This window comes from Ochlerotatus camptorhynchus, unplaced genomic scaffold (genome assembly GCF_037179485.1).
Source record: "Ochlerotatus camptorhynchus isolate MF236.1 unplaced genomic scaffold, CSIRO-AGI_Acam_v1.1 ptg000489l, whole genome shotgun sequence".
NCBI lineage: Eukaryota > Metazoa > Arthropoda > Insecta > Diptera > Culicidae > Ochlerotatus > Ochlerotatus camptorhynchus.
Genome location: NW_027040974.1, coordinates 172,199 through 244,287, shown reverse-complemented (window position 1 = coordinate 244,287; position 72,089 = coordinate 172,199). Strand labels below are relative to the sequence as shown.

General features: G+C 38.7%; 1 protein-coding gene across 1 annotated transcript; it reads left to right on the top strand.

Moving 5' to 3' along the window:
• Positions 1–40,466: 40,466 nt before the first annotated feature.
• Positions 40,467–43,897, top strand: eve (even skipped). Its single transcript, XM_065235457.1, has 3 exons — positions 40,467–40,793; positions 42,086–42,279; positions 43,277–43,897. The coding sequence occupies exons 1-3, from the start codon at positions 40,664–40,666 to the stop codon at positions 43,874–43,876; spliced, it is 924 nt and encodes a 307-aa protein (XP_065091529.1). The 5' UTR covers positions 40,467–40,663; the 3' UTR covers positions 43,877–43,897.
• The last annotated feature ends 28,192 nt before the right edge of the window (positions 43,898–72,089 follow it).

The window sequence follows — 72,089 nt, the reverse complement described above, 5'->3', positions numbered from 1 at the left end:
TCAAAACATTTTTATTTTTTCAAAAGTTCCTCAGAGTAGAGAATTGCTTTAAAATTTGTCTCGTCAGATAACTTTTATGGCAGGATCGCGTGTTCTTCGATAATGCCTCCTACGGACATTTTTCAGATGCATCGTTGTCTATTATAATTAAATCGAATTTAACCTCGCATTTTGGTACTGAGGTATATTTGGATCGAAGTTATAATCCATTCAATATTGCTCCCAATCAGCTCTATAGTAATTGAAAGTAGATTTGTTGGGATTATATATCAAAAGTTACTGGAAGGTGATCAGAACCGAAGTCATGGGTAACCAATTGGCTACAAAGTTGCCAGGAATCAGTTACGACCAAATCAATAGTTGAGGGATTTCTCGCTGAAGAATAGCATGTTGGGATGTTTGGATATTGAATAGTGTAATAACCTGCAGAACAATCATCAAACAGAACATTACCATTGGAATTGCTTTGACCATTATTCCATGAGCGGTGTTTTGCATTAAAATCACCAGTTATAAAGAATTTAGACCTATGACGGGTAAGTTTCTAAAGATCGCCTTTTATAATTTTTTATTGTTAATTACTTTATTTGCACAGGCTCAATCGAATTAACTTTTCAGAGCCAAGTTATTTTTTGCGTTATACATTATTATTGTCTTAAATCTAAAATCGCTCCATCGCCGGTATGATCCCAATTGGCATAACCTTGGCGGAGGACTACGAGTGCTATATGACGAGAGAAACCAGAGGAGTGCGAAAAATGATGAGAACGGTGTCGATGGCTAAGTAGCAGCAAGAGTGGGATGCATCAGTGAACGGTAGATGGATCCATAGGCTAATACCGATTCTTTCGACCTGGGTGAATAGGAAGGATGGAGAAGTCAACTTCCACTTGACGCAGTTAATGTCTGGTCATGGCTGCTTCAGGAAGTACCTGCATCGGTTCGGACACACAAAGTTACCCTTCTGTCCGGAGTGTGGGAATGTGGAAGAATCACCAGAGCACGTGGTCTTCGAATGTCCTAGATTTGATGCTGTGCGAGAGGATATGCTGGCCCTTAGCGCGGAGAATGCCGTCGAAGAAATGTGTCGATAGGAGGGCACCTTTAACGCCGTCAGCAGAGCAGTAACGCAGATCATGTCAGCGCTGCAGCGAAAATGACGAGAAGATCAGCTAGAAAGTAGTAATGTGCTCACACAAGTGCGAGCTTTCACTTCGAAGCCGGGAGAACTCTCCGTCAGAGTAGGCTGAATCCACCACCGGGGGTTAACCGAGTAGAACGTGACGCTGGGAGCTAAGTGGCTCACAAATTGGAGAGACGATCAGCGAAGTGAAAGCGCCAGTTAGCTGAGGTAAAGTGAGGTGCGTAATGCACAGCCCCCTCCAAAGTAATACGACACGTGGTTCCGGGGGAAAAAGAACAAGGTGTCCAAGGAGATTTAGTGCGGTAAGAATCCCACACACCGTGTCACCGCGACCGTGCGCCCGGTCGTCAAGCGGTGGCATGATGGCCTTTTGAAGGTTTCCTCCTTGCCAAAAAAAAAAACACACACACATACACACACAGATCCACACACATACACACAATACAAACTAAACACTTCGAACTTACAATCTATAGTTACCATTCTTAAAGAAAACATACATGAGTTGCATAAACTCCAGATCGCGGCTAGCCAAAATATCCCGAACTGGAACACTAGGTTGTCTACCTCGAGCTCGAAGGGAATCGTACAAATCGGATCTTACTCCACGGTGCTCAGCACATGACCAAATAATGTGATCTGCTTCCTGGTAACCTTGTCCACATTCACAGAGATTGCTAAAAAATACCAAATCAAGCGTACGCCTCTATTAGTGATCCATCTGTGAACAACGATCTAGTGGAATCAACTTGGTCAAACTTTGCAGCGAAAATTGACAGAGCAATCATGGAACGATGATGCTCTGGGATTCCGCAAATCTCTTGCCTCATAGATAAATCAAGATTAACTGAATTGCTGAAGTCGTAGAAGCATACACGAAGAGGATTATGCTGTGAAGGGCTAACATCCTGTGTTATGTACACGTAGTACAATGACATAAAACGAGTTTGGCAAGAAGCTTATCAAAGTTTGCAATCACCAGTGGGTTCATAATTTCACAACGGGTGAGGAGCCTGAGGGACAATTCCGAAAACCGATCAGAGGGTGGCAATATGCCTGCTAACACTTCGAGACTCATCGTATGAGTCGAGTGCATGCATCCTAACGCGATACGAAGACAGCGATACAGGATACGTTCCAGTTTGATGATGTGAGTTTTAGTCGCCGACTGGAAACAAAAACAACTGTACTCTAAAACAAATAAAATCTTTGTTGGGTACAACGTTAGAAGATCTGGCGAATGAGCTCAATGTGGGATCTCCAGGTGCATTTGGCATCGAAACAGACTTCAAGATATTCGAAGGACATATAAAGAGTGATCGCTTTACCCAAACGTTGAAGCTTCGGTTGAACTGGGCTATGCTTGCTAGAAAAAAAAAACGAGCAATTCAGTTTTCTCCGTGGAGAATTCGATACCTAGCTGAAAAGCCCAAGTAGACAAATTGTCTAAGGTATCTTGTAAGGGTCCTTGCAGGCGACGCCTTTGGCCCTGTGACAGACACTCTCGCCGTCGTCTGCAAGTTGTCTCAACGTGCAGTTGTCACTAAGACAATTGTCAATTTATCTAACGTTGAAATTATACAAAAAGGGGCTTAAACATGAGCCCTGGGGAAGACCCATGTAGCTAAATCGTGAAGTTGTAGAGTTTTCATGAGAAAAAGATAATATCATCTGACAGTGAATGGTACAAAAAGTTATTAATTAATGGAAAAAGGCCACAAGCATGGAGTTGGTCTGAAAGGACTTCAACCGATACTGAATCAAAAGTCCCCTTGATATCCAAGAACACAGAAGCCCTTTACTCTTTTTTTTTAGCAAAAGCCAACTGAATTTCTGTGGAAAGCAACACGAGACAGCCGTTCGTTCATTTACCCCTACGGAAACCAACTTGCGTATCTGAGAATAGGTGGTTCAGCTCAATCCATTTGTCTAAGCAAAAAAAGATAATTTTCTCCAACAATTTTCGTATGCATGACAACATCGCGCTGGATTGGCATGAGTTGCAATCCAACGTAGGTTTGCTAGGTTTCTTAATGGATATAACTCTCTCTCGCTCCTAATCATCCGGAACAATATTGATCTCCAGGAATTGACCAAACAAGTTCAACATGAGCCTCTTAGCGACGTCTGGGAGGTTCTTCAACAAGTTGAACTTGATTCTATCAGCCCCTGGAGCCGAATTGCCACACGAAAGGACCACGAGTGAGAGCTCCATCATTCAAAAAGGCTGGCTGATCTCGTATACCGAATTAATCATTTCGCGAGGAATCATCTGTGCCGGCACAGAATCATAACATACTTTTCACGTAATCTTGAGAATCAAACTGTCCGAGTACTCCTCGCTCTCGTTGTTTGAAGACCGGTTACGCATCCTTCCACAGCCGCGTCACGTTCCACAGCGTATTCATCGACGTTTCACGCGATAATCCATCCACGAATTGTCGCCAGTATCCGCGTTTCCTGGTTTTGATGAGGCTCTTGAGCCCGTGTTCAAGAGCCAAGTACGCTTCGAAATGTACGGGTGTTCCACGTTTCCGGAAAAGCTTAAACGCGTCGGACTTTTTACGATAAACCCCAGTACATTGCTGGTCCCACTAAGGGGAAGGAGGATTCCTACGGAAAGACGTTCCTGGAACCGGCCGAGCTTGAGCTTGAAGCGCGCTGTCCAAGATCAGATTGGAGAGGAAGTTATATTCCTTCAACGGTGGTAGCCCTTCTACCGACGTTAGGGCATATTCTATCTCATTCTTGAACTTTGTCCAATCGATATTACGGGTAAGATCGTACGCGACGTTAACGGGTTCCGACGGATTGAACCCACTGGCAACTGAAACTTTGATCGGCAAATGATCACTAACGTGGGGACCTTGGATCACATTCCACGTGCAATCCAACGATAATAAGTTAGAGCAAAGTGTGAGGTCTAATCTACTTCCATTCGAGGATGGGCCAGCCAAACTTGTTACTTCTCCATTGTTAAGAATTGTCATATTAAAGCTTTCGCAGAGGTCATATATCACAGGAGAACGGTTGTCATCATACAGTTCCCCCCAGCCTGTACCGTGGGAATTGAAATCTCCCATAATCAACCGTGGAGCAGGAAGTACCGAACAGATATCTGAAAGTTGTTTGTGATTAACAACGGCTCTAGGAGGAATATAAACAGAAGCAATACAAAGGCTCTTACATTTAATAATAGCCTGACATGCGACAACTTCAATACCTGGAAATTGTGGAAGATTCACTCTATAGAAGAAATGGCACTTTTTGATCCCCAAAAGTAACCCCCTTTCAAGCGAATCCTCACTGAAGAGAGCCAAGCTTTACAAAGAGCAAATGCATCACAATTATTATTGTGAACTAAAAACTTCAAAAATCTAAAATAGGAATAAGATTTCGACAGTTCCACTGTAGAACAGTGATCAAATCCCCGACCTCGTTTGGAAAATTATCCATCGAAGGGAATGATTGCTGCAAGGAGGGGCCACTTCAATGTTAATTGCTTCAAGAGGGTCTAGAACAATGCTTTTCAGAGCATCAGAAATATCGAGGTACTTAAGGATACCGTCCACCAGGTTATCAAATTAGAACAACCCAGATGAAGAAGTGGCTTCTGTTCTTAAAAATGGGACATCAGGGTTTTTGATGTCCCCGGGAGAGATGGAAAATTCTGGTAATAGTTAGTTCTGCGGAAACCAGGAGGAGTTGAAACTTCCTTTTTTCTACCCCTCCTTGATTTGGGCAAACTGATTTGGGGTCCCTTATCTGCAACGTTCCGCGAAAGGATGCGTCTTCGTTTTCGTAAAGAATTGAAAGGAGTTCCCTCCTCAGCCAACCCTATCATCTGAAAAGAGAGCAAAGGGATTTTTGTCGTCGGTCGATGGTGTGACTGTCTCATTGATGCAGCGTTCTAGTTTCTCCCCGCGTTGTTTATACGCTGGGCACGACGAGAGACCATGAGGAGTTCCCTTACAGTACACGTATTTTGGTGCAGTGACTGTGCAAGCGCCATCCTCGTGCCTCTCCCCGCATTTGGAACAGCGTGCCTTGCTGCCACAGTGAGAGGCCGTATGTCCCGACTGTTTGCAGTTTTGGCAGATCATGACCCGAGGAACAAACAAGCACATAGGTAGCCGAAGTTTTCCCAACTCGATGTAGTGAGGAAGGGCTGAGCCAGAAAAGGTCACCCAAAACGAGTCTGTGGCGGTAAAGCTCTTTTTACTCTCGCTGAAAGATACTGAACCCAGCTTCTGGACTTCCAGTATCTCAACCGTGGGAAGCAAAGGGTTCTTGAAACGGCCAATCGCTTGCTTCGCCAAGATCTTGAGGGTTTGGCTCGCTTCGGTGACCACACCTTCAATCTCCACATTACGAGCTGGGATGTACACTCGAGCGTAAAAAGCTAGGAGGCAACAATCTCGTTAGTTTATTTCAGGTTAAAGGCGACAACACGAAGTTTATTGTACCTAACCTTCGAGATTTCGGTCACGGCCAAGAACCGCTTCGTCAGATCATTAGTAATTTGCATTACATTCAAAGGTTTCTTTTTGTGCTGAAAGTATACAACCCATGGGCCAGTTGAGTCCTCTGGGGCCCTAATACACTTCCCTGGGGCACTCCAAGGTTGTTCCCCACGGGACTGGAAAAGAATCATTAAAAACAGTCCGTTGAGTTCTGTCAGACAAATAGCTTTCAAACCATTTATATGCAGAACTCGTAATTCCAAAGCGCTTGATTGATCTTAGCAATAAGGGCCTAGAAATTGTTTCAAAAGCGCGTTTAAGATCCAAAAAACAGCAAAAATCTATCTTTACACTCCAACTTATTTTACCACTTCGCTAACACCAAATTCAACGTGGTTTCACAAGAATGACCTTCCCGATATCCCGGTTGTTCTGGTATTAACCAAGATTTGCTATTCAAATACTCCAACAGCTGGCCTCTGGGAATTTTCTCTAATGTGTGCAACATGCTGATGGGACGAAACTCTTCGGCTTTAATCGTTCCAGCAACTTTTTGAATAGGAACCACTAAGGATTCCTTCCAAATTTGTGGCACATGTCCAGTTTGTAATGATTTATTAATAAGGTCCAGCAAGATGTGGCCAATGACATGAAAGCAACCTTGAATAACTTCAGCCGATTTTTCTAATGAAAAACAAATAACTCTTAGTTCATCTAATGTAATTGGGTGAAAAACTTCAAATCTATTAACTGGCTGTTCTATTTCGTCAAGTTCATCGACCAATTCAATAGATTGATTAATCAATGAAACACTGTCTCCAAAATAATCATTAAACTTAGCTGAAAGTACTTGTTCTGGCTGTTCTTATGTGCCATTAAAAGTTATGGACCGCGGTTTGCAATTACTAGGTTTTAATAATGATTTCAAAATTTTCCATAACTTTTTGCTGTTGTTTTGATGCTGATCAATCTTCCTTTGAACATATTCACAACGAGTTTTCTTTATCGATTGTGAATACTTATTACGCGTGATTGTGTACCTATTCCAATGATTGTCATTATTTGATCTACAAAACTTTTTGTACCATTTGTCCCTTTTCTGTTCAAGACGCAAAAGATCCAAATTGTACCAGCTGTTCGAGTTCTTCAAAGAAACAAACTTTTGCTCAACTAGTTGATTGGTACACGTTTTCAAAGCGTTATTAAGAACAGCTGTAGATTCATCTAACTAACCGGCCGCGAATGGAAAATCCACGCTCCTCTCAACAAGATTCGAAACAGCCTGTTTCGAATATTTCCTCCAGCACTTCAATTTTACAAAATTATCGTTATCTTTAACATGGTCTAAGACAGTAATAACTAAAGTCTCATGATCGGTTATTTTCAAATCAGTATCAGTAACTGAACAAATGGAATCAGCATTGGAATAAACGTGGTCAATTAAAGTTCTACTGTGCCTGGAAATACGCGTATGTTCATTAACGGAGAACGGTAGATGGACACATAGACTAATACCGATTATTTCGACCTGGGTGAACAGAAAACACGGAGAAGTCAATTTCCATCTAACGCAGTTCCTGTCTGGCCACGGCTGCTTCAGGAAATACCTGCATCGGTTCGGACACGCAGCGTCACCCCTCTGTTTGGAGTGTGGCAACGTCGATGAAACGCTGGAGCATGTGGTCTTCGACTGTCCAAGGTTCGAGGAAGTGCGAACGGAGATGCCCGTCCTTAACGTGGAGAATGTCGTCGTTGAAATGTGTCGAGAGGAGGGCACTTGGAATGCCGTCAGCAGGGCAGTCACGCAGATTATGTCGGAGCTGCAGCGTAAATGGAGAGAAGAGCAGCGATCTAGCAAAACCAGCTAGCGCTGAGAGTATCAAAAGTGCATGAGCACATCCACCTCCCGAAGTAGTCGCTTTGCAGAGGTCCCGGGGGGGATCCAGACAGAGGAGAAAGTAAGGAATGGGTTTTAGTGGAGCTGCACTCGGCAACTAGTGGATACCACACCGTGCCAACTTCACTACAGACCAGGCTTCTTGAACCTTTCCTAAACCTTGCTATAAAAGAAGACACAAACACACACACACAGACACACACACACACACACATGAACACACACACATACACACTCACACACACACACACACACACACGCACACACACACACACACACACACACACACACACACACACACATACACACACACACACACACACACACACACACAAAGACACAGACACACACACAGACACACACACACAGACACACACACACAGACACACACACACACACACACACACACACACACACACACACACACACACACACACACACACACACACACACACACACACACACACGGGGCTACAAATGGTGAATTGACAACCTGGGAAGAGCGTTTTTCCTATCTCTGGTCCTCACAAGTTCCTACCTCACACCTCCCCGTGGTGTAGCCTGGGCAATGTTGTCCTTCTGACAATAGCAAAGTGAGGGGGTGCGACGCGAACACTGGCGCGGTAACCATAACACGGCGATCGAGGAAATGCTTCGTCAACCCGCAGGAGTGCCAACCGGCACATTAGGATCGACGCCAGTAAGATCCTTATTATGGCATACTGGATACGGCATGGAACTATGGACACGACACGGTACAATGGATTGGATACCACGCTACAGGGCTGACAGTCGTGCTATTCTGCTCCCTAAGTAAAGAAGGGTGACACCTTCTTGAAATGGCGAGTGGGCTAATAGTGCGGCTGCCCCCGTCCCGGTAAAACCTTGGCAGACCTCCGGATACGTTCAAAACTCGTCACCAATTGGTGATTGGTGAGTAGTAGGCTCAGATGTAACATTCCTGACTTACGCCGATCTGGCTCTGAACACGGCCCCCATGAAGGACCGTGTCAACCCTAGCATGGCCTCCCTGCTTGCATAGATAACCATGGGATCACGATAGGCGACTACATACAACGAGTGGAGATAGCGGCCCGGAGGGGGGACCCAACAGAATGGAGAAAAACGGAGAAAAAAACAAAAAAGAAGAAAATGAGAAAACCCAAAAAAATATGAAGGACGACGGCAAGACGCCAGAAATTGAAAACGGAGGAGCGAACGTGTTCGCAAGGAGCGGGATATTGCAGAGATCACCAGTGTTGAACCTGGAGGCAACAGCGAGTTCCAACAGCAGCAGTAAGCCCCAAGGTGAGCAGCAAGGACACCAAGGAGAGCTAGGTCTTATGCTAAGCCAGGTGTTCACACCAAAATCCAGCAGTAGCACACCCCAAGAAGGATTGCAGCTTGGGAAGACCAAATTGATGGAGGTCAGGAGGAGGATCAATGAACTCCATGACTTCATCAAGGATAAGAGCAACGTCCACAAGGCAATAAAGGAAATGGTGACGGGCATCAAATCCGCCATTATTGCTGCCGAACGTGAACAGGATGCGCTGAGGACGAGGTCCGTAACTGCCGAAAGGGCACTGATCGAGGCCAAGGAGAAAGCAGCAGCTGAAATACAGGAGACGCCAAAGGGACCTCGAAATCCACGCTCGGAGAAGAGGAAAAGGGAAACTCCAGGAGAGGAAGAGGAGTTGAAAAAAGTCAAGAACGACAAAGAAGACAACAAGGAGGAAGGCTGGCGTACCGTCGAGAAGCCAAAGGAGAAGTGGAAAAAACGGAAGGAAAAAGACATGAAGAAGAAAGCTGAACAGAAGAAGGTGATACCCAGGACTCGTCGGGAGCGAAGTAAGGGCGATGCTCTGATCGTCGAAGCTAAGGACAAAACGTCGTATGCAGCACTCCTCCGGAAGGTACGAGAGGATCCGGAGTTGAAGCAACTAGGAGAGAACGTGGTGAAAACCAGGCGAACCCAGAAAGGCGAGATCCTCTTTGAGCTGAAGAAGGATCCTGCTATCAAGAGCTCAGCCTTCAAGGAGCTCGTCGAAAAGTCTCTTGGCGAAGGGGCGAGCGTAAGAGCTCTATCCCAGGAGACAGTGGTCGAGTGCAGGGACCTGGACGAGATCACCACAGAAGAGGAGCTAAGAAGTGCGTTGAGAGTGCACTGCGATCTGGGAGATGTCCCGATGTCAATCCGCATGAGGAAGGCGTACGGCGGCATGCAAACGGCGGTTATACGGCTTTCGACAGCTGCAGCGAATAAGCTGTTGGAGACGGGCAAGGTCAAGGTTGGCTGGTCATTGTGCTCGCTGAAAGCCACTCCTCGGGTTACCAAGCAATTGGAGCGATGCTTCAAGTGCATGGGATTCGGTCACCAGGCGAGGAACTGCAATGGCCCTGACAGATCTGATCTGTGCAGGAAATGCGGAGAGAAAGGCCATATTGCAAGAGGCTGCACGAAGCATCCGAGGTGTATGCTCTGCAAAAAAGAGGACGGTAACGATCATACGACGGGAGGCTTCAAATGCCTAGCATACAAAAAGGCGATGGCAGGCCAACAGTAATGGAGGTAACCCAAATAAACCTCAATCATTGCGACATTGCTCAGCAACTGTTGTGGCAGTCGACAACAGAAACAAAGTGCGACGTTGCAATCATTGCGGAACCGTATCGAGTCCCTCCCGATAACGGTAACTGGGTTGCGGATAGAGCTGGGATGGCAGCTATACAAGTTATGGGCAGATACCCCATTCAAGAAGTGGTTGCGAGCTCATACGAAGGCTTCGTCATCGCCAAAATCAACGGAATCTTCATGTGTAGTTGTTACGCACCCCCAAGATGGACGATTGAGAAGTTCTACAAGATGCTTGATGGACTTACCGAAGAGCTGGTCGGACGACGACCGGTAGTCATCGGAGGAGACTTCAATGCTTGGGCAGTGGAGTGGGGAAGCAGGTGTTTCAATGCAAGAGGGCACAGTCTGCTGGAAGCTCTGGCAAAACTGGAAGTTATGCTGGCCAATAAAGGCACCAGCAGCACTTTTCGCAGAGATGGCCGAGAATCCATTATCGACGTTACTTTCTGCAGTCCGTCGCTGATGGCAAACATGGATTGGAGAGTGTGCGAAGGATATACCCATAGCGACCATCAGGCGATACGATATGGCATCGGTCAACGGAATACTGTGGCAGTACGGAGGACGAGAACTTGTGACCGAAAGTGGAAGACGAAAGCTTTCGACAAGGATTTGTTCGTTGAGGCACTTCGTGTGGACGGGAGTCCCGTAGATCTAAATGCGGACGAGCTGACAGAAACGTTAGTGAGAGCATGTGACACGACCATGCCGAGGAAACTGGAGCCAAATAACAGACGGCGTCCAGTCTACTGGTGGAACGAGGCACTTAGTACTCTCCGCGCTAGTTGTCTCAGAGCCAGAAGACGTGTTCAGAGAGCAAGAACGGAAGCAGACAGAGAGGAACGAAGAGAAGTGTTTCGAGCGGCCAGGGCCGCTTTTAAACGAGTGATTAAGCAGAGCAAGTCGAACTGTTTTAAGGAGCTGTGTCAAGACGCTGATGCCAACCCCTGGGGCGACGCATACCGAGTCGTGATGGCGAAGATCAGAGGTCCAACGATGCCCGCTGAAATGTGCCCAGAGAAGCTGAAAGTCATCGTGGAAGGACTTTTCCCGAAGCACGACCCAACAACCTGGCCACCTACACCGTACGGAGAAAGAGAGGGAGATAACGTCGAAATCACCAACGAGGAGCTCGTAGTAGTGGCGAAAGGATTGAAGGTGAAGAAAGCTCCCGGTCCGGATGGAATCCCCAACGTAGCGTTGAAAGCGGCGATCCAGTCATCCCCGGACATGTTCAGGATGGTGCTGCAGAAATGCCTGAACGAGGGTCACTTCCCTGACAGGTGGAAGATACAGAAGCTAGTGTTGCTGCCGAAACCAGGAAAACCGCCGGGGGATCCAGCATCATACAGGCCTATATGCCTGCTGGATACACTCGGAAAACTCTTGGAGAGGATCATCCTAAACAGGCTGACGAAATACACGGAGAGTGAGCACGGATTGTCAGAGAGGCAGTTCGGATTCCGGAAAGGGAGATCGACGGTGGATGCAATTCGGACAGTGGTCGAGAGAGCTGAAAAGGCGTCCAAACAGAAGCGGAGAGGAGATCGATATTGCGCCGTCATAACGATCGACGTCAAGAATGCGTTCAACAGCGCCAGCTGGGAGGCCATCGCCGAAGCACTGCATAGAATGAGGGTCCCTGACTACCTGTGCAGGATCCTGAGGAGTTATTTCCAGAACCGGGTTCTGGTCTACGAGACAGACATGGGACAGAGATCGATTAGGATCACAGCGGGAGTTCCACAAGGCTCCATCCTTGGTCCAACGCTCTGGAACGGGATGTACAACGGCGTGCTAACGCTGAAACTGCCCAAAGGAGTTGAGATCGTTGGCTTTGCGGACGACGTCGTCTTGACGGTAACAGGCGAGACGCTGGAAGAGGTGGCAGTGTTGTCAACCGAGGCAATCGACATGATTGGTAACTGGATGAAAGGAGCGAAGCTGCAAATAGCCCACCACAAAACGGAAGTGTTATTGGTCAGTAACTGTAAAGCGGTACAGCGGGCGGAAATCACCGTCGGGGAGCACACCATAGCCTCGAAGCGTGTGTTAAAATACCTGGGAGTGATGATCGATGACCGGCTAAACTTCAACAGCCACGTCGAATATGCCTGTGAGAAGGCTTCGAAGGCCATCAACGCGATAGCTAGAATCATGCCGAACAACGCTGGTCCCAGCAGTAGCAAGAGGCGTCTTCTGGCCAGCGTGTCATCATCGATACTGAGATATGGAGGTCCAGCCTGGGTTCCAGCGCTGGAAACGAAGCAGAACCAAAGGAAACTGAGCAGTACGTTCCGGCTTATGGCCATGCGAGTCGTGAGTGCGTACAGAACCATCTCGTCGGAAGCAGTATGCGTTATCGCCGGTATGATCCCTATCGGCATCACCCTGGCGGAGGACAGTGAGTGCTACAGGCAGAGAGAAGCCGGAAGAGTACGGAAAGTTGTGAGAGTGGAGTCATTGGCTAAGTGGCAACAGGAGTGGAACACGACGGAGAACGGTAGATGGACACATAGACTAATACCGATTATTTCGACCTGGGTGAACAGAAAACACGGAGAAGTCAATTTCCACCTAACGCAGTTCCTGTCTGGCCACGGCTGCTTCAGGAAATACCTGCATCGGTTCGGACACGCAGCGTCACCCCTCTGTCCGGAGTGTGGCAACGTCGATGAAACGCCGGAGCATGTGGTCTTTGACTGTCCAAGGTTCGAGGCAGTGCGAACGGAGATGCCCGTCCTTAACGTGGAGAATGTCGTCGATGAAATGTGTCGAGAGGAGGACTCTTGGAATGCCGTCAGCAGGGCAGTCACACAGATTATGTCAGAGCTGCAGCGTAAATGGAGAGAAGAGCAGCGATCTAGCAACGCCAGCTAGCGCTGAGAGTACGACAAGTGCATGAGCACAGCCACCCCCCGAAGTAGTCGCTTCACAGTGGTCCCGGGGGGATCCAGGCAGAGGAGAGAGTAAGGAATGGGTTTTAGTGGAGCTGCACTAGGCAACTAGTGGATACCACACCGTGCCACCTTCACTACAGGCCAGGCTTCTTGAAGCTTTCCTAAACCTTACTATAAAAAAAAAAAAAAAAAAAAAAAAAAAAAAAAAAAACACACACACACTCACACACACACACACACACACACACACACACACACACACACACACACACACACACACACACACATACACACACACACACACACACACACACACACACACACACACACACACACACACACAGGAGTGTGGCAACGTCGATGAAACGCCGGAGCATGTGGTCTTTGACTGTCCAAGGTTCGAGGCAGTGCGAACGGAGATGCCCGTCCTTAACGTGGAGAATGTCGTTGATGAAATGTGTCGAGAGGAGGACTCTTGGAATGCCGTCAGCAGGGCAGTCACACAGATTATGTCAGAGCTGCAGCGTAAATGGAGAGAAGAGCAGCGATCTAGCAACGAGCTAGCGCTGAGAAAACGACAAGTGCATGAGCACAGCCACCCCCCGAAGTAGTCGCTTCACAGTGGTCCCGGGGGGATCCAGGCAGAGGAGAGAGTAAGGAATGGGTTTTAGTGGAGCTGCACTAGGCAACTAGTGGATACCACACCGTGCCACCTTCACTACAGGCCAGGCTTCTTGAAGCTTTCCTAAACCTTACAATAAAAAAAAAAAAAAAAAAAAAAAAACACACACACACACACACACACACACACACACTCACACACACACACACACAGACGCGCACACACACACACACACACACACACACACACACACACACACACACACACACACACACACGCGCTGATGCCAACCCCTGGGGTGACGCATACCGAGTTGCGATGGCAAAGATTAGAGGTCCAACGACGCCCGTTGAAATGTGCCCAGACAAGCTAAAAGTCATCGAGGAGGGACTTTTCCCGAAGCACGACCAAATGACCTGGCCACCTACACCGTACGGCTAGGCAGAGGCAGACAACACCGAAGGTAGACAACTCTCCAACGAGGAACTCGTAGCAGTGGCAGATGGACACACAGGCTAATACCGATTCTTTCGACCTGGGTGAACAGGAAGTATGAAGAAGTCAACTTCCACTTGACGCAGTTCCTGTCTGGTCATGGCTGCTTCATGTGCCAATCACCGACGGACATCGATTGCCATCCATTGACGGCAATCGAATGTGCAAGGAAGGCAGCTTCCACACCTGCGTAGGATATCGCACTCATCGCACCGTGATATGGCGAACAAAGTAGTGTTTTTGTTGAGTTGTGCTGTGGAAATAAATACATAATTTCGTGTGAAATAGTGCCGTGTGCCGCGAAAGGATCATCCCAACGCTTGCCCGTTGTGTTGTTTTTAACAGGATAAGTAGAGAACGGTTGCCTAGCAACTCGTTTTGGATTTAATTTTGATTTTCCCCCCAGCGCGCTATTGATTTTGTATAGTGAGCTGCGGCGGTAAAATTTTATTTTGTGTTCTCTTCCCCTGTATATGTCTACTGCTAACAATGTGCGCGTTTAATTTGGCGTGGTAATATGGATGTGTGTAATGTCTGCAAGGAGTCTATTACTATTAGTGGGCTCCCAGTCACATGTGTAGGTCCGTGCAATGGAATGTTCCACTTCAATTGTGCGGCACTCACTAAGACTGCGGCGCGCCTAATAGCAGATAATGCAAATGTTGTTTTCAAATGTGGTAACTGTCTATCAGGTCAGTGTTGTGGCGAGCAGAATGATCTGATCTCGCGCGTCAATAGGATAGAAGAAGAGATGAAGAAAGTTTTTCAACTCTCGGACTCTATCACTGGCATACGAGATCACATTGCTGCTCAGATAGACATCGCGGTTAAAAGCGGGATGGCAGATATAAGCCGAAATGTAAATGGTTTTGAAAATTTAATTTGTGAGAAATTGGATAATATGAAAAGTTCATTTTTTTTAAATTGATGCGGAAAACAAATTAGCGGTAATGAATGATCAGTGCAGTGCATCTAGGACGATTCAGTCGGAATCGGACCAAAATACCAGACGCAAAAAACGTAAATTAGTAATCAGTAATAGTGATAATGATGATGTTTTTCAAGAAAATGCGAGTTTTGCGGATGTTGTAAAAAGAGAGTCGTGCTAGTAAAAGTAAACATGTTAGTAACAGTAACAGTAAAAATAACAGTAACAGTAACAAACAAGATAATCGTAAGACTCGTCCGGTCATTGTGATTAAACCGAAAGAGTCCAAACAAGCTTGCGAAGACACTCGTAAGTTTTTGAAAACTCAGTTGGATCCAAAAACACACAAAATCAGTAATTTTAGAAATGGTAAAGATGGCTCCATTATTGTTGAGTGTGCAACAGGAGCAAATGTAAGTGATGTCAAAAATGGTATTGAAAGCAATCTGGGTGAAAACTATAGTGCTGTTGTTCCCACTTCGGTGCCGAGATTGAAAATAGTGGGCATGAGCGATCAGTATTCCTCCGATGTCTTCATTGACTATTTAAAAAGTCAAAATGAAGACATCGCTATAAATGATGTAAAAGTAGTTAACATGTTTGAAAATCCACGCTTCACGTACAACAAGTTCAGTGTTGTGATTGAAGTCGATTTCGATACGTATAAATGTTTGTTATGCGCGAAAAAAGTAAATGTAGGGTTTGATCGGTGCTCTATAGTTCCCGCGATTAATGTATTGAGGTGTTTCAAATGTGGAGAATTTGGGCACAAGAGCATGGATTGCAAAAATTGTGAGAGATGCTCTAGGTGCAGCCAACAACACAAAACATCGGAGTGTACGTCAACTGTATTGAAATGTGTTAATTGTTTGAAAATGAATAAAGAACGTAAAATGAACTTGGACGTCAACCATGCCGCATTTAGTCCTGAATGTTTGCTCTATAAAAGACTTTTTGAACAGAAGAAAAGCAGCTTGCGTTTCAATAAATAGCAGCCATGTTCCAGGAATGTGAATCAATTCGATTTTTTATATTTGAATATTGCGGGGTTGTCAACAAACTACGTAGCATTACGTCAGATTGTTGAGGAAAAACGTCCTCTTTTAGTTTTATTATCTGAAACTCATATTGTAGAAACTGAAGCTTTTGATCAGTATAGTATTCCGGGATATATTGTTGCTGCTTGTTTATCACATTCTAGACACACTGGCGGTGTTGCTATTTATGTCAAAGAATCAATTCAATTCGACCTTCGAATCAACGAAGTTATCGATGGTAACTGGTTCTTGGGCATTACAGTTGTGCGTGGCATGAAGATGGGTAATTATGGTGTTTTGTATCATTCTCCCAGTTCTAGTGACCAGCGTTTTGTTGATGTTTTAGAGAACTGGCTAGAGACATTCCTTGATTCAAGTAAATTAAATATATTAGCTGGTGATTTTAATATTAATTGGCGTGACAACCATAATTCGAATCATTTGAAGCGTTTAGCTGATTTTTTCAATTTAAAACAAACGGTAGATGAGTATACGCGTATTTCCAGGCACAGTAGAACTTTAATTGACCACGTTTATTCCAATTTTGATTCCATTTGTTCAGTTCCGGATGCTGATTTGAAAATAACCGATCATGAGACCTTAGTGATTAATGTATTAGATAATATCAATAATAACGATGACTTAGTCAAATTGAAGTGCTGGAGAAAATATTCGAAACAGGCTGTTTCAAATCTTGTTGAGAGAAGCGTGGATTTTCCATTCGCGGCCGGTAATTTAGATGAATCTGCAGCTGTTCTAACTAACACTTTGAAAACGTGTACCAATCAATTAGTTGAGCAAAAGTTTGTTTCTTTGAAAAACTCGAACAGCTGGTACAATTTGGAACTTTTGCGTCTTAAACGTAAGAGGGACAAATGGTACAAAAAGTTTTGCAGATCAAATAGTGATAATCATTGGAATAGGTACACAATCGCGCGTAATAAATATTCACAATCGATAAAACAAACTCGTTGTGAATATGTCCAGAGGAAGATTGATCAGCATCAAAACAACAGCAAAGAGTTATGGAAAATTTTGAAATCTTTATTAAAACCTAGTAATTGCAAACCGCGGTCCATAACTTTTAATGGCACATTAGAACAGTCAGAACCAGTAATTGCATCTATGTTTAATGATTATTTTGTCGAAAGTGTTTCATTGATTAATCAATCCATTGAATTGGTCGATGAACCTGACGAAATAAAACAGCCAGTTAATAGTAGTTGTAGATTTGAAGGTTTTCACCAAATTACTTTAGATGAACTTAGAGTTATTTGCTTTTCATTAGGAAAATCGGCTGGAGTAGATAATGTTAATTCTAGAGTTATTCAAGATTGCTTTCATGTCATTGGCCACATCTTGCTGGACCTTATTAATGAATCTTTGCAGACTGGACATGTGCCACAAATTTGGAAGGAATCCTTAGTGGTTCCTATTCAAAAAGTTGCTGGAACGATTAAAGCCGAAGAGTTTCGTCCCATCAACATGTTGCACACATTAGAGAAAATTTTAGAACTTGTTGTTAAAGGCCAGCTGTTGGAGTATTTGAATAGCAACTCTTTGTTGATACCAGAACAATCAGGATATCGGGAAGGTCATTCCTGTGAAACTGCGTTGAATTTGGTGTTAGCAAAGGGGAAAGACAACTTGGAGCGTAAAGATACGACTGTTGCTGTTTTTTTTGGATCTGAAACGCGCTTTTGAAACAATTTCTAGGCCCTTACTGTTAAGTACAATCAAGCGCTTTGGAATTACGAGTACTGCTTATAAATGGTTTGAAAGCTATTTATCTGACAGAACTCAACGGACTGTTTTTAATGATTCTGTTTCCAGTCCCGTGGGGAATAACCTTGGAGTGCCCCAGGGAAGTGTATTAGGGCCTCTTTTATTTATTATGTATATTAATGATTTGCGACGCGTTTTACGATTTTGCGACATTAATCTTTTTGCAGATGATACTGTGTTATTCATTGCAGCTAAGGATTTAGAAGTTGCCGTCTCACATTTGAATGAAGATTTGCGTTCTCTAAGTAGATGGTTGAAGTGTAAGCAGTTGAAATTAAATACAAGTAAAACTAAATTCATGGTAATTTCGCGGAACCGAGTAAATGATAATGTCTCCGTGGTAATTGATGATGAGGCTATTGATCGCGTCGGGAGATTAAATATCTTGGCGTGATTATTGATGACAAACTTAAGTTCAACTCTCACATTGACAATGTCATCAAGAAAATAGCCAAGAAGTATGGAATTCTATGTCGACTGAAAAACGATTTAACTATTGCCAGTAAAATACAGCTATACAAATCAATCATCTCTCCTCATCTAGACTTTTGCCCATCCATTTTATTTCTAGCCAATGAAACACAAATATCGAGATTACAGCGTTTGCAGAATAAAATAATGCGTTTGATTTTGCGATGTAATAGATTCACTTCCTCAACTTTGATGCTGGACGCTTTAAAATGGCTGTCAGTGAAGCAAAGAATAGTTTATTTGACTATGGTGTTCATTTTTAAAGTAGTAAATGGTTTGCTGCCTCGATATTTGTGTGATCGAATTGAAAGAGGAAGTGATTTTCATAGATATAATACTAGAAACGCGGATGAAATAAGAACACCACATTTCTTGACTTGCGCTTCACAGAATTCATTGTATTTTAAAGGAGTAAATGTTTTCAATTCGATGCCTAGACATATTAAACGTGCAACAACATTAGCAGAATTCAAGAGACATTGTATTTCACACGTTAAAACTGTCTTTTGAACAGTTATCCAGTGATTTTTATTTTTTTTTTTTATGAATGGACGAAGTATGTATCTTGACGAAGTTATTTATAACGGATTATTTTGTATGGATAGCTGTCATAACGACTTTTTAATAATTATTGTAGCACTGCAAAAACTATTTTGTTCGCCACGATGGTGATGATGGATTTTTTTTTATATTTGAATTAAAGTAGTAGTTAAAAAAAAAAAAAGTAGTAGTCTACAAAGGTTTGAGCCTCGCGCGCGTATTACGGATATAGAGGACTGAATTTAACATTTGATAAAAAAAAATGCAACTTTGAAGCTTATTTGGAAGATACTTTGAGTTAGTATTAAGTTTTCTGGCTGAATGTCGGGGGTTCGTGAGCATTCCTGACATTGCTGAAAATTATGATAGCATCAGATTGCGGGGTTGCTAGTGTATAGGATGCTTTGTTGATTGTTCATTAACTCTTGATTGCTTGTAATACTTATGAATATTCTAGGTGGACAAAAAGGCGAATTAAGAGGTGGACGCCTAAGCTTTTTCACATTTATGTATATTGCTGTGAAGCAACTGTAAAGTCTAGAGGGAATTTATATCTGTAACTGTAACCAGCTCGTTTTTGTTTGCTAACCTGGTTAAAATGTTTATATTTAATTATCTTAAAGATAAATCGTCCAGCTCAAACCTTTGTAGGGGTAAGAGGTGGGACCATCATCATCATCATTCACAACACACATGGGCCGGGACCAACGGCTTTACTTCCCTTCCGAAGGAAGACGTGACCAGAGATTTTTATGCCTCAGAAAAATCCCACCGACCTCGACTGGGATTGAACCCAGAACCATTGGGGTATTGAAAGCAGTCACGCTTACCACCACACCACTGGCGCCGGCTAAAAATATTGCAATTGATCCATAAGACATTCAGCAGTGAACCTTAAACTAAGGAAAGTGATCGATAGAAAATCAAGTTTGCGGCGCTGTAGTGAGAGCCTGGTTGGAAAATGAACATTGTGAGTTGTATCTCCCAAATACTGGTACTGAGTTTTCATTGATGCGAAAATTTGCAACATTGGTTTGCGCACTTAAAAATATAGGTATGATCCATAAATTAGACGTAAAATATTCATGATTAGGACACTATTTTTTTTAAATTTTGATCCATGAAAACCGGGAAAAATTGCTCCACTGCATATCTACTTTGATTTATTATCTAATACAAACTAATATAAAATCTAAACCAATCTTAATGCTTATAATAAAACCAATTTCAGCTTCAAGGTGTCCAAAACGAGAGTGGTCTGAGGAAGTTGCTTTTATTAATCCAAACATTCTTGAAGAACAACATCGGATATAACCTCAAAATGCCAGAGGGATCAACACCACCGTTGAGTGAAGACCAGAACAGCGATCGAAACTTTACGCTTTGTGAAGGCCATGACCACGTAGATGATATGGTCCAGTGTGATGTCTGCGATTTCTGGACCCATTATAGTTATGCTGGTAAGACAACAGCTGTAAAGGAGGTTCCGTATACGTGCTCGAAGTGCAAAAATATGCTGAAGGTGCCAAAAGGAACCAAGAAGTCTGTCCCAAAGAAACCATCTAGCAGAAAGAATAGTGCGAGGAGTGATGACGGCTTCGAATCTGGAAAAGGAAGTACAAATGAGGTCAGCCTGGAGGAATCCCTAGACCAGTTGCAGCAGGAGAAAAGCGCTGAGCGGGAGTTTTTTTCAAACCGAGAGTTATATTCCGTCACTCTTTCAACAAAGATTTAGGATTTAGGGATTCAATTATTATTTTAGTTAGGCACGCAAACGATGTACTACTTACTAGTTGCTTAGGCTAAATCAAGTATATAGCGTTTAGGAACAAATGGTAGGTTACCAGATTTTAGGATCAAATTGTAGTATCTAGATTAAGCAAATATAGGGATATTAAATTCAATATTTTCACGAATTCCACCTCCAACTAACCTACTTCAGTAGCTAGTTCACTAAAAATCACTACAATTTCATTAAACGATAGGTAAAGTACATATTTTATGGATCGTTTTATCAATTCTAAAGGTGCATTGATAGGGCTGCCTTAAAATGAATATACCATTAGTAAAAAGATTTTTCTGCTGGACGGCCCGAAAGTGTTTTCTTCGATGTCTGGATTCTCCGAAAAATGTTCATATTAGGAATGTGGTTTCCAACATCCAGATATCCGGCGACGTGGTTGCAGATTCAATAAAGTTTTGACATATTTCCTCTTTGCTCATGACTATATGGAATTTAGCAGAATTAGCGTTCTCCTGGCTTATTATCAGCAATTGAACATTTTTCCGGTGATTCCGGATATCAACGATACCGTTTACTGGCATTCGGTAGCCGAATCGATATGGTCTATTTATTTATTTATTTATTGATTTATTTATTTATTTATTTATTTATTTATTTTTTTATTTATTTATTTATTTATTTATTTATTTATTTATTTATTTATTTATTTATTTATTTATTCATTTATTTATTTAATAATTTATTTATTTTATTAGTACAGTCAACAGGTTTAAAACAAACCCCAATAACTCACTTAAATTAAGTAACTTGTGAAAATACCATCAAACAGATAGGACCATCACAAAATTATGTTTTATCATGCGTCAAAGTTCCTTTTATGCTAATGATCGTATGAATTTAGATGCCCAGTAACACCTGGTAGATTATCTTTTCGTGATGCGTTGCTGGCATTAAGATCTACCGTCGAAGCCTTGTCCGAACTACTGCAAACTAGGGGAACAAGATAGTTTTTGAAATCAAAGTAACACATCTTAGTCCCTTTCTTCTTTTATACCTTGTTGATAGTGACAATACTCGGCTTTGTCTACTGAGGTGATCTTGAATGTTATTTGGTAGTTATTTTTCATCTACGTGATTCCTAATCTTTTATTCGCTGTTCTCTAGTTTGAAGTGGTTAAGACTAGGATCCTGGTGCATGGTCATTATCTGTTTTATTGCTTGAATTTACTGCGTTTTTGACTGATAAAGAGCAGGACCTTACAATTAGTGTCGGATTCTTGCGATAAAGCCAAAAATGACAACTGTATCAAAACCGAATACTTCATCATTTCTCAATTGTGATGGAGTAATACGACATACACTAAAATAAGGACAAGGAGTATACCACAAATAACTGGTCGCAGTGCATTTATGTCCAGAACAGAGGAAAAAAAAATGCAATTTAGATTAAAAAATCATTGATTTCTAGGTCTACTTTCAGGAATCGACAATTTTCCCGGTGATTCCGTATATCCAGAGGACCGTTTTCTGGCCACTCGGGAGCAGAATCGATATGGTGATGGCATATTTCTTCTATGCTCGTGGTTTTATGTAATTTAGAATCGCGTCTATTTTCAGGAAATTACAATTTTCCAGTTTAATCCTAGAGTCACCTTTTAGTCGTTTTCCCATTCCGACTAGTTATCCTCAAGTCCAATCGTTTTCCTGTCTGTTTCGTTGGAAAGTAGATAGTTATACCTTTTAAATAGTGACATAATCATAAAAAATATCATATTATTATTTATCAACATGAATTGACACGCATTTTTCTGTTCCGGTTGGCCATAAAAAATAGCGAATGGTGGCTGAATCATAACGATTGATAATCGAACTGCTAAGAACCAGCCATGTTAACACGAATCGACACGCTGTTTTCAGCCTTGGAGTTTTGTAAGTTAAAATGCATGCACATGTTTGTTTTGTTAGTTTGCTATATAATAATGCAAAAATAACAATAAGAACAAAGAAATATATCAAAATAAATTGCAATGAATTTTTGAATCGGAAATCTTATAGGTAATTATTGCATTGTTTGAATTACGCACGGCAAATCTCAATTAAACTCATGCATGACGATTGTGGTTTTAGTTTTTCTCAACACTGAAATGTGAAGTATCCAAGCAAAATTAATCCCAGCCATTTGACACAGTTTTTGAAAGATTAAAAGCAATTTAAATTATCTAAGAAAACAAAAATGGGATAATCCACACAAACAGTACTTGACTTCTGCTGCAGCGTACGAAACAAACAAGATGAGTTTTTTTTTTCAAATCTTTAGACCGTGAATGGATTATTTTAAGATCGTTCTGTTTTCACAGGTATAATTATTGAAATATAAGCATGCATAAGCCAAGCTGGAATTATTAAAAATCTATTTGAAGAATTAACGCTTCTGAGCCTTTCTTCTCGTGTTGCACATTTTTGCATAGGATAGAAATGTGATTTCTTAATTACCGATGACGACCTTGTTAAAGATTCAATATTTTTATGTTTATACAACTTAATTACTGACAAACCCTATGCTAACAGCTTGGTTTCGGGGGGAAAGAGAACCGTCAAAAGGACTCGGTATGCAGATAACATGGCCAAGATCACCAAACAGTGAGACTAATCCTGTGGATGAGATGGTAGTGGAAAATGCAATTTCGTTCTGCTCTGCTGGTGTGGCTTCACTGGTGCTGAGCAAAATAAACTTATATTGCTACCGATAGGTTGAGCAACACAAAAACCTTTCTCGAACTATGGTCAGCTTTGTCTCAAGGGTAGGTGAAGAAATGCATCTCAAAAGATTTACCAACTAACCCCTAGTTGAGGGCAATATTTTGAAGAATCACAGCACGATACAAGAAGATGAAGCGTCATAAAACTAGCCTTTAAGAAGAATACCGTACAAATTAAAATTATTGCTACATAGTACAGTAAACGGTTGATTTTGCTCATCAATTGATCAATTATATTTTGTGGTATATACATTGATTTTTTCATATGCAAAACGGTAAAAGTGCTTAATAAAACTTTGACCTTTTCATAATGAAGTTCAGTTTCTCCACAGTCCAATATGAGGTAAATTCTATGCTAAAATTTGGTTTCTTCCTGTACTCATCAGCCGTCATGTTTTATTATCAGAGCATAAAGAGACCGTCATAATGTCCTGGTTTTGCTACAACCACTATGACCTCGCCGGAGATGTTCATTTCTAGCTACCTTCTAATTTTTGCTACTCAATATCTGCAATTTCATTTGCTTCTGGGCTGTTGTAATACAACTTTCTTAGAATCTCAAACTCAATTGCAGTAAACTTATATACAGGCAAAACGTATACCTAAAGTAAAACCATAGCTTTTGGTTTCATAAAGATGTCGTAAAGTTATCCCATATAAGGAAGTTGATGGTTGGTTTAAAGAAAACCACATAGTTGAATACCAAGCAAAGTTTTTTAACGAAATTAAATAAGCTTTGCTTTTAATCTATTGAGAATATTTTAGTGACAATTATATTCCCAAAATAAAATACAAATATTCATCGAATGAATGCTTTCTTTGCTAGGTATTTATTGCTCAGATACTGTGAACAATATTTATTTGGTTATTTTTATGGAAACCTTTTCCGAGACTATGGTCTATGGCCTATGGCTAAAAATGGCCTAGAGCCTATGGCTAAAATCATCTTTAATAAAGATTAGAAAAATCTATGTTGATATTTTTCAGAATGAGGTTACTAAAGACCAGAAGTTGCCGAAGAAATGTGCTCAACTTTTTGGCTCAACTCTGGTACTATCTTCGGTCCCAAGCTAATCGATGCACCCCTCGAGACCTAAGAAAATCCACGAACCCCTCGTTTTATCTGTCAAACATAGTGTAGTACTAGAATTTCAACTAGAATGGGATACGTAAATCGATTTGCTTGGGACCAATAGGCCAGTAGTGAGCCAATTTAAAATCATTAGTTTCCACCGGTTGTTAATATTGTCGCTTGACATTTATCGATTTTTTTTTCCTGCTTTTTTTCTGTTTCCTGTGACACTGAGTCGAAAACATAAATTCTTAAACTTTCTAATCAAACACACTACCCGTCATAAGTATGGACTCGTATATAAAAGTATTAGAAGATCCATTTGAATATTGCATCACCTTGAAAAGTTTAGCATCACTCTAATAAAATGTGTCAAGTGTTTGGAATTACTTCAGAAAGTAATTACTCACTTCAAACGTGTTTTGAATCACTTCCAAAAGTATTTGTTCACTTTTAGAGTCATATCAAAAGAGTTAGAAATCTCTTTGGAAAGTACTAAATGACTTCATTATAGTTTGGAATCACAATTTTTTGAACATAGTTCAAACTTTTTAGAGCTGATTCAATTGTTACCGAAATAAGTAACTATTTCCCAAGTAGCACAAGTTGTCACATAAAAGTTCATAAAAAACCATGTGTCATAAAATCATTAACAACCATGAAGGCAACAGAAATGCAATCAAAAAAGCGCTAGATTCGAGATGATATGGTGTGAAATGCGCAAAATATGTGGGTATTATCCGAAAGGGGACAACGTGTAGTAGTCGAATATCAATGTCTGCCGCCATTTTGGAATGCAAGGTGGAGGCCATCGGTTTAAGAAAAAAATAGCAAATACCCTGCAATATGAGTACACAGCAAAAAAATAATTTTGATATCACGTCAAAGTGGATGCACTACAATCATGTCGAAAATATGGTGTAATATTACTTGCTAAAAAGGACAAAATTTTCATTTATACAATGCATGAACTGACATTACGCTTCTTTTACTGCATTTGTTTATTTATGTGGTCATAAAAATTACATGAAATTTTCGACATGATTGTAGTGCATCCACTTTGATGTGATATCAAAATTATTTTTTTGCTGTGTATTTTCAGAACGGGGACTTTATTATTTACCGTGCGGGACCGAAATCCGTACAGCACCGAAATCCGTACACCCTGTTGAATTTGTTTATTTATATGCATCATAACAATGTAAATATTATACATGAATACATATTCATGTTCATTCATGCATCAGCTTGATGTTTACTTCAACAATTAAGCAATATAACATGCAATTAAAATAAGAAAAATAAAAACCTAATCACGTGTCGGGCATTTCTGTCAATCGGTTGCGTTCTTAACGATTTTCTAAGAAAATGTCTCGGATTTACTTCCAGTTGTTAAGCGTATTTAAGTGATTTTTGCAAGTAGTTTCCTGAAGGTCGATCGGAAAGGTAAGTGTTTATCGTTTTATATCTCAATTCTAAGCAATGGATCGTTCATATGGTATTTATTTATGAAAATTAGTACTGTACGGATTTCGATCCATATATAACAGCTGATTCTAAATCCGTACACTTGTGCATCACTAATGACGATTCTACTTTATCCAATGTTTTTCAGCAGATCATGGAAACTAAATACACGCCGGAGGATTTGGAGAAGACTGTGGCAATGATGCGTGCGGAGAAATCTTACCGAGAAGCATCCAGGGATTTTGCCGTTCAATTCACCACCATAAGAGATGCCGTATTGAATCGCTACTCTCTTATTTTATTCGTATTGTAAACGTTATATTATTAATATCTTTTAATGAAGAGCGTCAAGAACCAGCCGAAAAGTACTACAACGCAGCTCCCCTACAGGATATCACCAACACGCATATACAAGTTTACAGAGAGCAGACAGAAATGGGCCAGAGAGCATTCCCAGCTACCAGCGAGGAATGACCGGAAATACACATGAAAGTAGGGCGGGCGAAAATTGATAAAGAGAACGCAAAGAAACAAAGGATTGAGGAACGACAAAAGAAAAAGGTTGAGCGAGAGAGGAAGAGCAGGAAGAAAAGGAAGAAGAGCAAAGAAAGTTCCCTAATAAACGAATACCATGAACGAACTTTATCCCGGATGGGTAAACTTTCCCACAAATGGTTTGGATGATACCCCGAACACGTCGTTAAGCTCTCTATTATGGTTATTTTTATTAGGGTTGGAAGCAAGAAAGCATTATAACTTGAAAAGGCAATGGTAACAATGGAGAAGAAACAGAAGAAAGCTGTGGAAAAGAAGCAATGAAAGATCTGTATTTTTATGATTATTACTCTCTTGACGTATTAAATTAAATTAAGTTATAGTCGTTATTTTACCAATTTTAATTTTCATGCACAAAACGAAAAACTAATCCTTGATGTCAGTTCATTGTCTTTTTTTATTGGTTTCTAAGATGGTTGTATTTTTCTTTTACTTATCCGCCATTATAGGGCTACCATCTTAGGAACCGGTTAATTTATCGCTTGATGCCAGTGGGTTGGTGGAGTTCCAAAGTATGGCGCATCTTGCACGTTATCACATGTCAAATTTCAAAAACCTCGAAGTTGTGATCGGAGGAAAACTCCAGTAAGAATATTTAACCCAAAGCACTGGTATAGAATAAAATTTGGAAGAAATTAATCCTTAAACATGATATTAGTTAGCATAAAAATCCAGAACAGTTACATTCTTAAATAAAAAGAATTCAGTTACCTCTCCTTTGAATCGATTGGAGCATCAATTAATCTAACGCTGATATCATTAGTTAAAAAAGTAAAAGTAAAAAAAATGAACTTGAACCTTTGAAGAATGATTCTTATGTAAAATCGTGCACTGAATTCAACAATGTAGTTAAAAAAAATGTCAGTAGGATAGTGTTTGAGATACAGCTAAAAATGAAAATTCACTTTAAACAAATTTGATTACTATAATACAAATATCTCTGGTTGTAATGAGATTATATCAATTATTTTAACGCTAAATTAGAGGTAAGAAATTTTTTCGTTCGATCAATTGAACATCAATTGTCAGTGAGATTGATGGTATTGTTGTTAGTTAATAGTTTTTTTTAAGTCTTTCTAAGAAAAATTGAATTTCTGCTAAGTTTTTAAGCAATGTTAATTAAAATGTTTATGGTGGTTCTACCATTACTCTCACGGAAAAATAGTGTTATAACGATCGAAATAAAATGTTATCACGTTTAATTTGGCGTTAAAATAATTAATATCACTTCATTGCAGCCAGATATATTTGTGCTTTAGTTTTTTTTAACGTGAGATTTCATTTTTTAGCTAGGGGAAGGAGGGGCATAGTGAACAGGCGGGGCATAATGAGCATCCCGTACTTTGGCTCTGGATCTCCAACTGCATGAAACAAATCAACTGGTAGTAGGATCAATATCATTAAGATATTGATCCTACAGCCAACAAATTTGTTCTGAACGGCCGGAAGTCCAAGCTGGAGCACGCGCGATGCTCACTATGCCCCACCTGTTCACTATGCCTCTCTTACCCCTATATCTCCAAAACTATCCTACCGAGATTTTTTTTTGACTATATTTTTGGATTCAGCGCACGATTTTACATGGGAAATGACCATCATCGTACAAAGTTCAAATATGCTGTAAACTAGTGTATTTATACGAATATAGCTGTTTTGGACTCTTAGCCAAGCAACTACAAAAAAAAATACTTTATTCAAGATAGCAACACGTTTTTTTTTCATTGATTTGGATCGATTTACATTCATGTACGGATTTTGATTCATGACTGTACGGATTTTGATTCATCCTCAACACAGTGTACGGATTTCGATTCAAAACTGTACGGATTTTGATTCAATCGTAAAACGCTGTACGGATTTTGATTCAAGATATGTGCAATTTAAATCCTTTTTTCTAATAATTGAAGGTAATTTTAAGACCTGGTGTTTGCAAATATTGGAAAAATGAAGATAAATGTAAAGGAAAAAGATGTGATACAGAGCATAATGTGATAGCATTATTTAGTATTGACCGTTAATGATTCTCTCGTGCTTAGGTGTACGGATTTCGGTCCCGCACGGTAGTAAGAAATTTTTTTATGCCACAATGACAGCGAAAACACCCATATTGTAGGGTATATGACGGGTTTTTTTTTCTTAAACCGATGGCTGATATCTTTGAATCCAAATTGATATCCGCAACCTGAACATACCCAATAATCGATCATCGCAGTTAGGCCCTCATGATTCTGAACGATGTATTAGAATTATTCATAATTTAATGAAGTCGTGGTACCAAAAACAGAAAAACAAAAAAAAATCTTTTCATTTACATTCAAATTTAAAATGTGTTACTTTTACGGCTTCCATACGGATACACCGATGCACGCCAACGCCAATGAACGGCGTAACGCACGACGTTGCCGCCGCCAAGACAAAAATGGCGGCCACCGATGAATTGATAGTTTAGTTTGCTTGTTGAGATTCTGCGAATCATGACAAACAAAGCTAATGAAGATTCCGGATTAAAGATCCATTGCTCTAAATTTTGGCGATGTTCACTGTTATTAGTCTTGTTTTTGCATTATTTGATAAACTAACAAAACATGCACGAGCTGAACATGCTATCAATTGAAATTTGGGCAGATTTTTTAGTTTTTTGACATTTGGGCTGCAATATTTTTTGATGTTGTAAGTGTAAGTGAGTTAAAATGCATAAACATCTTTATCATGAGGTTTGCTCTGCATGTTTCGCACACGAGATTGTTCTCGGGAAGACTATCACTCTACCCTACAATAAATACAAATTTAAGAAGAGCATAAAAGAACATAAGGTATGTTCCCGTACTTGCTTTTCTGTAAGAATATTTACAGCAATTGTAAATGCACCATATTATTTTCTTACAGAAACTTACAGAAAGCTGTAGCAACTTACAGAAAAGCAAAAAAGCAAGTGCTGGTGCAGAACTTTGATATACGGTCGTAACATAAGTACACGGGTTTTTTCACTTATATTTTGGAGCAACCTTAAAGTTCTGGACTAATACTTGGGCATTCAGAAAATAATGTACGTATTTTGAGCACGATAAGGATATTGATATATTCTTCGAACCTAAGAGCTCAAAATGTGAAAATGTTTAAGTTTAAAGTTTATTACGTTGATTAAATGAACTCTCACTTGCAAAACACAGGAGCTTATCAGTTATCATTTATATTCTAAATTTGTTAAGCTATAGCAAACCACAAATCCATAAATATTGTTACGCTTGTTTGAACAAATATGCTCATTCTACCTCTAAAGGATTCTTTTCTGATAGTATGGACAAAAATTTACTGTAGGTACGGTAAGTATTGTTAAAATATGACCCTATAGCTTGATGAATGATCAAAATTTACCTACTCGAAAGAAGCATAGATTTCATGCAAAACCATTTTCAGGCCATACTTTCTCAACCAACATTATCGATTTTTATCTCCAGGTTGCACTTGAAGGATCCTCATTTTTGATCTGTCAATTATCTTCATACCTCCATGCCTTCATCCTAAACAATAAATTCTTCGCATTAATGAGACAATTTTTCGCAGCAGACTCATTTGCCCGCCCAAGACCATAAAACGGCAACTAATTAGTGAAAAACAAATATTCTTAATAGATTACTACCCGTTGTGGAGCAGGATCGGGAAAAACAAACTACGGGCGTTTTCGCAGGATTAGAATATTTGTTTATCATTTGTCTTCCAACTGAACTGGGGCAATGAATCACGGATAGGCCCAAAGTAAACGGTTGGAATGAAAAGAATCATGCACGATCAGTGGTTGTTGATTTTTCTAAAGGTCATTAAAGTTTTGTACCGAAAAAGCTGGGCGGTATTACCGTTTACAATATTAGGTACCTGAAATCAGCTTTACGGAAGGTTACCAAAAACACAAACGGACTATTGATTTTGTTTTATTGTCATCCACTTTAGCTCCTTTTTGCACTTTACGTATCTTCTCCAACGGCTGGACCAATATTCATTTTCTAACATCATAATTGTCGATTATAAAGCGCATAAACGCCATGATCAAATATGTTCTGAAACTTACCAAAAATCATAAATTTAATCCACACTCTTTGCCGAGCGCTGCCCTACCAGCGGTTCTCAATCTAATGGTCGTAGCTTACCGGATGGTTATTCTATCTTTTCTGTCTTAGTTGAATGATTTATTTTTTTTGTTTTCTTTTACCGAGATTCAGAGCGAGATAATCACTTAATTCTTATAGATAAAATCTCATGTGTTTTAATAACATTAATACTCGAGTAAGTGGTCAAAGCGTCGTTGCTGTTTAAGTAAACAATGACTGCAAACGTCAATTTCTCGAAACTGCTAGATAACCACCATCAAATAGGCAAAATTAGTGTGGGTGAGCAAGTAATTTCCACAAATTGATTAAACAAAAGCAGTTACGAAGTGTTGATGTTAATGGGGTCGACACACAGATGACGAGGGGGTGAAAATGATAATGATGTTTCACTATCTGTCATACTGTATTGCATATGTATAAATACGTAGCATCCAGGTGTCACGGTTGAGGTAGCGTAACCAGTTTTAATTTTGCTTTGTATTGGCAGTAAGAAGCAAACAGAAAATAAAATACAATGTCGCGAGACTGATTCGTTCTCCTCGTTATATCGTTAACAACAAAATCAACAGATTTTGACCGATCACACTAGTTACATCCTAGAAAATATTTCAAAGAGGGCGAGTTCATTAGACTAGTTTTTGTGACCATTTCACATTTTTTATGTTTTAAATATTATCGTGTAAAATAATCTTTAAATATGTATATATATTTATTAGTTGGTCGTTAACAATGAATGTTTAAGAACCGCTGTTTTACACAGTTCTGTTTTCTCTGCTTCAAATTACTTTGCCTGCTTATAGCATTCAACGGTTATATATATATATATGTTTGTTTGTATATAAAGTTCATCCACGCTTTTAGTCCATGCTCGAATACAACCACGATGCCATAAACGCCAGGATGGAATTCATAAATCCTTGTCGGTTTTTTCTTGGTTCTTTTTTCTCCGACCTAGAAGGCAACATAAAAGACGGTTGGGGAGCAAGCAAAGTTTGCTTGCTACGATGAGGTCGCTGTTTTAATTTCTTCATTAAATTACGGACCATTATCTGCTGCTGAACTCGCAAATATAGTCTCTTGTTCACCAACAGCGCAGAGAGCCGACATGTCGAGAAGTAGAATATAATATTTTATGGGTTCACATCACACCGGGGCTACATGAGCATTTTGTATCGTTATGTACAAAGCAATTCTTATGTATTTTAAACGATATCATTAAACCTCGCAGTGCTGTCTATGTGGGTGGTGAAGCAAACATACATAATTATGTGCTGCAAAATAAAATCACTATTTTTTAAAGAGGTAAACCCCTATTATTAAAAATATTTTCATTGGCGTTCCTCCGGGACTAAGCACCGAATCATACCATGCAGTAGCGAAACACAGTGAGCAAGTGGGGGTCGGAAGGAAAGCAACCTTTATCACAATGAATACTAAACATGCTTATGAATCTTTTATGTGGCGAGAGATAAACTTCTATAAGTTCAGTCAAATGTCGCGTAGCATTTGAAAACGGCATAAAAGCATTTGTAAATAAAAGTTGTAATGATAGTGGTATTGGTTTCGTGGGCGTACTTTGGTTCACGTGGAAAGGGCCTTACAACATTTGTTTACAAAAGCTATTGTGCTGTTTTCAAATGTTACGCCTGAAATATGCATCCTGTAGCCAATGTAATCATGTACGTTTGTATACCAGCTGTCCCTATCTAGATGTTGGATCTACTGGCGAATAGCGATTGGAGAAAACCGTTGAGCTCTTTTAGCACACAAAACGGCGACAAAAGTTGAACCAAACCATTCTTCGGACATCAATTTTTCTTATACTAGGTAAGATGGAGTATCTTTTTTTTCCTTGATTTTTTTTCCGTCGATCTTGTTTTCCGTGCTGAGCACCAATGCTACCGACGCCAGGGAAGCAGATCCCACACCTGGACCGTACATATCGACCCATCAACTCATGAACAACGGCTTTACTTCCCGAAGGAAGACGTGATCAGATATGTTATGTCTCAGAACGCTTACCACTACACCACCGGCGCCGCTAGATGGAGTAACTGTCACAAAAATTGTCAAACGATGGATCGCTCGCATGAATTTTTGATAACAGTATATTTTAGATATATTACATATTTAACCTTCAACTTAGCATACTTAAGTTAAATATTTCTCCCATTACCTTCATTACCACCCACGTTTGTCATGGCAATGCATCACAGCTGGCACGCAGGTTTCAGTTCCAGCGCTTCTGGAGATACGTTTAAGCGCTTATATTGAACGAATTTTCCAAGCATGTCTCCTTTGTTATCACACATACGAATTTATAATATCCTTCATTTTCACGTTCAAATCTATAATCCTACTATCAATACAATCTGACAATAAGCGTTCGTGATAACATATTTTTCCTACCGTGTGGTCGAGTTAACAGTAACAGTAGTAATCACAACAAAAATAAGATCCTAATGGTATATGAAGGACTTTCAAAAGATAACAAATAATGTTTTCTTGATAACAAATCCATGTATGCGTTTTGATATTAGTAATTTCGTAAATAATAAACAAAATGAGTAATCAATATGTCATTAAAACTATGGTAGGAAAACAAAAAAAAATAAAAAAAAGTAAATTAGTTATTGTTTTGATATCATGATATCAAATTTAGTAATCTAAATGTTTTGAAATCTATTAGTTGATATCAAGATTTAGAATCAAAAAATGTTATCAATAAAGTGTAAATGGTGCCATATTAAAGTACAGAACTGGAAATAATCATCCAGTGGTATTTTACAAGAAAGAATATAATGCATCGCTTTTGTCATTATAGACAAATAACAAAAGTTAAAATATGACGAACTATTGATGTTTATTAGATCCAATAGCATAGAAATAGACTATGTGAAGTTTTTATAATAGATAATAGACGATGTGAAGTTTAGAGTTTCTTTTTCATGACACATTCTAGTGGAATTATATTCAATATAGGAATAGGACACACGAATCATGTAAAAAATTAGTCTACTATAACTCATATATTGTTATGAATGATCAATTCCTTCGCATCGAACATATTTTAGCATTTTTTTTATATTTATTTAGTTGCGAGAGAACTGATAGTTCATGAGATGTATGACAACATGTTTAAATATGAGCTAAGAAACCGTCTAAGCCTCCGAAAGTTATTTTACTTACATGATATATTCGACAATGTATTAGTATAAGTATTACAGGCAAACAGGACGAGATAAATTTTATATCGATTTGTAAATTCAATTCGCAGGTAGATTACTATCAATAAATGTTGTAAAACAACACTGTAAAAATCGTAATTGGCTCTGTGATGTTTATAAAGAAAACAACAAGCATCATAATTCACTCGTAAGAAGTATAAATAGAATCAAATGTAGATTTCAGTGATAAATGTGGATGCTTTTTTTATAAAATTTAATTTTATTTTAATTATATTTTTTAGAAAAATCAAAATAATATCAGAATATCAATTCAACCAAAATTTAAAAAAAGCATATTAAAATATGTTATCAACCTAATTTCAAAAACAAAATTATTTGATATCCGACTTTGCTCGGGAAAGTTATGAGAAAACATTCGGACGGATATAACTGCTAAGTAAGTTATTCAATATTCTATGTTTTTTTCCCATAGCCAACTTTGGATAACTATATTTTATAAATCTTAATGTGTTTTTTCTGATTTCAACATACCAAATGAAAGCTTGAAGTTTTATCTATCAATAGCTTGAAGTTTTATCTATCAATATCTATTATCTTTTTTGAGATGAACTCGATTAATCAATATTGTCATACATAAGAATTTAAAAGTATGTTGATACAACCAAAAAAAAAAAACTGGCCAAATTACAAACAATTTAGTGTTTTTAAGTTGAAAATTTTCATTACTCTTAATTTATTTGTTCTACAAAACATTCTACATCCAGTTATCCAGATTTGTGATGTTGGAAGTACTGAGGCAGCCAAACCGTTCATATCACAACACTTCACTTATGATGGAGTTAATGTTATAATCGTTTAAAACCCGACGGTCGTGCCCCTTACACCAGAACAAACTGCAACAACCGACGATCTTTCAAACTCGGACACATGAAGCTACGAAAAAGCACTTATGCCTTCACTAACTTATTCTTTTAAACGATGAGAGTGTTCGAAAAGTCATTCTCAAGACAAATTCATTGAGCCTCCTTGCGAGAATAAACTCGCGTGCGAATGCAGCAAACAAAATTCACAGGCATATTTACGCACTTACAACGCCGAAAAATCATTCCAGCTTTAAACTCATAAAAACCACTCAAACTTCAATTGGTAGCATGCCTATGCATGTTGCGTTAGTTTTCCAATCCGTGATGCACAATCAATAGTAATAACAATGAATAGCGCCGACATATAAAGAAATTAATGTTTGAACCTGAAAACTCATCGGTGATTTTTGTGACGTTGAATTTTGGATGGCAAAACTCATAGGCGCATAAACTCATGCATGAGATCGGAGTTTTTGAGTTTTTTTTTCCGAAAACTATGCAGCAATGCGAGCAATGTTAATTATTTCGATTAGCCATACCTTTCAAAAAGTGGCTCGATCTTAAAACTTTGTAATCAAATTTCCAAAAACTAGCCTCAGTACTTTGAATAAGTTTTGATGGCTTGGGGTTCTGTGAGTTACTTGATGCTAACTAGGCAGGTGCCACTAATGTAGATGGAATCCTTAGTTGTTTCTATTTAAAAAGTTGCTGAACCCACCAGCATATTACACACATTATAAAACAAATTAGAACTTACTGTGAAGCTGCTGGAGTATTGAAATAGTAATAGCTTTTTGATGCAGAACAATCGAGATATCATTCTCTATTATTCTTATGAAACCACAAACCACAAATGCCAATTCATTTTGTTTTATCAAAGTGGAAAGATAAATAGACACAATTCTTGGTGTTTTTTGGATCTAAAAAACGATTTAAAAAAAATGTATGCTCTTATTGTTAAGATCAATCAAGCACTTTGAAATTTCGAGTTCTGCATATTAATGGTTTGAAAGCTATTTGTGTAATAGAACTCAACGAACTTTAGCGATTCTATCCCGTGGGGAATAACTTTTGAAAGCCCCAGGGAATTGAATTTGGGCCCGTTTTATTTATTATGTAGGTATATTAATGTAATGCGACGTGTTTTACAATGTTACGACATTATTTTTTACACAGATGTCACTGTGTTTTTCATTGCAGCTAAGGATTTACATCAGACGAGAACTAATGTTTTGTGGATTTTAGTAACCTTTTATGAGATCAATATGCAGTGATGGATGGCAGCCAACAATTTCAAGTTTCCTATTAAATAACAAAACTGCTGACCGCTGTTATCCTTAAAATTAACAAGAAAGAGTTGCATTCTGAAACAATGCTGAACCCTAGTAGCACACTTGTCATAAAACAGTTGCGGAAACATATATATGACCAGGTTTGCTTCCACTCACTTGCTATAAAAAATTAATGAGAGAGAGAAGGATTAGTAATTTCCATTTAATTCCACTACCTTATTTGCTTATCCTTGACAGATACGCGTATTTCGTCTACAATGTGCAGACTTCTTCAGTGTCTTGTTCTAATACTCGACTGAAGAAAAACATCGCATGTACCAATATGTTGTAATTTGAAAGTAACAAGAAGAGGGTGTAAAGTATGTGTTCGACTCATAAAACGTGTCAATTTCGCTTGCAGAGCGTCACAATCAGCGATCTTATGATTCGTGAGCGTTCAATCAGAGTGACCGCTCACGAATCGAAAAATCGTTGATTGCGACGCACTGAAAGCAATATTGACAGGTATTATGACGGCATCGCACCCATATTTTTGAAAAACCTTTCTAAAGAACTCGCATTTCCTCTAGAGCGTCTTTTCAACATGTCTCTGATAAATGGAAAATTCCCTGAAATTTGGAAATCATCTTATTTGGTACCTATTTTCAAATCAGGTGCAAATTCAGATATTCGAAATTATCGTGGAATTGCTATTATTTCTTGCATTCCAAAACTTTTTGAATCAATCGTAAACGGCAATATTTTTCAGCAGGTGAAAAATCTAATATCAAGTAAACAGCACGGCTTTTTTAAAGGTCGCTCAACTACCTCTAATCTTCTAGAATATGTATCTATCATTATTAAAGCGTTGGACAGTGGCAAGCATGTTGAAGCGCTATACACCGACTTCAGTAAAGCATTTGACCGCATCGACATACCATTATTAATCCTCAAATTGCAGAAAATAGGAATGGAGCCTGGACTTTTGAATTGGCTTCAATCATACCTAACACATCGTAAACAAATAGTCCGATTTCAAAATAAACTTTCAGAACCAATTTCAGTCACCTCTGGGGTACCCCAGGGTTCTCATTTAGGCCCACTTCTTTTTATTTTGTACATAAACGACATTTTCTACTTACTTAAAAAAATAAAATTGCTTGTATATGCAGACGACATGAAGCTCTTTAAGGAAATAAATAATTCTAGCGATGCAGAAGAATTTCAGAATGAAATCAATATATTCCAAACCTGGTGTAGTAAAAGTCTTCTTCAACTGAACGTAAAAAAATGTACTGCAATAGCATTTAGCAGAAAAATTGAAACACCGCATATTGAAATATCATTAGGCAACCAAATAGTAGAAAAAAAGCAAAATTGTAAGAGATCTAGGTGTAATCCTAGACTCCAAACTAACTTTTATAGAATATTATAATACTATCATTAGTAAAGCAAACAGAATGCTAGGCTTCATCAAAAGGTTCAGCCATAATTTCGAAGACCCATACACTATTAAGCTATCATATACCACATATGTAAGGCCAATTCTGGAATACTGCCACCTAGTATGGAATCCATACATTTCCATACACGAAGAACGCATAGAATCTGTCCAAAAACAATTCCTTTTATATGCTTTACGTAAATTGAATTGGACTGCATTTCCATTACCATCTTATGAAGCGCGCTGCATGTTCATCAATATACAAACACTTAAGGAGCGCCGCCAATTTGTAATGCTTTTCTTCATCAACGACATTATTTCAATGCGCATAGATTCGGCAGAAAATCTCGCACAATTAAACTTTTACACACCTTGTCGATATCTTAGAAAACGGAATTTATTTTCAGAAAAATCGTACAGAACAAACTATGCAAAAAATAGCCCAATCAATCGAATGATGCGCCTATATAATTTGCATTGCGGAACTATTGACATCACTATGTCCAAGCAGCAAATAAAAACTAAGCTAAAGCAGAATAGAATTAATGCATAGTATGTAAGTAAACATTGTAATAATCATTGTATGTAGTCTACAGTGGCTTGACGAAATGGAAATAAACACATACTTAACAACCTCTTCTTGTAACTTACAAGTATTAATTATCATTATAACATCTAATGATTTTATAATTCTGAAAAACAATTTTTATAGCAAGTGAGTGGAAGTAACCCTGCCCCCATTCCCTTCCCTACTCATTTGGTGCAATATACAATGTCAGATACATTCACACAAATGTCATTGGATTGTAATGATTATATTTCATTTTAATATATTCTACGATTTCTCAGGGTACTCTTTTCGATGTTGTTCTATCCCCTGAAGCAAATATTGCTGTTGAACTAGGTATCGAGTGGATCTCTTGATAAGTCAGAAATTAGCTTCACCCTTCATTCAGCCATATCGTTGGCAACCATCCCGGAAGCAACTCGTTGTATCGCATTGAAATAATCTGTATCATTACTCCATTCGTTTGCCGGTTTTTGCATGAAGCCGGTCGAAATTTCAAAAAGGAATCAGCACTGTTAGAAATGACGTTTGACTTGGGAACCCAACTGAAACGTAGCCCTCTTAAAGTTCGCCCAACAAGTGAAATCCAAATGTACCTGTGTCGGAGACGAAACTGGTGAAGACAGTTTACGTTTTCTCCTGTTTTTGGTTTTTGACGTACAACTACTTCTGTGTTTTCTTTATGGAGGTGGCCCAAATGGCAGTTTAATATTTCATACAAAAGCTTTATATAGAAATAATATAGTAGTTGGAATAATAATTCAAACAACATATCCTCACTAAAAAATGAACGGACAAGTGGATATTAAATATTTACACAACAATAATTTTCGTTTTAACAACTGCATATAGTAAGCCCCACCCCCATTCTCTAACTACGCTTATGAGATTGAGCAAATGTTTTTGAGTAATTCATCTGAACATACCAAATCGGCAAGATAAGAACTTCGAAAATATTTCAGTTTGGAATATGACTCTCAATGGTACACCGGCAGTTTTGGCAGAAAAAGGGATTTTTGGTGTTTAATTCAAACCATAAATATTTGAATAGTTATAACTTTTTCTAGATACATTCTAGCACCGTACTTTCTTTGGCAAAGTTATAAGACACTTCCTAGACTATATTTGTACATACTTAGTTGCATGGTTCATACAATATTGTGGTCTCTAGGGATACAAATGCAAAAAAAATGTGGTTTCCCCATACTAATTTCCATACAAATTTCAAACGCAATGCGGAAAACCTAGTTAAAACCAATCGTCCCCAAATTTTGCACAGTTGTTTGGGACTCCAAATGGAACTAAAAAAGAGTTGTTCTCGATTGGTGAGATAAATTTTGCGTTTTTCCATATAACGATGACCCATTCTAATATATGATTTTATACTGTTACAATTGGTCGACTTGCGCGCCGCTTGCAAAAACTTCGTCACAAAACTAAATACCTTAAGAACATTAAAACATGGTTTGTTTCCCTGATACCCATTGTGCTGTATCAATACATTAACATGTACTTAGACAGTACAGTTGATATTACCAGAATACAACAAACCACATTAATTTATGTATTGTAGAATGCAAAGTATTAAGGTATGTCATTGTGATCGAGTATATGTGTAACGGTGTACATATGCCTAGATAAACATATGTTGTAATTGTAATGTAATGTAACCACCAGTAGATGAAGATCACAGATTATGAAACGTATAATTACTTGCAAACGTATCAGAGAAGGTTCCAAATTTGTAATTCATAACGTAATTTTATAAACTTCACAGGAATTATTCTTTGTCAAGTCTTCAAGGCTCATGCTATCAGGAAGACAAAAGCTTTATTTAAGTGTTGTTGGTTCTGACCAAATAAAGGTTTTGTCTTTCTGATAAAATGAATCTTCGTAGTAAAAAGTGCAGTTATTCAGCTATTTAAATTTATTATCACTCGTTTCTCACCCTTGCACGTGAACCTTTTTTGAGTGAATGACATCAATGGGAAGGCACATGAATACATGCCACCAGTAATCAGGGCAGCAACGTGTACATAAAACACCCAGCACCATTTTATAAAAGTCTGCTTTACCACGTCGTTTTATGCTCCTGTTTACCGCTTCTGTTATATCATGCGCTAATAATCACAAAAGGATAATAATCCTTGCGGCTAGGAAAAACGCTTCCATCCATTGTCTCGCGCTGCTGCATGAAAGAGCAAAAGCGTAATCGATTTCTACTGGGGAGAGAATAATCATGGAGAATGAGAGGGAACATTATAGCAACAGTCGACTATGTTCGTCTTTCTTTTTCTTTCGAAGCTCGACGAGCTCATTGCAACCAAGTGTTGTCTCATTCAAATAGCAGTCTCGCTTACCCTTGTTCGATTTCTTCGTTGCTAGGGTACAAGCATAGATAGGTAGCACCGCCTTTGTTAGCGTTAGGAAACGCCCATCACTGCAGCAGGGTCAGTATTTAACATGAAGTCATACTGCACCACTCAACCAGTTTGAAACTAGTGTTCGTGTTCGTTAGTCATAATTCACGTCATACATTGATATGTAAGAAAAATAAACGTTCATTTAGTGCTTCGATGTCGAACAAGGTGCTAGTGAACAAATCATTAATCGACAAACAATCCTCATTAAGTGTGATTAGAATCAAAGTGCTTATTATCGAAGAATAAAAAAAGCCTCACGTGATTGATCAGTTAACATAATTCAATGAAAATGCAAGGATTTCGCAACTACACAATGGATGCATTGCAGCATCGAGACCAGTCAATATCTGTGGATTTACTCAGCGCACATCAGTACAATACAAAGTCATCCCCGCCACTATCACCTCTAAGCGGTAAGTTATCCATTTTATTGGAAAACAACCTGTTTAAAATACAGTCATTACAAAAGTTGGAAACTATTGACTGCTAATCGCAGCTCCGATCTATAAATCTGTAAAATAATCAAAATGCTACAAAATCAATTTTTAGAATTTTATGTTTATCTTTGCATAGCATTAATAATTAGCTGATTCATCATTGTGCAATTGAAAGATAATGCAGTTGAAATTAATAACAAACGAATATTAAATTGAATATCAATACAAACGGAAATCAGAATGTTTTTTTGGTTATATTCAATATAATGAACAATAACAAAAAATATACAGCAAACAATACAAATTACTATCACATAAAACAGGATGCACTTCAACCACGTTGTTTTTTAATTGTCAAGAAAGGAAATAATTTTAATTGTCAAGAAAGGAAAGAAATGGCATTGCATCGATTGTATTGAAATTTCATGAGATTGAGCACATCGATGTCAATTTACATTTCATAGATGCATAGTTTCCATTTGTTGCGATATTACATTCGTATTATGGTGCGTTCTAGCATATTGCGACGGGCTGTAGAAATATATGTTTGCTTACTACAGAGCCTCAATACCCAACAAACATTGGAAGCAGAATATGACCTTATTCAGACAAAATATACTTTTTCTGCTTAAAACTCGCTTAATTAGCCTTTAATTAGCAAACATTCTTTGTTGGGTGCTACAAATCCGAGTTGAGTGCAATTTTAATGAAAGTGGAGATGTTTGGTTTTTATATGATGATTTTATAAAGAGCCATTCTTGATGTCTCAGACTCATATAAGTTACATAGAAAAAAAAATAGTCAGATGGAATTCTAAGCCATCAGCTCCCATTTATTCTAATACATTTACCTTTAACTACCATTTTGACCTTCCCATACGTACCGTTAGATCTAATTCAAATCTAACGGTACGTATGGGAAGGTAAAAATGGTAGTTAAAGGTAAATTTATAAGACAAAGAGTCACATTGTTGACATATTGTTAAATATTTAACACTACTTCTTGATTCCAATTCCACCATATGATTTTTAACTCATACCTTGTTCAAAAAAGGATTTAGAATGCTCAACTATACTTTAACAAAGTAATGAACGCCTGCTGAAATTCCGATCGTCATTGAGGTAAATTCCTTTATAAAATGCAAATTTTCTAACTCCCTTCTGAGCAACGGGCGGTCGATATAAATGGATTTTTGTTTTTCTTTGCTTGCTGGAACTTGAGGTGGTACAATAATTTAATATTTGACTCTACTTTTACCTTTATTCCAGACTGTACCAGTCCACAATCAGAACACAACCATCAACAGGCACCGATGGATCCATCTGTCCGTCGGTATAGAACAGCTTTTACTCGTGACCAATTGGCAAGACTCGAAAAAGAATTCTACAAAGAAAACTACGTCTCTAGGCCACGTCGATGTGAACTTGCCACCCAGCTCAACCTCCCGGAGTCAACAATTAAGGTCAGTATAACACAAAAAACAAGGTCTTTAACAATATCTAGCCATTTCTGACGGACACTTGTAACTATAATTTGAGAACAAGCCGAAACAGCATGTGTTCAGTCGTAATGACGCGACAATGCAAACATTTACATGTAAACAACTGTGTTTCTCATAGAAACTGGTGCCACATTGAAACACAGTAGGCAAAATTTGGCACACTCGACGTTCGTCTCCGATCATTTTTAGGACAAAGAATCTCAAATTTCACAGTAACTTCTTAAGAGTGAAAATGGAACGTGGTAGTCTACTGACGATGCTCGAAATATTTTGGCTCTTCCATTTTCTACTCCGTCATGCATAGTTGTTGACATACTTATTTAATATGAACATGCAAACGATTCATTAAACAACCATCGTTTCACTGCATTGAAGTTGAAATCCTTTTTCCGCATGCAATGAAATATTCTCACGATATCTCGCGATCTCTCTTTCAGTGCGTTGATACAAGATATTGGTTGTTTGGTAATTATCAAATAACTATTATAAAATTAATGTAATTATCACATGCCATATCGACGCCGTTTGATGTGCCGCCCCATTGGTAAAAGTATATAAATAGTGACCACAGCTCCCGCCACCTTAACATATTCGGTTCGACGGCGGCGTTAGCGATCGTTTCATACTCCGTTTCATCATCATCATCATCATTTCTCTTTTTCTGTCATTCCGATTGTTCCTTTCAAGATATTTATTTATACGTTTCATCAACAACATTGACTTTATGACACTCTTCTGGCTACTGAATGTGAATAATTAAGTGTTTCTCTGATATGGAAGACATATATAAAGCTTATCACTGAGGTGTTAAGTGACCATTCCTACCTGAGCATTCCTTGAATGTGTGAATCATTTTTATTGATGCGTGTGATGACTTTGTCATGGAACAACCAATTTTGGAATGCGTATTGATCTAAACAACACTAACGAATGCTATTTTTTTTTTCTCTTATTCCAGGTTTGGTTCCAAAATCGACGAATGAAGGACAAAAGGCAGCGGATTGCAGTCGCTTGGCCTTACGCTGCAGTATACTCTGATCCTGCCTTCGCTGCGTCAATCCTTCAAGCCGCTGCTAATTCCGTGGGTATGCCATATGGTTATCCACCTGCACCAATGCTGCCCCAAATGTCTGCCATGGCTCCACAAATTCCAACAGCTTCCAATCATTTTTCCTACGGATACCGATATGCTCCTTATCCTATTCCACAAAGAACTGCACCCCTACATGCCTCCCCCTACCCAACCACTGCTGCAGCAATGTTGAGTTCTATGCCACAAGGGTACACTCCACTATCCATCCCAAAACAACATACCCCTCCACATGATCTTCAAAGTCCTTCTTCACCACATTCGGCTTTATCGCTCAGTCCCGGGTCAGATAAATCGAAGCTGGACATCTCTTCAACCACCTCAAACAGTACAAATAGCCCACTGAAATCTCTCAATGGGTCTTCCCAAGGACTTCTCATGGCCGCACCGACGACACACAGCCAAACTCTTTTGACTCCATCTCCAGAGAAACCAAAGCTCTTTAAACCGTACAAATCAGAAGCGTAATCGAGCTGCTAGTTTTTACAACTTTCGGTTCCTTGCTTCTATTGAATAGATCATTATTTTTTTGACTTGCGCAGTACCTTGTTAGATATTTTTGTGTGAGTGGTGACTGGAGGCCATTTGTTTTTTTTTCCCTATCATTGAAATTCCTAAATAGGCTGGCTCTGTTTCTTATGATGAGGTTATAAACTTTAATCCGCATATTTAAAGATAGTTCTAATAGCAGGACTGAACACGATTCATGTAGTATTGAATGCATTTGTATCAAGTGCATCCTAGTGATCAAACATTTATAGGTAAATTATCAAATCAAACTGATTTTTAGTCAATATAGTCTTTGGCTACAATTTTAATAAATATTTGTAAATATTGAATGTTTTATTGTACATAGCATGTATAGAATACGAAATTTACGAATGAAATTATAAAGCATAAAAAAATCCAAAACAAAAACCCTTAAAATACAGTATCAGATATCACCTGCCTCAACCAATCAACATTTTTTTTTGCATGTGTGTGGGCTAATTGATTAGAAATACTCATCTGAATTAACCCTCCAGCGCCCATTGTCAGCTAAAGGGTGTCCACGATGAAATTGCCGCACACAAAATTGATTCGCAAAATTCGAGTTTTCATCCGATTGCCATCAAATTTTCAGGGATTGAGAAATAACTATTAAACTTCATTTTACCATTTTACTCGTATTTTATTTACAGTCCATACGCAAATGCCCGCACCTTGGCCTTAACCCCGGCCATAAGATTCTGCACAACCTGTGAATCAACCGTTTTTTGCATGTAAACCCATACTTTCTTCAGTTCCTCGACTGTCTTCACTACCTTAGGTGGTTTAAGAAGGTGCTGCTTCATAATCGCCCAGTACTTCTCGATGGGGCGGAGCTCCGGAGTGTTGGGAGGGTTGAACATTTTCGGCACGAAATTGACCTTATTGTCCGCATACCACTTCAGCACGTCCTTGGAGTAGTGGCATGAGGCCAAATCCGGCCAGAAGATTGTTGGGACGTTGTGGGCCTTCAGGAGAGGAAGCAGCCGCTTCTGGAGGCACTCTTTTATGTACACCTGTCCGTTCATCGTGTCCTGGGTCACGAAAGGTGCACTCCGCTTCCCGCACGTGCAGATGGCTTGCCAAACCAGGAATTTCTTCGCCAATTTGGACATCTTCTGAGTGCGGACATGCTCCGGAACGCTGAACTTATCCTTGGCCGTGAAAAACAGGTTGCCGGGGATCTGTTTGAAGTCGGCCTTCACATATGTTTCGTCGTCCATGATGCAGCATTCAACTTTCGTCAGCATGTTGAGGTACAACTTCCTGGCACGGGTTTTGGCGGACTTGTTCTGCTTCTCGTCGCGATTAGGGGCCTTTTGTACCTTGAACGTTCGAAGCCCAGCCTTAGTTTTGGCCTTCTGGACAAAACTTCGGCTTAGGTGCAGCTTCTTAGCCACATCCCTAACGGAGGCGTTCGGATTTCGGTTGAAGGCCCCAACTACGCGGTTGTGATTTTTGGTGTTGTACGGAATACTTTTTCCTTCACTTCTGGGCTTCCGATCGGTGGTCAACCGTTCCTCGAACCGCTTAATCACTCGTGACACCGTGGAATTCGCGATTCCCAACGTTTTAGCGATGGAACGATGCGAGAGATCCTTGTTCTCGTGATGAATGCGCAAGATTTTATCACGCACGAGCTGTTCTTTCGACTCCATTTCCGCGAGTTTTGATCACAGGACTTTAAAACTTGCAGGATGTAAATAATGCACTATGAACTAAATTCACCCAAATTTTCATTAAATTCTACCCAACGGTTAAAAAGTAAGAGCAATTTCATAGTGTGGCAATTTCATCGTGGACACCCTTTATATGTTGGTGACACCTTTTTTTGTTTTGGCTGTACCAATCTAAATGTCATCCAATGTTAATGAAACTGGTTGCAAATGAACACAGAACTTGCGCAATACCTTGTTAGATATTTTTGTGTGAGTGGTGGAGGCCATTTGTTTTTTCCCTTACATTGAAATTCCTAAGTAGGCTGACTCTGTTTCTTATGATGAGATATTAAACTACTATACGCATATTTCTTGATAGTTCTAATAGCAGGACTGAACACGATTCATGTAGTGTTGAATGCATATTGATCGATTATCTTAATCAACGTTCTCTTTCATTAACAACTCAGCTGCAAAACCTTTCCATCTTGTATTTGACGTTTTGAACGCTAGATAAGAACATTTTATATCAAACTAGGTGGTAAAATTAGCGCAAAATTTGTTTGCATATCCGTGATTATCAAAACAGAAGTCGAAGGGAAGAGAATTGATCATTGCAGATAGGACCTTTTGAAATGTTCATCGAGAGTTGTATCAAAATGCATTCTAGTGGGACCTCCCTTAGCTCAGTCGGTTAAGACGCAGCTACAAAGCAAGACCATGCTGGAGGTGGCTGGGGTCAATTCCCTGTCCGGTCTAGGAATTTTTCGGGTTGGAAAATGTCTTGACTTCCCTGGGCATAGAGTATGATTGTGCTTACCACACAATTATACTAATGCAAAAATTGTGCAGGCATCGAAAGCTCTCAATTAATAACTGTGGAAGTGCATCTTGAAGAAGAAAAAGAAGAAGCATTATAGTGATCAAACATGTATAGGAAATTATCAAATCAAACAGATTTTTAGTTAAGTCAAGTCTTCAGCTACAATATTAATAAATATTTGTAAATCTCTTATCTTTCTTTATTAAAGAGACTTTCAGCCATCGGCTGGTTCATCTCTGGCTATTTGAAAATATGCATGTAAACTAGCAACTTGTAAGAAATGTTGCTTGTTAAGATCTCAAGCAGTGATGGCAAAATCATTAGCAAATTGATATTTTTCCGCTCTCATACGCGCTCAATATCTCGTGTGATATTGGAGCAAAATATCATGCTTGATATTGATTTTATAAGCTCATTTGATATTGCGAGACTATTCACAACGTGTAAAGTTGAAGCTGAGAATTGATTCGACGCAAAAATGATTCCGATGCACCTCGTTATCTTAGGAAAAGAAGGTATAATAATCCTATCTCTTTTTTCTATTCACCGATGGCAGACACGAAGCGACTGCTGCCAGCCGTTATGGAAGATTCGGTTGCGTTCGGGTGTAAAGCAAAAAAATCATGAAACTCAATCTCACCTTAGTTTGGAGAGATTTGCAGCTTGTGAGTTTTTTAGCTTGATATTCCGAGCTGCGCTATCACAGTTTGCAATATCAACCGCAGTTGTTTACATGTTGATTTTTGTCTACGAAAATCAAGCGTGATCTTGTTCTTTGGTAAGATTTGATATTTTGATATTTTCTCAACACTGATCTCAAGTAGCCATAAGCATTAGTGAAAACTAATGCTGTAGTGTTTAATTTTATTTTAAAGTTTATATTGGTCTTAGAAGCACAAAATGAATTACTCAGATATTGATTCATGCTTTATTTTCTGATTTTAATTATAGTCCTGATTCTATTATTAATTGAGTTAGCATAGAAGATGTAAGTTGCAAATAACTTCAAAATTTTTAACTCTAGTGTTTAATCCAATATTTTGTAGGCAAGGTTTCAGACGGTCTTCAAATGTAAGTCGACGCCAGCTATTCAAAACAACAAATAGTTTCCATTGTATACTGTAAAGCAGTGCCCATGCCTCCCATGCCACACTGAATTTATGTTTTAAGGGTTCAATTGCAGCACCACAATTTGTTCAGTCTTCGTTCGGATATGTTGGATTTGGTAGTACTGCTTTCTATGTTCCACTATCCGGTAAATGCTCATATACAGTCTCCAGTTATGGTACCACTGTTTGGTCAACATAAAACTTGTGAATGAGATCGAATGACGGATTCTGTTGTTTTGCCTGTGTTGCTGGCAGAGCAATCAGAGGTTAAGAAGTTTTTTATAGTTTGTGGTAGCAACGTTGATAAATGAAGGAGCTACTCTCATCTATTTTAATCTTTTTTTTTCAACTGCATAATCGTACAATTTATTGGTAATTTTTCTGGCACATGAACTCAACAGCCAAAAATTTTTTTTTTTGTTCATTAATTTATTTGATAAGGCTCAATCGAATTTATTTTACAGCGTCGAGGATTCTTGTTCACTATATAAACATCTCTAAACTATAGTCAAAATGTACAACACAATAAACACTTTATCTTCCGCTATCCAAAAATCCTACTCCATCAGAACGAGAGCCGCTTCCAGTGATTTCATTGTATGGCAGTATCTTCAACGGGGGACAGAGTGCTTTCATTGGACACAAAACTTACACTCATCACTAAACGGTTGCTTTCCAAAGTCGACGTCGCATCGACCGAAAGAACGGCTGATGAAGAACAATTAGGAGGATCACACAATTATTGCTGCCGAGTAAACAGACGATCGTGGACACACATCGAGAGTGGCCTGCTTCTGTCAACAGCTGAGCACCGACAAACCGACATGAATGACCATAGCAAAAACAATAAAATTTCTGACCAGTGCACACTACTGACATCTGGCTCCGTCTTCACGGGAAATATTTAGCTACACCATGAACCCGCATGCAAAAATTATGAATTGGTTCGTGTCTGATCTATTCTGGACAAATTATTTTTACTTAGATCAAAAAATCCTATGGTTTTGACAGTTCGGATCACTGCACATTTAAATCGGCCGTTAACGATTTTCGGACATAAGTCAGAATTAAGTGTCATGTCGGTTTGTCGGTGAGCTGAGTGAGCACTGAGGAACCGTTTTTGTAGCCGAGTTATTTACGAAAGAGGGAGTCGATGAAGAGAATCGGTTTATTTGAAAAGTGACGCGAGAATGGGCAATAGACTCAATCAACTGACTGGCTGTATGGAAGGAAACCCAATTTCCATAATCAGTCAACACTGTAAAATTCATGGGAATATTCACTAAAGCAGACACCACAAGAGCAAAAATACTCGAAAGTATTGTAAAACAGTTTTAGCGACCCTGAAACTATTGACATGCAAATATTGATAAAATTATTGCGAAACTTCTGTCGTATGGGTGCACCTAAGTTCATCCGTTTAATGACCACCTTGAATTGGGATAAAATGGTGGGTAAATTCAGTCGACAAATTTTGCAGCACTCCTTCCCAAGCAGGCATACCAAAAGTACCGCCTCATGACAGTATTCCAACGGCTGTCACTTTCTCTTTCCTACGACAGCCTTGAGATTGAGCTATAAGCGATAGCTCACAGTGAGGCTTTCATACGACATGCAACGTTGCCGTCTTGTGCAGAACACGACAGCTCGTTCTTATTCATGTATTTTTTTTGTTCGGCTATGACAGCCTCGGATGGTTATTCGTAACGTTCCTCGTATATACAACAAGCAGTCCGTCAAACTGCCGATTCGTTTCTGCTGTCTTTGAAATTTTGTTTGTATGTCGTAAGACTGCTACTACACTACCAGTGTGACGCCGAAGTTCGTTCGGTTGCTATCACGTTCGTGCTGCCCATTGCAAAATTTTCATCCGATATTTTTTTAAAACGCGCTGTCTTGAGTAAATCAGATATTCCGACATTCCGGCGAAAAATATAAGCCTACCCGACACCAACATGACTTCTACCAAACCCCAACCCGATATAGACCCGACATTGACCCGACATAAACACAGAATTGAACCTATATCGACCCGAAATTTGGCCGACGTCGATCATAAATTGACCTTACATTGATCCGACAGCGGGCCGACATGTCTGTTCGGGATCATTTTTCTGGGTTTCTTCCATACTCCACTACCGTATACCAATTGTATATAATGTTTCGTAACAGCCTTTCCGTGACAGCCACTTGGTTAAGCTGAGGGATGTCGTCGGTTTGTGAAGGCTGTCATGACGACAGAAACATTGAAAACTTGGTCATAAAGAAATTTATAAATACAGCCCATTCGGTTCACTACGTTTCTAGCACGATGATTTTAGCACTTAATTCTGACTTATGTCCGAAAATCGTTAACGGCCGATTTAAATGTGCAGTGATCCGAACTGTCAAAACCATAGGATTTTTTGATCTAGATAAAAATAATTTGTCCAGAATAGATCAGACACGAACCAATTCATAATTTTTGCAAGCGGGTTCATGGTGTAGCTAAATATTTCCCGTGAAGACGGAGCCAGATGTCAGTAGTGTGCACTGGTCAGAGATTTTATTGTTTTTGCTATGGTCATTCATGTCGGTTTGTCGGTGGTTCTAGTACAGCTTTCATTCGTTCGTGCGTGCGCTGTTGCCAATACACTTCGAATTCAGATCTGAACGTACGGTTGCAAGCAGAAGTAAAGCATACAAGCAACAGTCAATTCAGGTATAAACCAACTGTCGCGAGAAGGCTGAACTATTTGGAAGCCTGTTCCCAAGTAACACAGATTTTCACTTCGGACGGCGGGTGAGCAGGCTAGCTACAGTAGCAGCAGCTGTAGGAAGGCAGCGGTTCCTGTCAAGCGCGCAGCTTTCGAGTTTTGCACCTCGAACCTTGCGCGTCGTTCCCGTCGAGATCACTCGCTGCTCTGAAGTGGATCAACCTCCTTGCCTGAATGATAACGATCCCTTCTTCTTCTATTCTTATTCGCATTTCAAGCTTATTGCTTAGTGCATATTAGCTTTTTCCGTGCTCTCAACTTAGTGATCTAAATGCACTTCCACAGTTATTGATTGAGAACTTTCGATGCCAATACCAATGCATGAATTTGTAAATTGTGTGGCAAGCACAATGATACTCTGCCCAGGAAAGTCGAGAAAATTTCCAACCCGAAAGATTTCCTCGACCGGACCGGGAATCGAACCCGCCCTCTCCGGATTGGTAATACCGTGTCTTTACTGACTAGGCTATGAGATCCCGCTTTCTACAAATCTCGATTCCTTTTTCGAAAGGACAAATCAGCTTTTGTAAACACCGCATTTTATCGCCGTTTTGGCGTAACTGATAACTCGATAACCACGCATGCTAACACCACTATATCAGGTAGGGAAGAATTTCCTCTATCTGATGGTAGTGTTAGCACATACAAACAGACATAACACTCGCAATTTGTTCATCGAATAAGCATTAAACGAATAATTTAAAAGAATCGTAGTTGGTAGTACCACCACCTGTGGCGCACATAGTCAATTTCCTTGCATTTGAAGTTTACACACTACCGCCATCTGTTCAGCGTAGTGCCCACCACAGTGTACTCAATAGATGACGGTAATGTTTTAGCGACGATGTTTTACATTGAGAAATATTCAATGTGTTATGTCGGTTTGTCTGTGGTGTTAGCATGCGTGGGTGAGTAACCAGTTACGCCAAATTGACGATCAAATGCGTTTTTTACAAAAGCTGATACGTCCCTTCGAAAAAGTAATCGAGAAATACTTCTTGGGTTGTGTCCTAATTGCCGAGTTAAATTTAACTCGTGGTTAAACTTGACATTTCGAAAGTTATTTTCACTGTTCGAAAATCCCGGAAATTGATCGGTTTTCAAACAGAACTCAGCTACGGTTGCCAAAACCATTCTGACGGCCATATGAGTACCCAAGTACTTTGTTTGAGTATGGCTCGTTGGGGAATCTGATGAAACTGTCACGTCTTGAAACTGATTTCTTTCATTCTCTTTTCGCACACGGAGCGCTCGGTGGACCAGCGACTTTGGACGTGAGCCTCGTCCCAGATCACCATGGCATTTCAGTGAAAGATGGTGGACATGAAACCGACCACACCAACCAGCGAGGAAGGAGTCAACATCAAACAAGGAACGGAAATTAGTGCGGATTTATCTCCCTCGGAAAACAAGAAAAACCCGGAAAAGGCGGAATCATGTTAGAACCAACCAAGGACAAACTACGAAAGGAAATTGCTGGTAAAGCACGGAATGAAATACGAAGCGATAGAGAAAAAGTCCAAGGAATTCCAAAAGAAGCAATTAACGGCAGCGGAAGAGCAGAATATGGTGAGAGCTGTCCAATTATTTTTTACAAATTATATATCAAAATTAAACTAAATACATTATATATACACAGTGTGTATATATATCACCAATATCCATTTGATAACGGTGATGCACACATGCGGGGCTTATTATGAGTGAAAGTAACCTCGGAATGGACGTGACTCTCGAGACATTCTGAAATGGGTTGCTGGATCTGCAATAGAGCTATTGCGTTACTCCTACCGGGGAACAACTACTGAAGTCTCTCCCCTTCCCTACTAGGATTTCGAAGTCGGAAATAATTCACGTCCGAACCTACGCGACTACCGAAACCTTTTTCGAGTTACTTCTCCGTTTATTAATTAACAAATCTCTTTTATGCTATCCTAAATCTATTTACTAAGTACATAATGGTTGGGCATTCTTACCCTCTCTACTCTCCCTAGCTGCGCGCGTCGCGAGCATATTTTTTCGCAATGTTATTATCACCGGTCGTTCACCGATCGTTTTTTTTTTTCTTCATTTACTTCACATACCCAATGACCGTCGCCACCTAGATCCGAAGTGCAACCTTGCATAAAAATGAATTTGTTGTTTTTACCGATAATTGCACTTTGCATCCAGGGCATTATTCGTCTCGTATGTCCAGTCAGCTGTTTGTAGTCCAAAGTCGAATGTGTTCTGTTATTCCCCTAGATGACATAAATTTGCTGCGTCTATTCGCCCTCTCGCGGGACGTTGACTCTCGTGGCTCTGCAGCTCCCGGACTAAAACTGTCTACAATGACCATAAATGCGACATTGAAGAAAGAGTTCTTCCATAATAACACTCGTAAGTGTGCATCGTAAGTGTGCATAATGCTATATTGTTGCTTCTTGCATATCTTGCATATATTGTATCTACTCTTGTATACATCTTGCATATATATCTACTTTGATCGATTCTCTTCATCGACTATAGCCTGTTGGGATGTAGATATAGCACGAACTGCAACATGTTTAATGGGATGTTTACACTTGTACTGATGAGCCTGTTTTTCGCAGACCCATGGTTATTAGTATGATTTTTTTATATCTTTATTAAGGAGACTTTCAGCCCTGGGCTGGTTCGTCTCCCTCTATTGGTATGATGTTAACGACACAGTTTTTTTTTTACAGTAATTGAAAAAAAAAACTAAAAGTATCTTTTGAGTATTATTGCAGATTTGGAAAGTGTAGTGAATTTCTTATAACAATTGAACAAATGTTTATGATTTGAGTAGTTTTAAATGATTTAGTGAGCGAATATGTAGCTTGAGCTTGATTAACATTGGTGTACCAATTGGCACAAATTTGATTGGATTACACCAATTTTGGTTAATCAGTATTATGAACTAGCACACATGTAAACAGACCATAAAGGGCTACCTTGGTGAACAGAGCACTGGATGGGGAAACCCGGTGAAAGGTGTTCATTTACTAACAGTCACGATGATAAAGATGAGATGCGAGAGAGCAAATTCTCCAATTTCCGATTTATTCCTACCCAAGCAAAGTCGGATATCAAAATACTATCAAAATGTTGTTTTTGAAATCATGCGGACAACATATTTTGATATGTTATTTTTTTAATTTCGCTTGAATTCATATTTTGATATTTCAAAAAAATATCAAATAACATAACATCTTTTTTATATTTTATAAAAAAAAGCATCCACATTTATCACTGAAATCTACATTTATTTGTTTTATTTCTTCTTACGAGTCAATCAAGATGCTCTCTGTTTTCTTTATGAACATCAAATAGACAATTATGATTTTTACAGTGTTGTTTTACAATATTTATTGATATTAATCTACCTGCGGATTGAATATACAAATCGATATAAAATTGATTTCATCCTGTTCGTCTGTAATACTTATACTAATGCATTGTCGAATATTGTAATTTAACTTTCGTAGGCTTAGTCGGTTTCTTAGCTCATATATAAACATGTTGTCATAAATCTCATTAACTATCAGTTCTCTCCTAACAAAATAAATATCGTCATTCATGTCTGTTAAAATATGTTCGATGCGAAGGAATTTATCATTCATAATAATATAAGAGTCATCGTAGAGTTTTTTTTTGACGTAGGACTACGTCTTTGATTTCTATATGGGGGTACACTTTGTGAAAACCGAAAATGGAACTTGTAACAAATTAAGAATGATTTTGAACGTTAATAACTCAGCTGCCCCTGGTCCAATTTCAATAATTTTATCACCAATCGATAAGAAATATGGCTACGCATCGATAACAATGCTTCCGAATGTTGATTTTAAACAAGAAACTATTGAACTAGTAAATGTCCAGCATTGTCCAAAAGCGTCGAATTAACTAACAAATCCACCAATTACCTACATGCATATGCTGCTTCCCCAGCACAGTCGTCAGAGAGTAGTAAGTAGACGAAACAAGTCGAAATGGAATAGGGAGGATGGAATTACGTAATATTTTGCACACTCATCGCCATATTCAGAACCAAACGCAAATTCTTCGAGATAACCACCATCCGTCGTCTTGCTCGCCGTGGCGGTGTCTGACGTATCTCCGGTCTGATTTACGAGGAGTGCTGAAGGTGCTCCTGAAAAATGAGATCCGTGATGCTGTCACCTACACTAAATAGGCCAAGCGTAAGCGGCCATGGATATCATCTACGTTTTGAAGTGACAGAGACGCACTCTGTTTGGTTTTGGAGGTTAAATCATCATCAACTTTGGCAACAAAACGGCTCTTTTCAGGGTCGCCAAGCTTATTACAGTAAAGAGTAGGAATCAAATTAATTTGCCTGTTTGTCCATATTCAGAACCAACGACCACACAAAATGCTCATGTAATCAAACTGGAAGCAGGGGTACAAATTATTTTGATCAACCTTGATAAACTTTGAATCGCCACGGCCGGATATTTTCGATGGAAGAAGCAACAATGTAGCATCTAATTCGACGAAGACGGCAGGAAACATTTGTGAAGCCGAGTTATTTACGAAAGAGAGGGTCGATGAAGATAATCGATCAATGTAGATAGACTTCCTCATTTTCTCGCAGATTTTTTAGGTTTTCCACAGGAAACCATGAGACAAATTTACTCATCACTGAGTTCCTGCACTTTTGGCGATTATGAGTGAACTAAACTCAAATTTGGGTCGTTCTCATTCGCCGTGTATGCAAAAGGAAAAGAGCCAGTGTCGTTACTTGATAGCAAACTACTCATAATGGGAGGAGTCTTTGCAGCTGTTATACCACTTTGTTGCACATAATTCTGCTTTAACCTGAAAAGATATAAAAGAGCGCTGCTGAATGGCATTCGCTCATTTTCGCTTCGGACGGCGTGGTGAACAGTAATAGCAGCAGTAGGAAGGTGGTGGCTAGTCTACTCCTTCACACCTAACAAGCAACAATTGACTGGTCATGGCAAAGGAGGAAAAGGTCTGGTAAAGGAGGCGCCAAGCGTCATCGCAAAGTTCTTCGAGATAACCGCCATCGGTCGTCTGGCTCACCGTGGTGGTGTCAAACGTATCTCCGGTCTGATCTACGAGGTGTGCTGCTGAAGGTGTTCCTGGAAAATGAGGTCGGTGATGCTGTCACCTACACTAAACACGCCAAACGTAAGTGGCCATGGATGTCCTCTTCAATAAAACAGCCCTTTTCATGGCCATCAAGCTTACATCAGTAAATAGTTGGAATAGAATTTATCTGTGCTTGTTTGTCCATATTCAGAACCACAAGCCCCCAACGACCACACGAAATGCTCTCCAGAGTTGTAATCTTGTAACCAAACTTGGAAGCAGGGGTGCAAGTGATTTTGATTAATTCTCTTAATCACATTTCTCTTTGAAAAAGATTACTACAAATTTGGAACGCCTACAATTCAAACACGGAAAGAGTTGAGATAATAGATAATTGATCAATTAAAAGAACTAAATGCTATTCACATTTATTCCGTCCACTAGCGGTCCTACGTCAAGCTTCCGTTCGTGCCCCTAGGCACAGACCCTCCTACTTTTTTTACATGCTTCGTGTCTCCTATTCCTATATTGAATATAATTCCACTAGAATGTGTCATGAAAACGAAACTCAAAATTTAAAACTTCACATCGTCTATTTCTATGCTATTGGATCTAATAAACTTTAATCGTTCGTTAAATTTTAACTTTTGTGATTTGTCTTTAATGAAAAAAGCGATTCATTATATTTTTTTTTGTAATTTGTACCACTGGATGATTATTTCCAGTTCTGTACTTTAATATGGCAGAAAATTTCCACTTTATTGACAACATTTTTTGATTTTGATTCTTGATATCAACAAATAGATTTCAAAACATTCAGATTACTAAACTTTATATCATGGTATCAAATAATAACTTATTTAGTTTTTATTTATTTTTTGTTGTCCTACCATAGTTATAATTACAAATTGATTACTTATTATTTCACCATCCCTCTCCAAAGGGGGAGTTTGGTAAAGAGAGATGAAAAAACCGATTTGTACCTTCCTTAAAAGTTGTTCTAGCTCGCTTTTCTAATATCTATATGCAATCTTCACACTGCCGTACTCTAACGGAACTATCAACTCTATGCTTTCATCTACTCCATCTATCGTATAAAAATTACCACTACAGTCTGTTATTTGAAATTAGCATCTTCAACTATATACTTATTTTGTTTATTATTAACGAAATTACTAATATCAAAACGCATACATGGATTTGTTATCAAGAAAACATTATTTGTTATCTCTTTAATATCCTTCATATACCATTTAGATCTCATTTTTGTTATGATTACTGTTAACTCAACCACACGGTAGGCAAAATATGTTATCATGAACGCTTATATCAAAACATCAAATTTAGTTTTCATTTTGTTTTCATTCTCTGCTCGGGTAGCGTGCACATTAGAGACGTTAAAAATACATATTTTTCTCCACCAATCATCTCTCCACCATTCTCTCTAAACTTGAGCTCTTTTGGATGGAAACTGGCTCTTCGAAGTTTATATGAAGTTTTTTGTTCACATCGTCCTAGCCGTTCAGCATAATGATTAACTTCCTAGCTTGCTATCTTTTCTTATGTTAAATTTTATCAGCTAACTTCTTCAGCTAAAACTTTGCTCAAGTTTACCTTTTTATTAGTCTTCAAGGTAATTAGTTATTAAATTATTTCGAAGGCTATAACTGTCTGATATGATTATTCGTCTGCTTTCTGGGAAATACTGCATGTTGCACGTATAAGTAATGACATAGTAGCTTGAATTTTTTGCCATATTATTCAGGCCACGTACACCAATGTTGCCTATTGAGCAGATGATGGAACATGATAGAATAACATTATCTTCGTAATTAATTAATAACTAATTATCCAGACATTCAATTAACATGTGGTCTTCAGCAAAGTTCAGCAATTAAAATGTGGTCTTCAGCAAGGTTGCCTTTAACCTGTTTGATAAGATTCAGACGTTTCCATCACAAATGGCACACACTACTTACATAGGTATTTCGTTCCGTATTTGTTTGATTATGGCTTTGAATTAGATCACATTTGATAGCCTGTGCTCGTTTACCTTCAATAGTTTTTATTACCACATGAAACCTCTGAACGAACTTACTGTATGAGAGGATGCTCCATCCTATTTAAATACATAACGATCTGATCACGCACGGGTGGCACCCCTACGTTGTGTTGATATGGAAACAAATAGGGTTAACTACCCCATTTCCGGCCTACTAAGCACAACCCGCATTTAGTCTTTCCTAATCTAGCGCAGTTTAGCACCAAATGGAATGTTATTATTACTGATGGCTTCCAAATTTATTTACCTTTCCGTATGTACCGTCAGATTCGATAAAGAGAAACCAATCGTTGAGATATTGTCAAAAGTCTAGCACTGCTTCTTGACGCCAAACTCGGCCTACGGATTCTAAACTCGGCCTAACGTATTGAAACGCCATTGAAACGCCAATGAATTCGTTTCGGCCTATCGGATGAAGATAAAAATCGATTCGGTCGGAGCGCTTCTTTTGTTTTTGGGAATAATGGGTGCAAACTTTCATATCACGCGTTCTCATTGACTTCGTTCCGTAGCTTATTAATTAAAGAATCGTACCAAATGCATAATTGATTTGTTAACTCTGAAATCATGGATTTATTTGAAGTTTTATGCTCGATAGGCCCAAAATGGGCGATTAGGCCGAAGTAGTTCTCTACCCTATAAATAAAAGCACACCGATTGTTCGGTTGTCCTGCTATGGCGGAGGCATGCGAGATACTGTTTATTGTTTTGTATGAGGTTTTGTAGACTGCAGTATCGATACAGTGGGTAAGGTAAATGTACATATATATGACGTTGTACAAACATGATCTTTTCCAATCATTTCTAATACACTTGGTTTGACAGCTTTCTTCAAAAATTCCTTTTAATAATATAACGTGTTAACTTTAACGCCATTTTTCATGAAAACCGATGTAATTTGCCGCACTTGTATACCCAAGTAACAATTCAGCAGCTACTTGGCATCCACTCTGATTTGTGATGGTTTTATAACGGAAATAAGCAATCCATTTAGTTTAAGTACAGCATTTCAAAGTGTAAAACATTTCTGGTTAGTAATTCAACTTATTACGGTTTTAAAAACCTTTTATAGTCTGTCGAGAAAGTTGTTTAAAAAATAAATTTAAAGCAGCTCTCAATACCTCCATAAAACTGTTCTGTAAATCAATCATAAACTTTATTAGCTATTGTTTATTAATGCCTTGATAAAATACTCTTTAAAGTTGTTCTGTCATTATCAAAGCAACCATAAAACAATTAGGTTTTAAATGAGAGCATATATTGTTGTTGTTTAGACTTGTTTAAATGTACCATAAAATCTCCAATTACTATGTTTCCAAATTGAACTCAAAAGTTGGATCCTCATAGAGAATAAAAGCAATATTTATGACAAGGAAATCTCGAAGAGTAGACGAAGTAGGATGAAAAATTCAAGCGATTTTTACAACGAAAGGAAGTCAATTTCAGCAACGACTGGCGTTTGCATCACGTTATGACCGGCGTTGGCCGTCTCCTTTATGAAACTGTCAGTAAGTAGAGATTGGCTGGTTTCAAATTCATAGCAGTAATTTTATTCAGCGAAAGGTTCGAAATTGCATTCAAACGTACTTAATTTCAACTGCATCGTTTGACGGTGCACTTCGGGAATCATCTGCAAGAAGGGAATATTTTACGGGAACGATTGAGCTTCAAGATGTTGTTGTTGCGATATATGCGAAATGTTGCAAAACAGTTCCGCACACTTCCTTAATAACTGCTTCCAATTCAACGGGAGAAAATTCCCTGGAAGAACGCTGAAGTAAAACCTCGTTGCAATGATCGAACAACGCAACTCTCGAAAGATAAACAAACTTTGACGTTTAACTTTTTGCAGGTAACTTTGCCTCCATAAATGCTGATATAAATCTGAACGGGATAGGATCAAGCAAAATGGCTTTAGATAAATACAATTCAGTCAGGAAGTTTTCTTCATAAAAGCTATTTTAAAACCTTATGAATTTGTTAGGGATTTCATTAAAGCAAAACAACTTTTTCACAAATGGCCCATGCGAACCAACTTTTAAGCCACCGCCATATTACAATTATTTAGTTTGACTTTTACAAACTTCGTTTTCAATGTGTATTTCCATGGATATAGCTTTATTTTGGTCAATTTAGGAATGAGCAGATATTTGAAATACAAAAATCAAAAAACAAACTTCAGCTGAGCTTAATGATCAATCTGAAGAATAATTAATTTTTCTTCTCGATTAAAAATAATAAGTGAGATCAACGTTTTTCGAGGGCGTACTTATTTTTTTTTTTCGATGTTTTCAAGTACATTTCACATAAGATTTAATATGGCACCTTTAACATGGCCACTTTATGAGAACAATTTTAATAATTTTGGAAATTGAATAGGCTTTTTATATGATCAGTTTGTATATCAATTATATTGGTAAGATCGGATGGTACTTTTGAATTCTTTTCTATCTTGATTGATGATTTTTCTAGTGGATTCAGCAAGCGGCTAGGGAAAATGGCTTGAAAATGGTTTTTATTGTTGCCAAATAGCTTTTATTGTAGCATAAATACGGATTTCAAATGGTTCTCAATACGTTCGTCATACAACCTTTTTGCAGTAAATCAATCTTGAAGAGCTTCGAAAATATACCCTTGAGAACCTTCTCCAGGATGGGCCAACTAGACAGATTCTAGTCTTAATGTGGTTTTGGTGGATGCATCAATGGCAAAGTAGCCTTGACCAGGGTTTTATGAATGTTGTTTTATAGTAGCTTTGTATTACTTCATAAAACTTAAAATGTTACTTGGGTATTCTTCCAGAAACGATCTCTGGAGCGGTACTTTGGAATCGTGGAATATTTCAGTCATTCCCTAGTACATTTTTCGAGGTAAAATACCACAAAATGTTGGTTTGAACATTATGAGACTGCTATAGGGCAAACAACTTTTCGTCTGATAGATTAAACTTTTCCCAGCGTGCCGTGATAGTAGAAGAGTTGCTCTTTCTTAGAAGCCGATTCTTTTGAACTTTCCGATTCTTGAATGCTTGGAATCTCAGGTCAAGTGTCAGGACATTGTTAAAAAACGGTTTCGAAGTATTAAGAGCATTCGCCATTTTTCATATAAGAGCGCTGGGATTGTCGTCAAATATTTTTATGGTTATTTTGATACCTTGTTCTGTCCTCACTGAATGTACTCGGCCGAATCTCTTCCGGTCATCCAATTTGGAAGTGTCATGGTACCTTCTGATGGTCCAATGTACAAAATCATGCTGCATTAGTAGGCTTTCCAATTGTTTGAAAATAACCCCCTTCAAAAACTTTTTTATAGACGCTTTACGAAAATGCTTTATTGTCGATTGAAGATGGCACATCATGCAAACTAGATGGTATAATCCCCATTTTTTTTAATATAGTGCAAAAAATACTAATACATAGCTAGTGTATAAAGAAAAGAACTAGCCCACGGCTGAAAGTCTCGATTATAAAGAAAACTAACTAACTAGCTAGTGTATGTGCCACAGTTAGTTATATTAATACAACTAACTGAAAATGTGTATGTAACAAACAATTCACTTTTCTTATAATCATTCCCATATAAACTTGAAACGGCCAGTGCAGTATGAGTGCGCATCCAAATAAAATAAAATTTTGGGAGAATTATCAGGACCTGATTTGAAATCGATTGAGCTTGGTGGAGCAAAACCGATGTTTTGAACCACCCGAGTACACATGGTTCGATACAGAAATGATTATCGTACATGATCGAAGGCATGACTCACATCCAATGAGATGAATGCCATTTAATTATTTTTTTAATTTATAAAAACACTGTTTAATGTTAACTGTAGCTTGATTTGTTGCAAAGAAGTTGATAAAAAAAGTATTGCATTCTTGAATATCACTAAAAATATAAAATGCTCCCTTTGCCCTCCCCATGGACATGGAGGTTAAAGGTACTGAAGCAAAAGGTTATGTTTAGTCTCTTTATATCTGCAACCATGATGATTTCCTTTAGTATGCCTCAAACGATTAATTCTTGGTTGTGAATTGAACTTCCATGTTGAAATCGGCTGCTTCATGCAGACTGAGCAATTCTGTTTATAGTATCAGATTTGTTCTGTATACAGAGGAACAGGGAGGGCTTATTAGAAACTTTTCACCAATAAAGTTATGATCTTTTAGTAAATTTTGTAGATCATTGTATTAACATTTTATTTTATTTTTGCATATTATTTTTGTTAAGCCAATTAGCATACGATGCAAGAGACTCAATATTCGTTTTCGCGTAAAATAATCTTTTCGCGTGAAATACATTTGCTAGAATATCTTCTTGAGACCATGATTAAGACTGGTAGAATGCTTTAAAACCTCCATAAAACTTGCAGTGTTACTTGGGTGTAGTTATGTTTTGTCTGTAGTCAATATTTTATTTTAATTTTTTCCTGTACTCATGCTAAATAAAATTTATCCAATAATAGCCATATATAGAAGTAAATTCAATCATTCGGATGAGACCCTTCCTTTTTGTTTGTTTACATTTTATTTTAAACAGGATTGGAATTAAAATTGAGGAGCTCGGCCAGCTTGACGGCTACCGCTTTTGCTTACTGAGTAGAAGATCATTGGTTTATTCCCAAGCTCCTCCAAAACAAAATAATTACTATGGCCACAATGTCTGCTTAAGTGAATCCTGCCTCATCTACTACACAACTATCCAACTCCGTTATGGGTGCGTCGGTGAGTTGCGGGCCTCTCGTTAAGTAGATGTTACATCAACAATATCCTTCCTTTCCCCGTAACGGAAAAGATGGGCGTGGCCGGCAATGGTAATTGTCATGTTTTTCCTGTTCTAAACTCTGATTGGAGAGCTGTTCATTCCCAAATAGTTTTCACACACACACACACACACACACACACACACACACACACACACACACACACACACACACACACACACACACACACACACACACACACACACACACACACACACACACACACACACACACACACACACACACACACACACACACACACACACACACACACACACACACACACACACACACACACACACACACACACACACACACACACACACACACACACACACACACACACACACACACACACACACACACACACACACACACACACACATACACACACACACACACAACACAGCAAGAAACGGTTTTGTTTTGTACTCAAGTTATTAACGAAAGAGAATGTCGACGAAAAGAATCGATCAATGTTACTTAGGACCTAATGCAATGTTCACCTTGAATTGTCTTTGTGATGTTCATAAAGAAAATAGCGCTGATTGATTCGTAAGAAAAAAAATGTATATTTCAGTGATAGATGTGGAAGCTCTTTTAAAAAATATCGAATTTTGTTTTTAATTCAATTTTTTAGAAATATCAAAAATATATCAAATTATAAACTCAACTGGAATTAACAAATAGTATGTCAAACTATTTTAGCAATATGATTTCAAAAATATAATTTGATATCACTTTGATATTTTTTGATATCCGACTTTGCTCGGGTATCTAACAGAAATAAACATAATTTTACTACTACATGCTTCTGCTCATTACCGCTTCAGACGGCTTGGCACTGGGTAGCAAGCCAGAGGTTAAAGGTAGATCACCTTAACAACCTGCGATGAGGTGGAAGGAGGCTTGGGTCCCGTTCAACTAAGGGGCTGTTCATTAACTACAAAGACAGTTTAGAGGAGGGGGTTGGCAATTACGCACGGCCCATACAAATCATTAAAAAAAAAACTTGTGGAAAATTGTCAACGGAGGGGGTGGGAGGGGGCAATAATACAAAAAAAAATGTCTACGTAGTTAATGAACAGCCCTTAATACGAAACGCAGAATAGTTATTTATACAAAATACCAAATTTGTTTACCTATTGATTGATGTATTTCCTTACTCAAGTAGTACACATCTGTCAAACCAAGCTGCAGCAACTTGATTGTGACTTAAATGTGTCATTTACAAGTTTTCACAACCGGTTTGTGACAAGTGTGCTACTCGGGTCCGGTTTCGGCACGATTTTTACAGGTTGGCGAGTTAAATTACATTTAGTGTCAATAAATTAGCAATATTCTATGAAATATAGATGCAAATTTCAAATGTTCCTATTTTTTTTTTTTTTCCTTTGGTTTGTTTTTTTCCGTCGATCTTGTTTTCCGTGCTGAGCACCAATGCTACCGACGTGCCAGGAAGGCAGCTCCCACACCTGGACCCTACCTATCGACCCATCAACTCATGAACCGGGGACCAACGGCTTTACTTCCCATCCGAAGGAAGGCGTGATCAGAGATGTTATGCCTCAGAACATCCCGGCGGCGCCGACTGGGATTGAACCCAGGCCTGCTGGGGTGAGAGGTAATCACGCTTACCACTACACCACCGGCGCCGTTCCTGTGTTCCTATCTGAATTGATTGATTCTCATTATCGATTTTCTCTTATGATAACAACGGCTATGCAAGCACATTTGTGTTATTGTTGCCACGTACTTTGTGTTTGCATGAGGTTATTTCACAGCGCCCAAAACGTCTAACACAGCTGCCAATATTTTTTCAACTGAATTATTATCAATATAGCAAGTCAACCAAAGCAGATAGGACTTATTGAAATGTTCATCAATAAATGATCAATTTTACGGGGGTATGTCGAAGAGACATCATTTACTCATTACATTACAAAAGGATAAGATTCGTACTGCTGTTCTTTGGTTATTTTAAGAATCCGTTTTTTTGTTTTTAAGCATTCTTCCAGTTAAAAAAAATTGGCAACGCTGCTCAGGAGTGCTTGTGTCATTACGAACCAAATAAAATCCTATTTTGAGAGCATTATTCATTCTTTACTATTATTTGGTCGAGTTTGAACGCCTTTGGATACGGTTGTGTTTTAAGTTTGGTCTCTGTTTTGTGCGTGCGTTCGATTTCATAGTTTTCGACTGCATTTGCCGGATTAGCGCTGGCGCTCTGCGTCCTGGACGGTTATACGTGTCTAATTAGTAGATTTCTCGCTTTTCGGGAAGTTTTAGAATCTAGAAAAAAACGTGATTCATCATGTTTGCAAGCATCAGAAGATATGTCGCAATCTGCGTTGTTTGATTGTTTCTCCCGGACCAGAAATGAGTGGCATCGTGAGTGATAATTTGTAATTTCAGTTCATATACGTGCTGCATGGTGAATGACATAGTAGGCTGCGCTTGAAAGCTGACCTGTTTTTCTTTTGCTGTGCATTTTTGGAAGCGAATTAATTTTTTTTTTGTTTTTAATTTGTTGTGTTGTGTGCTGAAATTCACACACACACACACACACACACACACACGCACACACACACACACACGCACACACACACACACACACACACACACACACACACACACACACACACACACACACACACACACACACACACACACACACACACACACATACACATACACACACACACACACACACACGCACACACACACACACACACACACGCACACACACACACACACACACACACACACACACACACACACACACACACACACACACACACACACACACACACACACACACACACACACACACACACATACACATACACATACACACACACACACACACACATACACACACACACACACACACACACACACACACACACAAACACAGACACACACACACACACACAAACACAGACACACACACACAGGGCTACAAATGGTGAGTTGACAACCTAGCTCTGGTTCTCACAAGTTCCTACCTCACGCCTCCCCGTGGTGTAGCCTGGGCAATGTTGTCCTTCTGACAATAGCAAAGTGAGGGGGTGCGACGCGAACACTGGCGCGGTAACCATAACACGGCGATAGAGGAAATGCTTCGTCAACCCGCAGGAGTGCCAACCGGCACATTAAGATCGACGCCAGTAAGATCCTTATTACGGCATACTGGACACGGCATCGAACTATGGACACGACACGGTACAATGGATTGGATACCACGCTACAGGGCTGACAGTCGTGCTATTCTGCTCCCTAAGTAAAGAAGGGTGACACCTTCTTGAAATGGCGAGTGGGCTAATAGTGCGGCTGCCCCCGTCCCGGTAAAACCTTGGCAGGCCTCCGGATACGTTCAAAACTCGTCACCAATTGGTGATTGGTGAGTAGTAGGCTCAGATGTAACATTCCTGACTTACGCCGATCTGGCTCTGAACACGGCCCCCATGAAGGACCGTGTCAACCCTAGCATGGCCTCCCTGCTTGCATAGATAACCATGGGATCACGATAGGAGACTACATACAACGAGTGGAGATAGCGGCCGAAGGGGGGACCCATCAGAATGGATGAAATTGGAGAAAAAAACAAAAATGAAGAAAAAGAAAATACCAAAAAAAAATATGAAGAACGACGGCAAGACGCCAGACAGTGAAAACGGAGGAGCAAACGTGTTCGCAAGGAGTGGGATATTGCAGAGATCACCAGTGTCGAACCTGGGGGTCACTGCAAGTTCCAGCAGCAACAGTAAGTTTCAAGAAGAGCAGCCAGGCGTTGGGCTAAGCCAGATATTCACACCAATATCCAGTAGTAGCAAATCCCAAGAACTGCAGCTCGGGAGAACCAAAATGACGGAGGTCAGGAGGAAGATCGATGATCTCTATGTGTTCGTGAAGGATAAAAACAACGTACACAAAGAGATCAAGCAACTTGTGACCGGTATCAAATCCGGCATAACAGTGGCAGATCGAGAATGTCAAGAGTGGAGAAAAAGAGCCGAAAATGCCGAAAAGGCTCTGCTAGAGGCCAAGGAGAGCATAAGACTGGCTCAAGCACATGAGACGCCGAAGGGACCCACAAATCCACGTCCTGAAAAGAGAGATAGGGACACGCCAGGAGATGAGGAGGAGCCCAAAAACGCCGGGACGACGAGGAAGGCATCAAGGAGATGAGAGAAAATGGTGCGTGGCGTAAAGTCGAGAACCAGAAGGAGAGGAAGAAAAAACAGAAGGAAGATTAAGTGAGGAAGAAGGAAGAGGAAGCGAGGAAGAAGGAAGAGGAAGCGAGGAAGAAGGAAGAGAAGAAGAAGGAAGACAGGAAGAATAAGGAGAAGCCTACCCAAGTAACACATAAAACATCTTTTTGAAAAAGAATTAGAACGGCTTGTTGTATAAATGTATTATAAGAGATGCAGAAAACATCCCACGTTATATATGAGGTATAAAGATGTTTTCTTCATACTTCTTTGATTCAACATTTTCCAAAATAGTTTTCTTTTGCTGTTATCTTTAAATGTTATTTGAACGTGCATCTTACTGTTTTAATACCACTATAAAACTTGTCGTATGCAAAATCAATCCAGATTGACGTAAACATTGACGGTGCCATTGAACCGGACTGTCTCTTCATGCATTGATTGACAGTTTCTTATGAGGTATTCGGAAGTTTGTTATAAAGAAAGTTGAAAATACTTTTTTATGACATCTCATAAATTAATACAACTGAAAATGTGCAGGTTGTCTTATAAGGAGTTGAAAATACGTTTAAATAACATTCTGGCAATTGGATGTCCGCTTTGCTACTAACAAAACGTCTTCATGATGGATCGAAGGCGTGTTGAACGAGAAAACAAACGAGGCATTGGCAAGAACATGATAAATACTTATAACAAACCTTTCATCAAGCGGTGTTGGTCTAGTTAGGTAGTAACAAGTCTACCACACCAAGGACCAGTGATCGAATCCCATACTCAAGTTTATTTTATTGTTTTTTTTTGTCGCTGGTGTTTATGATGTTTTCAAAACATGTTATAAGACCAGTATTTAGTTGTATAAGCTCCGCGTCTTGCGCTTTTTAGGTTGTATAAATGTATTAAATGATGTATTTTAAAGTATTAGTGATTCTTTGCGTTAGTCATTACAAAGTATTTTCAACTTCTTTATGACAAGCCGTGTTGCTTGGGTAGCACGCATCGCACCAATAATCAGACGACTTGTTGCCACATTATTTCCAATTCCATTCTGTATTTTCACCGTAAAAATCTTTTTAATCTGTTTCTGGTTCACAACAATCTGTAAAATAATCTGTTTAAATTCTATAGTATGATCTTATTGCGGGTCGTCGTAAATATACTTTGAGTTCATTTGAATTTAAGAAATAGTTTGTTCATAGTTTAGAATCTTGAAGAATGACTTAAATTTTCTTTCTAGAAATAGATTTAGGAATAGATTCATTCCTGAATAAAAATTTTATTTTGAGTGATTTGTATCTTTTCTAAAAGTCTAAAAATACTAAAAAAAAATCAAGTCCCAATAATGAGAGACAAACCTAATGAAGAAACAATCCTATTTCTATTCCTATATGTTCTATCAACTTTATTGTGTAGTGTCACAACACATACCTTTTATTTGTGTGTTTAGTAGAATTGAATATAATATTCTTTATTTCTGATATTACGCTAGTCAAATGTCAAAATATCCAGTTGACTCTTCATCTCACAAACTGTAATCAATCAGCTTGTGGGTTGTTAAAAGGACTTGTTTACCGATTCGAGAAATTAAAAAAAAAATTATCATAGTACCTGTCACGATGTGATATGGTTAATTAAACAATGAGAATGAAGCCGTCTGAAATCAGAACATCTGAGCATCAAAAGTCCGTTCAAAATTAACGAAGATAATAAAATATACAGTTACAAATTGGGATTTGTTTAGGTGCTCATACCTACTCAAAAGGAAGAAATAACTATTAATGGACATTAAAACTATAATCCAGAGTTAAACATATAGGGGATGTTGGCTCTAATGTTGGCCTATGGATCTAAGTTTGGGCTTATCGCTAAAAATCTGCTATTTATCAATTGTATCTAGGTGAACGCGTCATTGGGACAGTACTAATGGATATTTTTGGTTGCTATTGAAAATTTAGTCGATTGCTGAATTTATGTATGGGCCCAAATTAGGGACACTTAGGCTGACATTACATACATTTACCTTAATCCACTTATTTGAAAAGTCTGAAAAGTCTGTATATTAAAAAAAAAATGTAATCTGTATATACAGATATCTGAATCAAAATGTTGAAAAAAATCTGTATCATTACAGATAAATCTGTATAGCGATGCCGGTGTAGTGGTAAGCGTGATTGCCTCTCACCCCAGCAGGCCAGGGTTCAATCCCTGTCGGCGCCGACGGGATGTCCTGAGGCATAACATCTCTGATCACGCCTTCCTTTGGAGGGGAAGGCGTGGCCGTTGGTCCCCGATTCATGAGTTGATGGGTTGATAGGTAGGCTCCAGGTGTGGGGGCTGGCTCCCTGGCGTCGGTAGCATTGGTGCTCAGCACGGAAAACAAAATCGACGGGAAACAAATCAAGGAAAAAAAAGGCGAGATTTATGATAGAAGAATTTTACATGGTGAATTTTTCCCATTAGTACGCCAGAGTTATCTTTTAAGTTGGCAAAACGATTGTACAAGACTTCGATAGATGCTCGATTAAGTTCATGCAAGACCACACAACATCATCCACCGTTCGACGCGTACGTTCGGATGATTTATATATAATTTAAACTGTTTGTGATGTGATTAGATTAAGATGAAAAATAAAGTTAAGTCCAAATAGGTTAGTCGTTTAATGTGTCGGGTATGATTTAATTATGAACATGAGAATGCATGCTGACCTTGGATTGAGACCCACCTTGGATAAACTGGATTATTAACTGCTAGATATTATTCAGTGGAGAACGTTTGGATAAATTTTACGGTTCACTGATCTCTGCTGGTGAATCGAACATGGTCCTTCGAGTCGGATTTGGGCGTCGATTGAAATTCGCCCGGGCCAATACGTGATACGTACTATCCCGTACTATACTATACGCGGTTTTAGAGCAAATTGTAAACAAACTCGGTCGCTGTCCCATACAAAAATCCATCATGGCTGATTTCGAATTTGACAAATTAGAACACCTATATGTAGGAACCTTGGTTCAACGTGTGCTTTCGGATGATTTGTGTATATTTGTGTATATTTATATTTAATGTGATTGTCGGGTGTGATTCAATTAATTTGTTTATTTGTTTATTTGTTTATTTTGTTTATTGGTTTATTTGTTTATTTGTAATTTTTTTTATTTTATTTATTTGTTTATTTTTGTATTTGTTTATTTGTTTATTTGTTTATTTGTTTATTTGTTTATTTGTTTATTTGTTTATTTGTTTATTAATTTATTTGTTTAATTGTTTTGTTTATTATTTTATTTTTTATTTGTTTATTTGCTTATTTGTTTATTTGTTTAAGTGTTTATTTGTTTATTTTTCGTCAATCAGTGTAGTCCGTTTTACAATAGTGATAACAATTATAAAACATATGTTTTATTTGAAATTGTCAATAAATGTAGACTACATATACAAATATCTAATATATTAAAATTGTTTTAAACTCAACTAGATGGAAGCCTAGCAGTTAGTGTTCTCCTTACTGTATTTTTAGACATCGTTAGATCTATACGGTCAAAATATTTATTATGCACTCTCATCATTCTATTGATTGGTTCATTTTTACCATAATTCGTTCTGTGAGGTGACAGTTGAATTACATTTCAAGTTCTTAACATGCGTGATGGTACGTTAAAACTTAAGCTTGCTAATATTTTTTTCTGAATTTACGCGTTGTGAGATATTATAATTTACAAAGGAAATCATGGAAATTTCTCTTCGTTTCTTAAGTGTTACAATGTTTATCAACATGCAACGGGACTCATAAGAAGGAAAGGGAAAAGAGGTCCAGCCTAGTTTCCTATGAGCAAATATCAAAAACTGGTTTTGAACTGATTCCATACGATTTATATAAGTTTCATGGTATGGAGCCCAAACCACACTGCAATATTCGTGAATTGATCTCACGTAAGCTATATAAAGTGTTTTGATTGAGATTCACCTCGCCCGTACTGGCTTATTAACTGTTAGAAGTTAGTTGGAGTGGAATCGGGAAAGAACGTTTTTACGGTTCACTTATCTCTGCTGGTGAATCGAACACTTTCCATTATTCCAAATGTTTCTTCGAGAGCGTGGTTCAAACGTCTGGATGTGAGTTTGGGCTACATTTGTGTGATGTCAAGACTTATGTCTAACCACTACTCCACTATGGGGCATTTTCATACAACCAGGCGGTCAAAAATATTTCTATCATTTTTTCACAATTTCTGCTATTATTCTTGCTTTGTTTCATCAATATAAGGTATGCGTTATCACTTTTCAACATTTTCACGACCAACTTTTGAAAAGGGCCTAACTTTTGATTAATTAAAATTTAATTTTTACGATTTTATAACGGTTACAGTTTCAAACTTGTTTTCAGAGAATAAAATCTATTGAACAAAGACAACCTACCATGGTTTTATTGGAGGGAGCACCGTAAAAAATAAAAAAATAAACCTTTTTTTTTGGAAATATGTTTATTTTTTTCAACAAATCTTCTGTAAAAAAAATACAAAAAGCCATGATACAATACCCAAAATCAAATATGTTTCAACGAATTTCTTTTTATTCCTCTGTTACAATATCATCATGAACAAATTCTTCTTCAATTTCATCGACTGCTTTCATAAGTTCCTCCAAGGCATTGAAGTTATTAGTATCGACTACTGAATCACTTACAGAATTTTCAAATATAATGAAACTTTTCACGATGTTGGGATAATCCAGGGATACTTTTTTCTGTCGTCTTTTTGCCATCCAAATGGAACTGATCAGTGGGTCCGATTCATTAATGGCACGAATAAAGACATCATGTAAATTTTCTACTCTTGATCGTTTTTTTGCATGATGGGTTCGATATTTTTTCAATTGTTTATGTTGACTTTCTGCTGCCTCTTCCGCTAATGAACCAAGTGGTGCTGGTGAATGTATGATTATTTCTCCGGCATGATCGAGAACTTTATGCACGGTTGCAGGAATTTTGTACCAATCATACAATTCAAGATAGAGCCTATATGTTTCCTTGCAATATGCATCAAATTTTTCCGGGTTTATTGGCTCTTGGCAGTTAATAGCAATTAATATATTCCGGAATCTGAAAATTAACGCTTCATCAATGTTCAGCACGGAGCTTAAAACCTTGGGATTTCCAAATGCTCTTCGACAAACGTTTCCTGTAGTACTGGTACCTGCTCCACCCGATCGTGGTTGATCTACTCTTACTCCAAATTTTTCGTAAAGCTGTGGCGTCACATGTTTTTTTCTTTGTTCATATAGTTTTTTGAACGGTTTCGATACCTTCCATTTTTTGATTGTATGCAATATGCAAAAGGCATTCGAAAAATCTTATCCAAGCATGAAGTGGAGATATGCCGTAATGCAAGGCTTCTTCGTTTGATATAAATCCTTCCTCGAGTTTCTCTGCATCATTCATTACATTTGTTGTTGCCCCACATATTGGACAATTCTGCACCGACGAATTTCCAGTGATATAAGTTAAGACTTTTCCGTCTATCATACTGAGGACAAAATCAAAATCAACATGTATAAACTTGTCGTTTGAGAGTTCAATTTTCACTGGCGTTAGTTCACTCATTTCTTATTCTACATCCTGTTTTGTAGCCAGAATAACTTCTTTACTCTCTTTAATGAATTCAAGGATGAATGGCCTACAAAATCGAATACTTTGAGGCATGGG

Bases quoted from the DNA above. Each gene is read 5' to 3' on its own strand.
- eve (XM_065235457.1), top strand. From the start codon at position 40,664: ATGAAAATGCAAGGATTTCGCAACTACACAATGGATGCATTGCAGCAT. The intron at 40,794-42,085 runs GTAAGTTATCCA...CCTTTATTCCAG, and splicing joins GCCACTATCACCTCTAAGCG to ACTGTACCAGTCCACAATCA. The intron at 42,280-43,276 runs GTCAGTATAACA...CTCTTATTCCAG, and splicing joins TCCCGGAGTCAACAATTAAG to GTTTGGTTCCAAAATCGACG.